The sequence below is a fragment of the Budorcas taxicolor genome, chromosome 11, assembly GCF_023091745.1.
Source record: "Budorcas taxicolor isolate Tak-1 chromosome 11, Takin1.1, whole genome shotgun sequence".
NCBI classification, from domain to species: Eukaryota; Metazoa; Chordata; class Mammalia; order Artiodactyla; family Bovidae; genus Budorcas; species Budorcas taxicolor.
The window spans coordinates 39,628,147-39,681,928 of NC_068920.1; the positions used below are offsets into that span (position 1 = coordinate 39,628,147).

The following is a 53,782-nucleotide window of genomic DNA, read 5'->3' on the forward strand; positions in this document are numbered from 1 at the left end:
CATCGGGCTAACATGGTAAAGGAGGGTCTGCCCACATGGAGCTTACCGTCTTTGAGAAGGACAGTCTATTAAAGAAATAATTTACAATCAAGTGATATGAGTGCTGTCACAGGACACCCTGGGTACATTGGGAGCACGGAGCAGGGTAACAGAACCATGTGGGGGCAGGGGTATAGAAAACAGAAGGGTCACACAGGAGGCTGGAGGCAAAACGAGGCTGAAGAAAACAGCCCCAAACTACACTGAGCAGCGGAAGCAAAGGGAGGGCCTAAGGGCAGGGGGCATTTCTGCTTCTGGCTGACGTCCTTGGGCATCACTGCCTTGACCTTTGGTAAAGGATGGAGATGATGGTGAAGGTCAAGAAGATCACGCTGGCCACGCCTCCGATCAGCAGGCCCAGGACGCTGCTGTGCACCTGAATGGCCTGACATCGCTCCCCCGTGTAGAAGAAGGCGTGACCTGAGACGCACCTGGGGAGACAGGACAGAGGGGAGGGTGGGAACCACATAAGCCCCCAGGGCTTCCTGACCAAGAGACCGACTCAGCGACAACAGCTTTGTTAAGAGCATTTGCATTCGTTAACCCCCATTTCTTGGCTTTGCTAATTGGAATTTGGTTACCGAAGATGTTGACTCTAACTACCGGGAATTCTGTAGTATTGTATCAATGTATCTGCACATTTGGAATTATCTCAAAATAAAAGTTTAACAAAGAAGAAACAAAGTGGAGATCAAAAAATGCTGAGAAGGGAACTTCCTGGTAATCCAGTGGTTAGGATTCTGCACTTTCACTGCAGAACAGGTTCTGCATTGGGTTGGATCCCTGGTCAGAGAACTAAGATCCCACATGTCACAGAGTGTGGCCAAGAAAAAAATTTAGTAATTAAAGAAAATTTTCTTTACTATTAAAAAAAAAGGAAAAAATAATACAAAAATCCATGATGAATAAAAAAGTCAAAGTTTAAAGAAAAAAAAGAGGTGAGAAGAAATGTTAATATTTTGAATGTATCAGACCAGCTCCCACATCTGCTACTACTGTGTCAAATGAAAGTGATGCTTCTGTCATCCCATACATCGTTTTATGAAATATTTTATACAAGTAACAAGCATTATCAAGAGAACTATTAAATGTAACTAAGTACAAACAGTCAGACCTGGATGCAGGTCCCAGCTCCAACATTTACAGACAAATTACTTATGTCTCTAAGTTTCAAATTTCTTATGCCATAAAGGAAGGGACTTTATGTCACAGGGTGGCTGTGAGGAATAATTCAGATCATGAATACATACTGCTTGGGGAAGCACACGACATACAGTAAGCAGCCCCCAAATATCAGGTATTTTTATTACTATCATTGAAAACATAACTATGATTATGGGACGAACTAGTGGACAGTAGAAATAATCATAATTAATAACTCATAATAATATCTGTAGTCAGGGAAGATTTAAGCTTGGTCCTGAGTCTCACTGTGATAGAGCATGGAAGCTAAAAGCTCTGGGTCACTTTCAGGACCAAGGAGGAGAGTTCAAAATTCCAACAACATTCAAGCTGTTGTTGACGATGCCCCAGAGGAGATTCAGGACTCTTCTGCTCTGGCAGGACCCTTGCTCTGCCAGTCAATTCGGGGCACAGCCTCGAAGTCAAGAGCAGCCACAGTTGACCATCTGATGCTACGGACGCCTGACCTGAGACTGTGACTTCTAGCAGGGTAAGAAGACATGGGGCTCCTCTCTGCCACCCCTCACCTGTGCCCCCCCCATCACCCCGACCACAGAGCCTACCTGCAGCTCACCATGCCCTTCACGTTCACGCAGATACCCTCGTTTTGACAAGGGTTTGGGTCACACGGGTCTCTGAAGTACTGTGGCCAATTGTGGTCCTCCAAGGGGCCCGTGTTGTCCACTGACCGCTTCTGTCGGCTGCTCTGCCCCTGGTCCAGGCTGCTCGGGAGGGCTGTCTCTAAGAGGGCCTTTCTCAAATCTTCTGAGGTCTGCTGCTCCTGGCCATGGAGAACAAGGCCTTGGGGGCTCAGCCTGCTGTTTTCAACTTGAACTTCAGTCTGGTTAAGATGGGTGATATCTTGAGGAAATAGACAAAGAAACATGAGGGCAACAATGCACTTCCACTCCCGGAGAAAGTCCCTGGGCCGCGTCCATCTCTCTTGGACCTCACCTTTAGTGACACAGGAAAGTGGCTTTGAATCCAGCAGATTTTTTTCATGTCAGCTATTTATTTTTTTATTGATGTATATAGCTGACAGATATTATATTAGTTTTAAGGTGTTCAGCATAGTAATTTGACATTTTTATAGATTACACTCCCCATAGGTGAAGGTGAAGTTGCTCAGTCGTGTCCGACTCTTTGCGACCCTGTGGACTGTAACCTACTAGGCTTCTCCGTCCATGGGATTCTCCAGGCAAGAATACTGGAGTGGATTGCCATTTCCTTCTCCAGGGGATCTTCCCAACCAAGGGATAGAGCCCGGGTCTCCCGTATTGGAGGCAGACGCTTTAACCTCTAGGCCACCAGGGAAGCCCTAAGGTTATTATAAATATTGACTATATTCCCTATGTTGTACATTACGCCCTTGTAATTTATTTCATACATAGTAGTTTGTACCTCTTAATCCCCTCCCCCTAATTTGTCCCTTCCTCTACTACTCTGGTTCTCTATATCTGTAAGTTTGTTTTATTATATTTGTTCATTTCTTTCGTTTTTCAGATTTCACATATAAGTGAAAACATAGAATATTTGGCTTTCTCTGACTGATTTCATTAAGCATAATACTCTCCAAGTCCATCCATGTCGTCACACATGGCAAGACTTCGTTCTTTTTATGCTGTGTTTATTTTTTAAAGTAGTCCAATCATGGTTTTATTTATTCTGACTTAAAAAAAGAAGCATAACGTGAGCATGGATAGACTGATTGAGACTACACTGAAGTCAGTCTGAAAACTGTCACATTTGATTAATTATGCAAAAAGATGGCACTAAAATTGTAGTTTCTTCCAAGGACAGTTAAAATCAAGATAGAAATCTTTGAAAAAAAATGAGTAAAACGTTCCCTTAGAGCACATCTATTTTTTAACCTAGTTGCCCCCCAGAATATCCCCACCTTTCATGAGCTGCTTAAAAATCCATGTAGAATCAGTAGAACACCCAGAACATAGGATTACATATTCAGGAAAGCCAGCAAAATACCTTCAAAGTCCACAAAAATTATAAGGTCATCATTTTTAAGGAAGCTTCTCCTTTTCAGCATTTGGTGGGAGATGACAGCATTCCAACCCCAGTCAATGCTTCTGAAACAGTGACAGCTGTTGTCATAGGACCCCACGACTGAGGGCCTGTCCCAGATGACGGAGCCATTTATAGCTGCACAGTTACAGATAACAGAAAGTCACATCATCGCTTTAGCTTTCACTTTCCATTTGTCTTTGATGAGTATAGAGAGTTTTGCGGGATTTTTTTTTAATTAAAATATAATTGACTTACAATGGTGTGTTAATTTCTACTGTACAGCAAAGTGAGTCAGTTATACATGTATGTATATAAACATTTTTTAAACATTCTTTTCTATTATGGTTTATCATAGGATACTGAATATAGTTCTCTGTACTATACAGTAGCACCTTGTTTATCCATAAGGGCTTTGTTAATCAGAAAAAAATGTGTTGGAAAGAAATCAGGTTATTTACTTTTTCCAGGAGAATTAAAACTGAGAATTGGGAGAGGGAGGAGCGGAGAACCACTGCTCTGAAGGGTCATGGCCCACTCCTGAGTGACTTCCTCAATGAAGGGGAAGAAACAGCTATATCATCTTCCTTTCAAGGCTTACGTCTCTTCTTTTGAAAAAAGCAATAATAATAACTTGCCCGTTCCTTTGTTATGCAAATTTGCTTCCTAGACATACTGGCAATCAGTAATATTTTAGGAGTCAGTGCATCAGTTCAGCACAGAGCCTCACAAATTCTGAGTATTTAATAAATGACTAGCAGGATCTGTCTTCTCGGACTGAGCTCAGTGAAGCAGAATCTGCCTGATTTGCTTGTATTCTAAGGAACTGGCACAGAATTTGGCACATTGCAAATCCTGACTAGATGCGCGATGGATGAATTTATGAACACGAGAGAAAATGACATTGAAAATTTTAATTTACCTAGAAAAACGAAGTTGTTACTAAAGGGGAAAAGGAGTAGGGGGGATAAATTGGGAGTTTGGGATCTGCAGCTACAAACTACTGTATATAAAATAGATTAACAGGAAAGTCCTACCGGATGACACATGGAACTAAATTCAACAGCCTATAATAATCCATCAGAGAAAAGAATATGAAAAAGAATATATATGTATGAGTGAATCACTCTGCTGTACACCAGAAACTAACACAACATTGTAAATAAACTGTGCATCAATTAAAGAAAAAATAAAAATTTAACTTAATGCTCCAACATGATGATATTTTTAAAGTTTATTTTAAATTGGAGGATAATTGCTTTATAATGTAAATTGCTTTACAATGTCGTGTTGGTTTCCGCTGTACAACGTGAATCAGCCAGTATATAAGTATATAAGTATACATATATCCCCTCTCTCCCAATCCCCAAACCCAGCCCTCCAGGCCATCACAGAGCTCCTGGCTGAGCTCTCTGTGCTATACAGCAGCTTCCCACTAGCTCTCTATTTCGGGCATGGTAGTCTTAGTAGCAGCAGCAGCAGCAGCAGTGGATATACCAATATGTGCCCAAGGAGGAAGTGTGAGAAGAAAGTTAATTTCTCCTACACAGACAGGAACCGTATCGGTTGGCCTTTCCAGGTGGAGGAGCAGTTCTTCCAACCGCCTACCTGTAGATGTCTGGGTCTTGGAGGTAGTAAACACCATGCTGGAGGACATTCTCTTCCTGACATCGGCTTCTTGGTCGAGTATTGTCATGATCACCTGTCTGTTCTCCACTGGCCACTCAAGGACAGCATCGTTCTCTCCACTGCACAGGTGAAAGGTGAGTCCCAAGTACCCAGAGCTCCCAGAGCTCGTTCTGCCCTGAGGATACAAGGTCAACCCCAGACCGTAGCCCTCTGAATTATAGAATCGAGGGCTCTGGAGTTTGTCCCCTTTCACCGTGTTCTGCAGGACCTGGGAGAAATTCCGGACTGTCCAAACCCCCGTGGGGCATGGGGTTTCCGTCAGAGTGATGTCGTCCAAGTAAATTCCCCCACTCGAGTTCTGGGGGTCACCTTTTGTGCCCTGGAAAAGGTAGCGAAACTTCTTTTCCTCTCTGAATGTCACATGGGCAATTTTCCAATTGTGGTCAAAATCTCCTGAGGATAGAGAATAAAATTGGTGACAACTGTGGCCAACATTTTTGGAGCAGTCTTTCGAGCCTGGTACTGTGGCAAGCGCTTTGCATGAATGATCTCATGTAATCTTCACAAATGAACACAGGAGAGATCTGCTATAAACTTGTTAAGGAATGTTTCCAAAGTCACATGTCTGATATGGGAAAACAGCTAAACAAGAAAGAAAGCAAAAAAGGACCCACTCTGATTTATCATGAAAATCTTTATCATGAATTTGTTTTCCATTATTATTTCATTCTGCAGGTTCTTTCCCCTGGTACAAATGCACCATATCCCTTAATATTAGCACTGCATGCTCCAAACATTTGATAAGACAGAAGTCAAAAGATGGCAATTTCACATGTCCGTATTTACAATCCTTATAACACAGCAAATTCTCGCCTCTTAAAGGGCACCTACCTGTCATCCCTCCATTTAATAAAGATGCTCTGTAAATTTCAGCCAGAAAAGTGAACTCCTCAAAACCATTATTTGTAGCATTTTCTACTCACAGAGTGGCCTGAGTAGAGATAATCTGGGCCCCTGTTCTTCTGAGTAGTCTTTTACAAAGGAAGCCTCCTCCCTTCAAGAGCAGCAGCTTATGGGGACTTTTCTGGTGGTCCAGTGGTTAAAACTCCATGCTTCCGCTACAGAGGGCATGGGTTCAATCCCTCGTTGGAAAACTAAGATCCCTCATACTCGGAGGCATGGCCAAAATATTAAAAAGTATATAAATAAAACCAACATTGACTGGCTTTTGGGACTTCCCTGGCAGTCTAACAGTTAAGATTCCACTCTTCTAATAAAGGAGGCATGAGTTTGATCTCTTGTCAGAGAAATAAGGTCCCACAAGTCCCATGGCACAGCCAAAAAAAATGTTTTTTTACGAAAGAGCAGCCACTTCTTCTGGAAGTACAGAGAATGCTTCCTTTACCTGGACTCCTCATTTAAATTGAGAAATTCTTTGCTGAATGAAAAAAATAGAAAAACACATTTTTCCCTCTCTGTTTATGAATGAACCACCACCACAATAAAATGAATGTAAGTACTTAGCTTTTATAATCCTGGATCCTGATTTTCAGTCAGATTGCTCTCACATCCCCCTAACTACCTTGGCATTTTATTAATATGATTTTCGCGATCTTTTCATAGAAATACACAAAATATCACTTAGGAATATATAAATGATTTTTAATGAAGTTAATGTATATGAATGGCTTACTTTCCACCAAATTCATGAGTAGGTTTCGAGGTACTTCAGTGTATTAAATAATGGTATCCTTCACTTTGCTGAAACAGATGCAGAAACAGCTGTGGTCCACTATCTAACCACGTTCTTTCCCTCAGCATCAATTCCTGCTTCCTTTAACCTTCCAGTCTCCACCCTTGAATCACCAGTTTTCTCTGTCCTGGCTTTCTCCAAAGTTCCAGAGAAAACTGGATTTTTACATTCCAATTGTTTCCTTTCTTCTTTCCCTGATTGGCCTCTTACAATAGTATAGTTCACCCTCACCTGAAACCGCAGCTTTTGAATGGTTAAAGCATCCATTGAGTGGTTAAAGCATGCCAGGCATTATGCATTTGGGAGACAAGAAGGGAAGCCAAGGAAAAGGAGGAGGAGACAGAGGAGAGGAAGACTGGGAGGATGTGGAGGAATGGAGACGGGCAGGAGGATGGAAAGGGCGGGGGAGGGGAAGGAGGGCAAAGAGCACAGTCCTGGGTGTGAAGCCCAATCAGTCCCCGCAGGACGCCTCCAGGTACCTTGAAAGGTCTTCACCTTGACCAGCTTGCGCACGTTGCCAGTACTGTCATCCCTCCTGATCCAGATGACCAGTCTGTCTGAAGGGCTGCCTGACATTCTATAGAAAAACTGCAGGCATTGCTGCTTCCTCTTTGGGTAAAGAATCCGAGACTCCAACATGGCCGCCTCCTCCGCTGCCCCGAAGCTGGTGTTCAAGTACATGAAGTAGCCGGCGCCTATGGACAGAGGACCCCAAAGTCCCATCTCTGCCCATCCACACCCCCGGCTTCCCTCAGCCCAGGTAAGGTGACAACAGTGAGCCCCGGCCCTTATCCAGGCAACAAAGGCTAGAGCTCTTTGGGGAAAATCGAAAGGTTGTTTGTCAGTAAATACAGTTCGACAGAACTGCTGGTCGAAGCCGTAGCACTCCACTGTCTCTTTTTGATCACCTTTGTTCCCAAAGCTAGGGAATGTACAACTTTGACTTAAGGAAATACAGGGTTTAAGCAAAGTTTGATGGAATTTAGTGTCTATGAGATGAATTCCATCTTCTTCATTAAGTTTGTTGTTAAAGAGTCATCCCAAGGAAAAGAGCTGGCCTCCTAGTTATGTCAAAAACTGTGGGATTCAAAGTTTTAAGGGTTGGATTTTACATATTCACAATGATAAGGATTCAGTTTCAACCTTTTCTAGCCTAATAACTGGGTGTAGATAGTAGTAAAGAATCACCTTTCCTATGTTGAAAGAAGAGGCATTCAAGGCATGTTAGGGACCAATTGAAGGTTTCTCCTGAATGGAAAGAAAGCCTTGGAAGGACACTTAAAATAGGAGGTAAAGGGTCTATATTTGTGCCAGAGGTTGGGTTCACCCAACTCAGGTATCTCAAAATTCTCTCCCTTCAAACAGGCAAGTGGCTAAACACATACATCACTTGGAAAACCAGCTCACTTCTTCAAAGTCAAGGGCAATGAACAATTCTCACATATAAAGAAGTCATTTAAACTTACTCCAGTAGTCATGTATGGATGTGAGAGTTGGACTATAAAGAAAGCTGAGTGCCAAAGAACTGATGCTTTTGAACTGTGGCCTTGGAGAAGACTCTTGAGAGTCCTTGGACTGCAAGGAGATCCAACCAGTCCATCCTAAAGGAAATCAGTCCTGAATATTCATTAGAAGGACTGATGCTGAAGCTGAAACTCCAATACTTTGGCCACCTGATGTGAAGAACTGACTCAATGGAAAAGGCCCTTATGCTGGGAAAGATTGAAGGCAGGAGAAGGGAACAACAGAGGGTGAGGTGATTGGATGGCATCAGCGACTCAATGGACATGAGTTTGAGTAAGCTCCGGGAATTGATGATGGACAGGGAAGCCTGGTGTGCTGCAGTCCATGGGGTCACAAAGAGTCGGACGTGACTGAGCGACTGAACTGAACTGAACTGAACTGAATACTCAACCTCTTACCAAATGCTCCACTCAGAACATTTCACCAAGTAAAAAGGAAGTGAACATCTGGTACAGTTCTGCATTCTGTGACACTATAAATCCCTGCTTCATCCTGCCTCATACATGGGGCACATGCCTTCCTCATTGACTGCAAGCAATAATGTTTAAATAAGCTTTCCACAAAGCTGAAAAATACAGTAATGGCTTTACTATTTCATCAGGGAAAATTATATTTTCCTGTATGTTCTTCTCAATACTTGATCTTACAAGCCTGAGACTTACGTGTTGTGAATTGCCGAGGGCTTGGGTTAAGATAAACAAGAGCTCACAGGTCTAAGAAGGTGTCTAGGTGGTCCTTGATCAGGAATGCCACCAGGCAAAGTCAGAAGTGTGAAGTGCAAATTCAATAACTCAGATCGGGGAGTTAGGAGACCTGAATTCTTGCCCTGATGCTGCCACTGACTGGGTGTGCACTCATCTCTCTGGGAATTGAGAAGTGGGAAGTGGCTTCTATCCTTCAAGCTCTTTGGGTCTATGCATCTACCCAAATAATGCAGTGCTCTCTAGCAGAGGAAACCTGGTCCCATTAAGTGCCTCCTGTGGAAGAAGCATAGTGGCTGATCAAGTTAACCTGATAGTTTTTCAAGATCATTCTTCTGGGTCGTGGTCCATTCCTTTCCTACTAAAGTGCTAGAATAGTCAGTCAGCAGATTCTTCTCACACAGAGATCACGTTTCTGTTTAGCTGGAACTTGCACGTTAACCTAGTAGCAAGCCTACAGGAGAGATTAGATTAGAGGCTACAATGGGGATTGAGAGAGAACTTCAGGTATAAACCACCCTTTGGACACTGGAGATTATACATTTAATAATCTGATATGTGACAGAGACTTTCACCCTCTATCAAGGTGGGAGGAAGAGGGGCCATGGTTTACAACCTCTGACAGTCCCCCTGGTGGCCTGGTATCTTGGTGATAAGCTGGGTTCCTTCTGTGAAGGAACTCTAACCAACAGTCACACAGGTATGGACTAAGGGACTTGATAACAGCCCAGTCTTTAAAGGGCAATTATAATCTGTTACCCCACCTGCTTGCAAATAGGGTTGCCATGATTTCAATACCAAGCACATAATAAAAGGGTCTTAAGATAGAAATTTAAAGATAAATAGAACCTCCAGAGAAAAGGGAAAGATGGGAGGAAAAAGTAATAGGGAGTGAAGCGGCTGGTCTGCCCTTTAAGGCTCTGTATGCTTTATCTCCTTCCATGCTCACAATGAAGTATCAATAGCTTGATGGCTTGTTATTGTTATTTAGTCGCTCAGTTGCGTCCAACTCTTTGTGACCCCATGGACCCCAGGCTCCTCTGTCCATGGGATTCTCCAGGCAAGAATACTGGAGTGGGTTGCCACTTCCTTCTCCAAGCTTGATGGCTTACAAAAGCCAAAAGACTTAACAGCAGCAACAAAAACAACTTCTTGTGGTCACAATTAGCCAGATGGTGCCAGATTTTAAACCCAGGTCTCCCCTGATTTTATGGCTTTTTTTTTCACTGCACAAATCATGTGTAGGAACTATCTGAAGTTATGCTATTCATTATGGTGGCTACCAAACATGCATGCTGATCAATCATTTGAGCTGTGGTCAGTCCAAAGTGAAATGTGCTTTAAGGAAAAAACACCACCAGAATTTCAAATACTCACTATAAAAAAGGGTGCAGTACCTCATTAATAGCTTTTATATTGATTACACATTGAAATGCTAAGATTTTGGATATACTGGATTAAATAAAATATATTATTGAAGAGACTCTTTTGTTTCTTCTTATGTGACTGTTAGAAAATTTTACATTACATATGTGGTTCACATTGTAGTTCTATTGGAGGGCACTGCTCTAGAGACATTACCCTAATTTACAAACTTTCATCCTTTTTTTTTAATTGAAATTTTTTTATTGAAGTATAGTTGATTTACAGTGTCATAATAGTTTTAAGTATGCAGCACAATGATTCAGTTTTATATATATAAACTGAATTTAGTGATTCAGTTTTATGTATATATATGTATATTATATATATGTATATACTACAACTCTCCCTTATAAGTTATTACAAAATAATGAGTATAGTACCCTGCACTACACACTATTGTATATAAAATAGACAATCTGTAAGTACAAAGTTGTATCTTATCAACCATCTGTCTGTATCAGTTTTGTTATTGCTTATCTTTCTTTTGCATGTCCAGAACCTGGATGCTTTCTATTGAGTTAATAATAAAGATATGAGAAATGTTCTTTGTCCTCATTTAGAGTGTCAGGTTTGATAACAAACATTCCTACTGAAGCAAAACCTGCGGCTGCCGTTACCCCTTGAATCTGGTGGGCCACCTCAGCGTAGCTCCTCGCTGCCTTTACTGACCTGTGCATTGTCCCGCCAAGGTGTGATCCGCTTGTCCAGGCTGAGTATTGTCCTCATGGACCCAGTCAGTGTCATCTCTGGTACCCTGAATCATCCCACAGATGTTTGCCTTCTCAAAATCACAATGGTCCAAAAAGGTATGAGTTGTGGCTGCAAATGATATTTTTGTCACCTGGTTAAACACTTGAGGCATACAAAAAGAATGTGTCTCAGAAGACTAGTGAAGCCACTTTGGACGACTCCTCTCTGAGGATTAGATGGCTCTAGGAGCCACTAAGCCCGACAAAGAATTCTGCAAGATGCAAAATACTTTCAAGCCTGTAACTATCTTGAGCTTTACGTGATGATGCATCCTTCAGAAGGAAGCCAAAGAAGAAGGACAATTCCAGCTCCTTTCATTGGTCCAATACTCTCATTTCATAAAACGCAACTACATAATTGATTTTCGTAACCATTCTGTCAGGTAGGTGTTGTATTTTTTTCTAAGGAGAGAGAAACTAAGTTTATGTAGTCTGTGCATTTCCCTTAATGAAATGGACAGGAAATCACGAAATTAACACAAAGGAAAATGTACAGAAAACCTATAAGGTCAATGGGGGTACCCAGTCTTCAGACTCAGAGGTACTCACTGCAGTTGTACATTCGGTTCAGCCTCTCCAAATCAATGGCACTGAAATCCATACGCTGCCCAATGATGGAGTTAAACTCAGGGATCTTGGCCGTGATGGTAGGGACACTATCATTCTTGTTAAACGAGAGAGGCCGGTAGTGCATCAGAGACTCGTAATCATAGGGTGTGTTGAGGTCTGTGATGAAGTTGTCATCATAGGTATTAAAGTTGTGCTGGTAACCTGTCAGGAAGGGAGTCCATAGGTCCTGAGTAGTCATGCCATTTCTCTATCCTACCCTTTGACTAGGTACTCAAGCAGAGACCAAAAAGGGGAGGGGGCAGAATAAAATTTCTTTAAGTATATATACACATTTAACATATTTTATAATTATATAATATATATGGAGAAGGCAATGGCTCCCCACTCCAGTACTCTTGCCTGGAAAATCCCATGGGCAGAGGAGCCTGGTAGGCTGCAGGCCATGGGGAGCCTGGTGGGCTGCCGTCTACGGGGTCGCACAGAGTCAGACACGACTGAAGCGACTTAGCAGCAGCAGCAGCATAATATATGTAATTATTATGTATTTATTAATATTTACTAATAATATTGCAATGTACTGTTGTTATTTAGCCGCTAAGTCACGTCTGACTCTTTGCAACCCATGGACTATACCCCACCAGGCTCCTCTGTCCATGGGATTTCCAGGCAAGACTACTGAGGTGGGTAGCTATTTCCTTCTCCAGGGAATATTCCCGACACAGGGATCAAACCCACATCTCCTACACTGGCAGATGGATTCTTTACCAGTGAACCACCAGGGAAGCCCTATTATAATGTATTAGAATGCTATATAATAGTATATAAAATTATTATAATGAATATTAAAGTACATGTTATATTAGTAACAAATATACACATAGAATTGGTGCTTTTAAACTGTGGTGTTGGAGAAGATTCCTGAGAGTCCCTTGGACTGAAAGGAGATCCAACCAGTCCATCCTAAAGGAGATAAGTCCTGAGTGTTCATTGGAAGGACTGATGTTGAAGCTGAAGCTCCAATTCTTTGGCCACCTGATGCAAAGAACTGACTCATTTGAAAAGACCCTGATGCTGGGAAAGATTGAAGGCAGGAGGAGAAGGGGAAGACAGAGGATGAGATGGTTGGATGGCATCACCGACTCAAAGGACATGAATTTGAGTAAACTTCAGGAGCTGGTGATGGACAGGGAGGCCTGGTGTGCTGCAGTCCATGGGGTTGAAAAGACTTGGACACGACTAAGTGACTGAACTGACTGATACACATATATAATAGTATATAATATAAAATGTATGTTGTTAAATGTATATTTAAATCAAAGTTTCATTTTTATTCATACACATGTGTGTGTATGCATAAGACTTTAAGAAAGAGAAGATAAGCTATCAAAGTGGAGGCAGATATTCCTTATGGCAGAAAAAAGGAATTTTTGAATTCAGAAAAATATTCAGGATTGATTCATCTCACTAACAGCCTAGTACCTCATCCACCAAGAGTTATACCTGGACAACTCTCCAACAAGTTAGGAAAAAGAAACCTGAGGGGCAAAGGGAAAGGTTAGCAGCTAACAAGAACATCGCATCCGATAAATCAAGGCTCACATTCTCCTTTTCCATAAAATTCCCCATGATGAAAAAAATAAAATAGGAAGAAAACAGACTTTCCTTTCAAAATAGAAAAGGAAAATATTTTTGATGAGATGAGGCCAAGGAAGAGAATATGCACTGTAAAGTGAAATGTCAAAATGAGATACCACTCACATGTCCTTTTAATCCAGCAGCCACTAGTAACTTACTGTTGTGGCTGTAGGAATGGGAAGTTTACAGATTTTTCATTTTCTCCCTAGGGAGTGACAGGAAAACTGAATGAGAATGCTCAACTCTCCCAATCATAACTTTCCACTTTCATCTCCCTCTCCCTTTTTAGCTTCCCATCCAATGGTATTTAATAATTAGAAGAAAATGTGATCACCTTTCAAAGAAATCAATGCAGGTACACTCAAGACTGGAGCACTCTGGCAGGTGGTCTCCAGATACTTTCGGAAAAGTCCGTGAACCCCTCTGATCAAAAACTTGTTTAACTATAAAACGAGAATACTGATGTTTCATCCTTCCAATTCACAAGGGTTTTGTGGGGACTTAACCCAAGAGGGATCAAAGGTAGGACTGACTGCAAGAAATAAATGACCCAAATAGGGAAGGAAGAAAGTCATTTCTTCTAGAGCACGTGGTCCTTCGATGGCAGTTAAGAGGGTAACATGATAAAAAGCATCAGAGTGGTATGAGGACTGAGGACTAAGTTCTGGGATCTCCTGGTGACTCTCAGCAGCATCTTAGGCAAGGAATTTTCAATTCACCAGCTGCTTTCCTTAACTTTCAATATAATCATTGGATTAGAAGAGATGACTTTATTCTTTATTATTCAAGGGGACTTATCAGAATGCTTTACCCAATAAATGTTTTTGATACATTTTAAAATTTAATTCAACACAGTTTTGTCATGCCTACTATTTACTGGGAGCTGTGCTAGGTGGGTGGTGGCCCCTGGAAGTGACTAGGACAGGCATGGTTTTGCCTTCAAGGAATTCGTAACAGAGGGCTTGAAGAGGAAGTGACCTTGTAAAGCAGAGATCATAGGCAAGCCTTTTATGTAAAAGGTCAGGTAGAAAATACTTTTGGCTTTGCAAGCTGTATGGTGTCTGTCACAACTACTAAACTCTACTGATAAACAGCTGAAAACCAACCATAGGTAATACATAAACAAGTGGGAGTGGCTGTGTTTCCATAAAGCTTTATTTACAAAAGCAGATATGACCCACAGGCTGTAGTTTTGTAATTTGCAGATCCCTGCTAAACCTCAGAAGTGTTCTCCTTAATGGAAAAAAACAGATTCAGAAAACACAATTCTGACTTCAGAAACAGAGATGGATTTGGAGAGAGAATTGTATTGCCAATAGAGTCTCTAAGGTAAAGTAAGGTAAGGTGAAGTCGCTAAGTCGTGTCCGACTCGTTGCGACCCCACGGACTGTAGCTTACCAGGCTCCTCTGTCCATAGGATTCTCCAGGCAAGAGTACTGGAGTGGGTTGCCATTTCCTTCTCCAGAGGATCTTCCTGACCCAGGGATCGAACCCAGGTCTCCTACATTGTAGGCAGACGCTTTACCCTCTGAGCCACCAGGGAAGCCTCTTCTTAGGTTAAATAATGAGACTGCCATCAGCTGGAGACAAGATGCAGCAAAAGTCATGAATTACCCTGAGTAATAATACTGCCATTGCTTATGATCTTAATTGGACTGAATGTCTCGCTTGAGAACATTTCTCCAGTGAGGGTAGGCAGTTTAGATATAAGGAATTACACCTGATGAAAACATAGACCAGAGATGAGCAAACATGGTGAGTCATCCACGCTCAACCCAGAGCTGAGCACATCTGCAAATTCTCCTGGCAAATGTGCAGAATCCCTCAAGAAAGGGGATTTCCTATAGCCTTTGTTGTTGTTGTTTACTCACTAAGTCGTGTCTGACTTTTGCGACCCCATGGACCGTGCACCCCATCAGTGCTTCTATCCATTGGATTTTCTAGGCAAGAATACTGGAGTGGGTTGCCATTTCCTACTCTAGGGGATCTTCCCAACCCAGGGATGAAACCAGTGTCTCCCGCATCACAGGCAGTTTCTTTATATAAAGGAAGATCTATAAATTTTATATAAAGGAAGATATATAAAGTTTCTTTTGTATAAAGGAAGATCCTTTATATAGCCTGCATGCACGCTAAATCACCAGCTGTGTCTGACTCTTTGCAACCCTGTGGACTATAGCCTGCCAGGCTCTTCTGTCCATGGGATTCTCCAGGTAAGAATACTGGAGTGGGTTGCCATGCCCTCCTCCCAGGGATCTTCCCATCCAGGGATCAAATCCACCACTCCTGCATTGCAGGTGGATTCTTTACCACTGAGCCACCAGGGAAGCCCTCATTTAGCCTAAAACCATCTTAAAAGCTCTGAGCATCATGTTCTTCAAGACCTGAAAATGCACATATTTTCTGCTTCCTCATGTCCTTTTCAGCAGAGTTAAGTATACAGAGGAGAAAGTGAGAAATTCAGGCCTCTAGCAAACACAGACAAAGTCTAAAAACCCCCTGAGCCTCATATTCTGAGATTTGGTTTTTTGACTTTTGACCTGCCCTCTTCTATCCCCTCTACTCCTTTGACTTTTGACCTGCCCTCTTCTGTCCCCTCTACTCTGGGTCTGGGTTCAGACCCAGATATAAAGCAATTAGACCTGGAGACAAGCATATGTTTTTGATCTATTATTTCATACCTGGTAATGGATTAGGGTTTTTGGTTAAGTTTTTATTGACACTGTTATAATATTGCTTCTTTTTTATGTTTCAGTTTTTTGGCCACAGGCGTGTGGGATCTCAGCTCCCTAACCAGGGGTCAGACCCGCACTCCCTGTATCGGAAGGTGAATTTTCAACCCCTGGACCGCCAGGGAAGTCCTTGGATTAGGATTTTACAAACCACATGCTTTCTCCTTCTCCCACCAGCACTCCACATTCATAAAATATCAGAATAGGAGGTGTCGAGAGGGACACGTACTATAAACCCATAGGTGCTTTTGATAGAATTAGCCATCTGTACGCCCTCCTCCTGTGAGAACCAGTGATGCACCTTCCTCCCAAGGAGCTACTTCTGGCAGAAGTCTTTTGGGGATTCACATTTTATTTTAAAGTATGGCCAGTTCTTCCAAGTTCATAAAACTATTAGAGATGCACTACCATCCATGAAGTCATACGTGAAACTGAGATCTAAATGAAACAGATAATTACAAGGCCATGATTTGCTTCATGAAAACCACGAGTGGTCATTGCTAAGGCATTTCCAATCCATTAAGGTTTCATTAAGCTATCACTGCCAAAAATAATGCTTTTCCACCTCCTGGACTAATTCCTATTTAAAAACTAAGTGTTTTCAGAAACACAGCATGAAATTTCCCCCCACCCACTGGGCAACTCTTTGACAGTAATATTTTCATGTACTCAAAAGCATTCGGCTTAGTTGTCTCAAACAAAGAAGCTAGGTAGTGTTGAAGGGAATTCAACAAAACTAAAAAACATCAGAAAATAGTAATATGTGAAATAAAACTGTGTTATCCTTTACAAAGTATGGGCTGGGGGCAAAAAAAAAAGTCACTTAGGAAGGAGAAAGAAAAGATTTATACATTTTGGTTAATCAAAACTCCAAACTATTAGCTACAGTCAACAAAATAAGTATAATTTCAACTAAAAGAGCTTTTTTTTTTTTCTAATGTAGTTGTTGTTCTATTTTTAAACATCTATCGTTGATTTGGTAGAGCACAAAAATCCTCAAGTGTCTCAAGGTTATTATACAGTTTCTACTTTCCTTAAGTTACATGAGATTTCACATCCAGAAAAAAAGGACCCTCACATCCTCAAGGATCTAGTTCATTTTACACATTAAGACAGGAAGTAGAATTTTAGATAGTTTCAGCAATAACACTGAAGCAAAACAAAAGCATCTGATTAACTTTTCAACCCCATATTGAGATGAACAACATTTCTCATTTCCTGAGACCCTTATCTGGGATCAATTATGATCAGATCAACTCAGCCCAGAGGAGAGGTCATAGTCTGAGTTCCTCCTGGAGAAACTGAAGCTCCTGTTCACACATAGGTTTGGCCTGGTCATCCCAGGGTTGATCCCAGCAAGTGATAAACATAATAGCAAATCCCACCCAACCACCTTGGGTTCATACACACCTGGAAGTATTTCATCCCACCAGATATTCACATAATCATCTCTGTCTGTCCTTGACTGCTCATGGTAAAACCCCAGAGCGTGCAAAATCTCATGTTCAACGATGGCCTTATAGTCACATCCCTGACCAATGGAGAGGTTCTGCCCCACGTGTCGGTCGCCAACCTCAGACCAGCACCTTTAGAAAGGAGAGACATTTTCTTTTAGAAAATTTTCAAGTGGCTGTAATTCCTCAGTTTCCAGAATACAAATCTGAAGGTTAGGTTTGATTTTAAGAAGAAGTTATTATTAGCCTTTTCATAAGCTAATGGTTCAACCTGCGTGACTGGTTAAAAAAGCAACATTTCCTGGAGGGATTATTATGTAGGCTTTACAAGTGACAGACCGTTATAAAAGTGGTATCTACTTAGAAGCAAATCAAACCTAATAATGCATCAGGTAAAAAGAAGGAAAAAATGGCTATTTTCTTCACCTTCACAAACCCATGGGGCATTCCAAAAAATAACGCTATTGCTTTTATACCACAAAGGTGTCTCTGAGTGGTGGCTGTGGTTGATTTATACTTTCTCCTTTACATTTTAATGACTTTTCAAATTTCCTGTAATGAGAAGGTATATGTTTTATGATTATGAAAAAGACCCTTATTAAAAATGCAAGTTCATCAAGTTCATATCTTGGGATTTTTCCCAATCTGCAGCATTATGACAGCACACAGCAGGTTGCCTAGCTTATGTCTAAAAGGCTCTAGGCAAGAAGGACCCATAAATTCCCTCAGAAAATAGTGGACTCAGGAAATGCTGTCAGATACTCTAAATTCCTCATATGCAGGCTCTTTCCCTCTTTTTCCCAATTACTTTTGTTTTTGCTCAGAAACCTGATTTTCCATCTCTATTAGCAAACCAGGAGCTGTACACAAATTGTCTCCTTGCCCCCTTTGAGTTGAGGAACAAGGCTCTATACACTGACCAGAGCTCAACAGAATGAGAGATTTACCAACTATTTTAAATGCTACCAATGAAGGGTGAGTTCCTTGGTGACAATCACATTAAATTACCTGCTATTGCTTTCCCCAAATTGCTAACATCATATATGTTCAAATGCTAATAGACTTGAATTCTACTCAAAAACGAATCTTAGTTATTTTCTAACAACTTTATTAAGGTGTAATTTACATACCATAAAATCCACCAATTTTAAGGGTACAATTCAACGATCTTTAGTAAATGTATTGAGCTATGCAAATATCACCATGTTCGCCTTGCCTCTCAGATAGTTTGCATTTCCTTACCAAGTCAGAATTTACTCTGCAAGATATCCACAATCCAGAGGAAGCATATATTATTTATCATTTTTAGCATCCCTCCCCCAAAGAAAAGTATAAGTCGTAAAATACCATAGCATTACCACTCTGAAATTTTGACTTATATTTCTGGAAGAGCCCCGTTAACCTCCAGCTTCAGAGCATCAGTATCTCCAAGGGTTTGGGGTGCTTTGGGCCAGTCATTCTTTGGAACTTCTTCCTCCCTTTTCCTCTCCCTCTAACTTAAATCTAAGAGACATCCCAATCACAGGCAATAAGAGTCCCTAGATTGATGTTTTGTTTTGTTTTTTCTACGAAAGAATTTTATTTTCAAAAGACTTTATAATTTACTATCTGTTTATCTTTTATTGAAGTATAATGTCTTTATAATGTTAGTTTCTGCTGTACAACACCACGAGTCAGCTATATGTATATATATATCCCCTCCCCCTTGGACCTCCCTCTCACCCTTCCCCCATTCCACCCATCTCGGCCACCACAGAGCACGGAGCTGAGCTCCTGTGTTATGCAGGATTTCCCCTCTCTTCCCGCTCTCCATTTGTTCCGCCTTCTCTGCCTCTCCAGTCTTCTCCCTCCGGCATCTCTCTGACGCTCAGCGCTGCTTCCCCTGACCCTTCGATTCCGGCTGTGTTAGAGACCCTGCGTCTGCACTCACCCTAGCATATTAGAGCTTTTCACTTGTTATTACCCCCACGGCCCCTCCTGCCAAGTGCGTACCTTGTGAGGTCTAAGACTCTTTTCTTTAGAAGCTAAAACGAACGCTAACTTCCTTCTTTACCTTTGTTAGTCATCCATGGGGATAAACAAAATCCCCACATTCACAACTAGACAACCAAATCCGGGCAACACCTAGAGGCTGTGATGGGAACTGCAATATGAAGAGAAACCTCCAGGTAGGTCTTTTTGTTTTTAGTTTGTATTGGACTATAGCTGCTTTACAATGTTCTGTTAGTTTCTGCTGAACAGCAAAGTGAATCCGCTATATGTATACATATATCCCCTCTTTTTGGGGGGGATTTCCTTCCCATTTAGGTCACCGCAGAGCACTGAGTAGAGTTTCCTGTGCTCGACAGTAGGTTCTCATTAGTTACATGTTTTATACATAGTATCAATAGTGTGTATATGCCAATCCCAATCTTCCCACTCATCCCATCCCCTTTTCCCCTCCTTGGTATCCCATGTTTGTTCTCTACGCCTGAGGTACATATATATAATGAAATATTACTCCACCATTAGAAAGAATGAAATTGTGCCTTTTGCAGAGGTGCAGATGGACCTAGAGACTTTCATACGTAGTGAAGTAAATCAGAAAGAGAAAAGCAAATATATAATATCACTTACATTGATAGAACTTTTCAGAAAAGTCTAGCCAACGGAGTACTAATAATCGAAAACAGTACCATCAAGAGAATGCAGCTTTAATAAACTTGATTTTTTTAAAAGGCTGTAACTTAAAACATGACCTCAACCCAGAAAAGAACTGAGATGAGTCTCCCTGGTTCCTAGAGGTATCCAAACAATGCATTCTTTATAGAGCACAATAAAAATGTGATGCCACTTTAAAAAATTCACAGTGAAATATTTGATTTTGCTTTTAGTTTCTTTCCAATTTCTTTGTTTAGTCTTTGAAAGGGATGTGTCGCTTTTTATAAATCAGAGGACGGATTTCACACTCTGTAACATTTCATACTCACCCACTAAACTCCTGAAAGATGATGTATGAGCTCTCGCCTTCATAGGGCTTGAAATCCACGCAGGACTTGAGGCGGAACATTTCAAAGGCATAGAGAATGGCTCCTTTGGCATTCAGTGCTGTAGAAATCAATAAAACTATCAATGAGCCTTAGCTAGATCTTGGATAATATATATAACCTAGAAACATAGAAACTCATGCTGCTGTATCAAATCCACTGAAGTCCATGATAAATTTTTTGATAGTAAATGTAGCCCTTGGAAACTAAAACTGACAAACCATTTGTGTATATAAACACACTAAATGTTAAATACATAATGTGTGTGTATATATATATATTTATCTACAAAATAACAATACACTTATGGTATGTGTGGCTGAACAAAATCATAAAATAATTTCCCCACTTTCTCCCTTTCATTTTCCCTCAAGCAAAAATTCTGAGTGCATTGCCTCAAGAGACCAATATGGCCGAGCAGAAGACAGAATTGACGTCACTTCTGTCTTCTGGAAAAACAGATAAATTACCTTGGAGAGAAGCAGTGAGAGTGGGGTTCCTTCCCCCAATCTAAAGAGACTCTCCCTCTTGCTGAAGAAAGACAGCGGAGAGAGGTCTGAGGGTTCTGAAATCATAAGAAGTTAAGTGTAATATTTATGCAGCTTCCCTATAGGATCCCCATGAGATGACAAGGCTAGACAGGGAGTTCTGCAGACAGCCTTAGAAAAGATTTCTGTAACCCAAGTTTGGAACCAAAGCAGCAAAAACCTATGTACCTGAGTCAGCAAGAACAGTAGATGCCTGTTAGTAACCTTTGTGGATTGATGACCAAAGATCAAATGTCACTCCTCTTGCTTAACCTGCACGTGTGCCTACCTTGGTATTGCGTAAGACAAGGACGAGGTGGAGGAGAAAGATACACCAGAGGAAAGGAGACCGTTTCTTGCTTTGTGTGTGTGTGGATTTTAACCCCATCAACTCGTTGGTTGTAGGTCTCTAAGTTAAAAATTAAGCTAAGTTCTATAAAGTTAAATTGTATTCTTGCATACTTGATTTTTGGGGATTCTCCCAAAGAGTTTATCATTTTTGGCACTTTACCATGTACTTATCTCACATTTTTCTGGTCTTTATTTAAGGAACTCTTGAGTTGGAGACTCTACACTCAGATGTCATAAAATCATATTAAGGTCATCAAAGGAAGTCATTGGAATAATTAGTAAATAAATTATAGAAACATCACACACAACAACAGCAAGAGCATGCATTAAACCTGTTCGAAGGTTTTCATGAACTTTTATGTGTTCTCATGGAGTAACTGCTTTAAATTGAAGATATGTACCCCAGACAGCTTGGTTGCCACAAAATATAAGAAAAAAGTTTGATTATAATTAAAGTCATGCTGTCTATAAGACTGTGTTGCTTTTGTTATCTTCAACCCAAATGGTGGAAACACTGAGAGTGGTGGATTTAAAAATCCCATCTCATCTGTTTGCAGGGTAGGAATACAGACGCAGACGTAGAGAGTGGCCATGTGGCCTCAGTGAGGGGAGGGAAGGGTTGCACAGATTGGGAGATTAGGACTGACATACACAAACTACCATGTGTAAAATAGATAGCTAGTGAGGGCCAATGGTGTAGCGCAAGGAGCTCAGCTAGGTGCTCTGTGATGACCTGGAAGGGTGGGATTGGGAGGGGAGGAAGAAGGGAAGTTCAGGAGGGAGGAGATATATGTATTCACACAGCAGATTCACTTTGCTGTACGGCAGAAATTCACACAACATTGTAAAGCAATTATACTCCAATGGAGAACATAACTGAGAACAATAGCACTTGTTTCTATGTAGCTCTTCTCCAGAAAAGGCGCTGGAAGCAACACTGACAAAAGTGATGGAAAATCTTGAAACACAATCTACGTCTCCTGAGAGCCGGAGCAGCCCAGCAGCTCATCAAGACTGAGCAACGCTGTCCCAGCTTCCCCTCTGCTCTGGAGTCTTCCCATCCACAGAGGATGGGCCTCCCCGACAGGCAGCGCGTCATCGTGGCTGTTGAGCCGTCAGTCAGCTGCTTGAGGTCAGCCAGTGTCCACACATGGCTTCTAATATTTATTTTATTTCCACCAACTATTATTTCCAACAATGAGCAAAATCTAACTTTTTTTCTTGAGATAGAGAAGAATAGAAAATTTTAATACCAAGGAACGAGAATGATGAACATATGAAATAAAGCCTTTTCTATTTCTCAAAAGTGTGACATGTTTGTTTTGCAACAGAAAGGGAAGAAATCAATATGCTGAAACTGGTATCCTGGTACCATATTTAGAGTTACTTAAACAGGTTGGAGAAGACTCTTGAGAGTCCCTTGGACTGCAAGGAGATCCAACCAGTCCATTCTGAAGGAGATCAGCCCTGGGATTTCTTTGGAAGGAATGATGCTAAAGCTGAAACTCCAGTACTTTGGCCACCTCATGCGAAGAGTTGACTCATTGGAAAAGACTTTGATGCTGGGAGGGATTGGGGGCAGGAGGAGAAGGGGACGACCCAGTATGAGATGGCTGGATGGCATCACTGACTCAATGGACATGAGTCTGAGTGAACTCCGGGAGTTGGTGGTGGACAAGGAGGCCTGGCGTGCTGCGATTCATGGGGTCACGAGGAGTCAGACACGACTGAGTGACTGAACTGAACTGAAACAAACTCTTATCTCCGGTGCACATTTTTCATTGCTATGATGTCAAATCGTATTTCGTTTCTGTTCTTTGTGTTGCTCTCTTGGTCTAATTAACATGTTAGTGTGTTCTGCATTTTAAAAAGCACTATTTGATATTCTGTATCTTAGACTGGTTAAGCAGCATGGATTTCCATAAGATAAAGAATCCTCAGAGCTTAGAGACTCCCTTAGATGCTGGCAGTTACTCAACTTTGAAGCTGATGACCAGGAAGAGAGGGGAGAGAGAAGAGTTCAACTCAAGGCTTCTAATGCAGAACAATTAATGTTACCCAGGTTGTCAGCCAGGATGTAAGGAATGGGGAACTTCCACCTGGTGCTCGGGTCTCTCAGGCCATTTCTGGAATTCTGCAGAAACAAAAGGCAAAGCTGACTGGGCAGCTGGTCTCCTTGGCTTCCTTTCCCCTTCTGTAAACTCCCACATCACAAACAATCTGTCACACTATTCAAACAGTCAAGTTGTCTTCAAATTATAAAAACAATAAATATTCATTATAGACAATATAGAAATTTCCAGATAAATTTTTAAGACCAAATTAAGGATGCTTGTTCCTAGAAAGAAAAGCTATGACTAACCTACACAGCGTATTAAAAAGCAGAGATATTACTTTGCTGATAAAGATCCATATAGTCAAATTTATGTTTTTTCCAGTAGTCGTATATGGATGTGAGAGTTGGACCATAAAAAGACTGAGCACCAAAGAACTGATTCTTCCTAACTGTGGTGGTTGGAGAAGGCAATGGCAACCGACTCCAGTACTCTTGCCTGGAAAATCCCATGGACTGAGGAGCCTGGAAGGCTGTGGTCCTTGGGGTCACTGAGGGTCGGACACGACTGAGCGACTTCACTTTCACTTCTCACTTTCATGCATTGAAGAAGGAAATGGCAACCCACTCCAGTGTTCTTGCCTGGAGAATCCCAGGGATGGCACAGCCTGGTGGGCTGCTGTCTATGGGGTTGCACAGAGTCAGACATGACTGAAGTGACTTAGCAGTAGCAGTAACCGTGGTGGTGAGGATTCTTGAGAGTCCCTTGGACTGCAAGTGGGTCAAACCAGTCAATCCTAAAGAAAACCAACCCTGAATGGTCATTGGAAGGACTGATGCTGAAGCTGAAGCGCCAATACTTTGGTCACCTGAAGAAGAGCCTACTCATTAGAAAAGACCCTGATGCAGGGAAAGATTGAAGGCAAGAGGAGAAGGGGATGACAGAGGATGAGATGGTTGGATGGCATCACCAACTCAATGGACATGAGTTTGAGCACACTCTGGGAGCTGGTGACGGACAGGGGAGATTGGGGTGCTGCAGTCCATGGGACTGCAAAGAGTCAGATGTGACTCAGCGATTGAACAACAACGAAAGAGACCTACATTTCCTCAAAACTGAAATAGTCACTTTCAGTATGGTGGTGGATTTCCTTCTCTCTCATTCTTCACTTCTTAGGAAAATTGGGTGGACAAGGAATTTAATAATTATAGACTCTTTTTTCTGGTCGTTAATGATTTCGTCTTTTTTTAACCAGCAACCAAAGCGGAAGTCTTTGTCCATACAAATTATGGCTGAGATTCTTTCATCTTCATAATGGTCATCTCAGGGCTGGACACAGAGCAGAGGCTCACTGTCCTGTCACAGCCAGTCCTGGGGGAATGTTCTGGTGTCCCTAGAAGGTACTCACCTGCAGGAGGATGTCCCCTTGAAAGAGGTCCAATCCTGCAGCTAGATGTGGATTTAAAAAGAGAAAGATTTGAACAAGAATTGCTAAAATGCATCTCTTATAAAATGAGTCTTTTCCATTGTTGTCTTTAGTTGTTGATCTTTATGTGGTTAAACTCTTTTTAAAACAATACGAAAATCCATTTTAATTGAACAAATGTAAATAGCTAATAATATCATATATCGTCACATCCACTGTTGCCATTTTTTGGAACAAGAAAACTTGGAAGGTATTCTGCTTAGTAAAGTAAGTCAGACAGAGAAAGACAAGTATTCTATGTTATCACTTACATGTGAAATCTAAAAAATAAAACAAACTAGTGAATAATAAAACACAAACATAGAGACACCGAGAACAAACTGTTTACCAGTGAAGATTGAAAAGGAGGTTAGGAAGGGCAAGAGAAAGGTAGGGGATAAAGAAGTACAAACTACTGTTTATAAAATAAATGTCACAAAGATACAATGTACAGCACAGGAAATGTATCCAATATCTTATAGTAACTATGAATGGAATATTATCTATAAAAATATTTGATCACTATGTTGTACATCTGAAAGGAATGTAATAGTGTAAATCAACTGTACTTCAATGAAAAAAAAGAAACCTTGTCCAAGAATCTTAAAAAGTGAGAGGTGAATTAGAAGGAAACTTTTTGGTCATCGGTATCAAAACTCTTGCACTCGAGGGATCAAAATGGGACTTCTGAGATAGGAAGTGAGGTACTAGGTGATCATTTCAAAATGAAGACTGGAAAAATGAATTTTTTATAAACAAAAATTTTGTTATATATTTCTAGAGCCACTGAATACTCACTAGTTCTAGAAAGTTCAGTCTAACCATTATTCTCTTTTCATGTTTCCATTTTTCAGAAATGCTGAAAATTCTAATGAAGCACCAATGAATAGTTCTCTCCTAAAGTTACTCAATATCATATTCTGAAAGTTAAGAGATTTTCAGCAATTCTATCACGGGGTTTTAAATTATTTAAAGATATTAATAATGGCAGAAATTACACCCACCTAAGTTGATTTCTGAAATATCCTTCTGTTCGTCAAATTCTCCATCATATACTGTTAAAAGTGGGGAGAAAATTGTTATCAGTCTTGCTGAGCAAAGAAAAGTTCAGAAACCTCTCTATGTATTTCAATTAGTTCTTACCACTTCCTTTAGAAAGGTGGTTAATCTGAAAGAAATAAATATACAGAAAAAGGATAACATATACTAGAATTAATATTTCTAAATACCCTGAAGAGCAGAACTCTACTTACCGATACAGCTGCTATGCGGGCAAAAAACAAGATGAAAGAAAGAATGCAAGCCAATCTCGTCCAAATCATTGTTGCAAGTGAACAGATTTTAGCAAAGACATTTTGTGATAAGCAAAGACACCTTGGACCTTGCTCTGGCTGTCTTATTAGAAACTTTGACCCTTACATATGTTCTGTAGCATTGAAGTCACAAGAGAAACTATCTTTGCTGGTTTGAGGACAGATACAAAGTTTCACAGAAAAGCTCAAGTTCCAGAGACTAGAGAAGTTTGAAAAAGTTAATACTGAGATGAGCACATAAAAATAAGTAACATTCCTACATACCAGCAATAACCATTCATATACATAGCATAATATAACAGGTAAAGATCCACTTCATAATAGGAATAAAAGCTATCTATAAAATGATAACAAATTACTTAAATAAAAATGAATTAGAGTTGTATGTAAATATAAACTAATTATTGAAGAACATAAAGAGCTGTCATACACACACATATATATTTATTTACTATATGAAATATTCATGGACAGGAAGACTCAGTATAATAAAGATGGCCATTCGTTTGATATTAGTCTATAAACTCAATGTTATTTCAATAAAAATCTTTTAAAAAACATTTAATTGAAGTATAGTTGATTTACAGTGTTATATCTGTTTTGGGTGTATAGCACAGTGATTCAGTTTTATATATATATGCACATATTTTAGATTCTTTTCCTGTATAGTTTATTACAAAATATTGAGTAGAGTTTCCTGTGCTATACAGTAGGTCTTTGTTGGTTATCTGTTTTATATATTTTATATATAGTAACGTGGATATGTTAGTCTCAACCTCCTAATTTTCCCTCCTTCCCCCTTTCCCCTTTGGTAGCCATAGTTTGTTTCCTATGTCTGTGAGTCTCTTTCCATTTTGAAAATAAACTAAATATATCTTTTTTTTTGATTCCCCACATAAGTGATATCATATGATATTTGTCTTTCTCCATTTGCTTTATTGCACTTAGTATGATAATATCTGTGTCCATCCATGTGGCCCCAACAGTACTGTTTCATTTTTTGTTATGGCTGAGTAATTGTATATCTGTACCACATCTTCTTTATCTGTTCCTCTGTTGATGGATATTCAGATTGCTATCAGCCAAATGAGATTTTATCTTTCCCTGTCTTCTTAGACTTATTTGCACAACTTACTCTAGTGGTGAACTTGAAATCAGATGAATAGAAAAACTGAATCCTACATCTACCACTGGGCAGGTGTGGCATTTTGAGCATTTGCTTTCCATGTGTCAAAAAAAAGAGGGGTACCTATTTCATGGGTCTAATGTTGAGATTCAATGAGACAACCTATGTAAACCACAAGTACCAGGAACATAGGAAGCACTCAGTAAACTAAAACACTTTTATCCATGTACACACCTCCTGGCAAAGGACAGGCGTCCTCTTTGCTTAGCAGAACCTCGGGGTGGGAGCATATGTCTTCAGCAGATACAGTTTCTCCCTGGTGAGTTTCATTTTATGATCTCGATTGCAGGTGTTAATTAGTTACCATTTATTTGCAGTCCCAGGCACTTCTGGCCCCAGGGTGTCAAGTGAGCAAGACTGGAGCCTCAAGCCTTAGGTTTGAAGGGGCCTGTACTTTTGCAGTTAAAAGACAGATTATGCAATCCTTGGGGCAAGGTCCGTGTTTTATTTTCTGTACTTGCCCTGATGTTTGGCACACAGTAGGCTGTTGGTGATCATGTTGAGTGAAATACAGTAAAAATGCCATTTTTTAAAAATGTTTTACATGTAGTGATATGCTCTGAGTTCAGTGAGGGCATTTTACAAATCAACCAGTTGAGAAAGCAGTGTGAATACTGAAAGAAGAAGGCCATCGGCAGGTGGAAAGAGGGACAGCACTCCCTGAAGTGTTTCAGACATGCTCTAGCTTCATGAAAGCCCAGGCCAGACCTGCTCAGGACTAAGATTGGAGGCTGCCAACATCCTCTCACCCTGTCTCCTTCTCCGGAGTGTCCTCTACCAACTGCTTCCTCCACTTTCTGCTCTCTTGTGAGACACCTGGTCCTTCTCCTTCACCCACATAGTTCTGCCCTCAGGTTAATCTCCAAAACACCTGCCTTTGCTGTACCTTCAGGGAATCAGCCTGTTCCCTGGGGATTAGAAGCTTTTAGAGGAAGAGTTGGCAAATCTTTTTCTGAAAAGGTCAAAGGGTAAATACTTCAGGCTGTACAGATCCTGTAGTCTCTGTGGCAACTATTCAAATCAGCTCTTGCAGCTGGAAGGCAGCCAAAGACCTGAGCATAAAGGAGTGAGTGTGGCCATATCCCCAAAAAACTTTGTTAACAAAAATATGTAAAGGGGCATAACTTACTGACCCCTGAGTTTTAGAGAATTGACTCCTCAAGATGGTGGAGAGCAGTTCAGTTCAGTCGCTCAGTCATGTCCAACTCTTTGCGACCCATGGACTGCAGCATGCCAAGCTTCCCTGTCCATCACCAACTCCCAGAGTTTACTCAAGCTCATGTCCATCAAGTCGGTGATGCCATCTAACCATCTCATCCTCTGTTATCCCCTTCTCCTCCTGCCTTCAATTTTTCCCAGCATCAGGGTCTTTTCAAATGAGTCAGATATTCTCATCAGGTGGCCAAAGTATTGGAGTTTCAGCTTCAGCATCAGTCCTTCCAATGAATATTCAGGACTGATTTCCTTTAGGATGGACTGGTTGGATCTCTTTGCAGTCCAAGGGACTCTCAAGAGTCTTCTCCAAGGCCACAGTTCAAAAGCATCAGTTCTTCAGTGCTCAGCTTTCTTTATAGTCCACCTCTCACATCCATACATGACTACTGGAAAAACCAGAGCCTTGACTAGACACACCTTTGTTGGCAAAGTAATGTCTCTGCTTTTTAGATGCTGTCTAGGTTGGTCATGACTTTCCTTCCAAGGAGCAAGCATCTTTTAATTTCATGGCCGCAGTCACCATCTGCAATGATTTTGAAGCCCCCCAAAATAAAGTCTGTCACTGTTTCTACTGTTTCCCCATCTACTTGCCATGAAGTGATGGGACTGGATGCCATGATCTTCATTTTCTGAACGTTGAGCTTTAAGCCAACTTTTTCACTCTCCTCTTTCACTTTCATCAAGAGGCTCTTTAGTTCCTCTTCACTTTCTGCCAGAAGGGTGGTGTCATCTGTATATCTGAGGTTATTGATATTTCTCCCAGCAATCTTGATTCTAGCTTGTGTTCCTCCAGCCCAGTGTTTCTCATGATGTACTCTGCATAGAAGTTAAATAAGCAGGGTGACAATATACAGCCTTGACGTACTCCATGGTGGAGATGGAGATGGTGATAACAGTTATAACAGAAAAAACAGCAGCAGCAACTGAAAAGTATTGACCTGTATCCAAATATAGTTTTTATTGTGGCCTGGGCCACTATTCATTTAATCTTGAGAATAATTCTATGAAGTAGGCACTATCTATCCCCATTTTATAGACTGAGAAACTGTATACATACACAATGGAATATTACTCAGCCATAAATAGAATTAAATAATGCCATTTGCAGAAACAAGGATGAACCTAGAGAGTATCACATTAGGTACAGTAAGACAGACAGAGAAAGACAAATATCACATGAGATTGCTTATATGGGGAAACTAAATAAAGATACAAATGAGCTTATTTACAAGACAGAAATAGACTCCCAGACATAGAAAGCAAACTTAATGGTTACCAAAGGGAAAAGGGAGGGAGGGATAAATTAGCATTTGGAATTAACAGATACACACTGCTCTCCACATCCAAGCGGGCTTTCCATAGGCTTTCATCTTGATTTCAGCTTTTCCTCCTCTATCGGATCTAAAGAAGATATTGTCACCCACATTTTATAGTGTGAGGAAGACAGACAAGAAGCTTACTGCATTTTTTCCCAATTCCCTTCCTATTTATTGAATCCTCATACAATACTTGAAATTGAAGCAGACTCAGCTGAGAGCTCTAAGATTGCCCACTGATTTTAGGAAAAGTCTCTAACTCCTGCTGATAACAAGGGTTATCACTCTCCAAGAGGTCAAGTTGGACCATGACATGTGGGAGGAGAGACTAAATACACGAGAGTTGTTGATTAAAGGGAAAATAAAAAGAGGGGGAGAAATAAACTGGGAGATTGGGATTGACAGACACACACTATTATATATGAAATAAATAGCTAATAAGGACCTACTGAACAGCACAGGGAACTCTACTCAGTACTCTGGAATGACCTACAGGCAAAAGGAACCTAAAAAAGAGTGAATATATGTATAACTGATTCACTTTGCTATACAGCAGAAAGTAATGAAACATTGTAAATCAACTATACTCCAATAAATAATTTTTAAAAAATAAAGGGAGGGTACAATTGGGATGGGCTTTTCTCTGAAAGGAAATATGACTCTCAAGAGGAAGAGGTCTAGCTAGTTTCTACTGTCAAAGGATAAAATGAAAACAATGTAATGAATTTGATGTCCTTTAAGGGGAAACAACTGATGGCCCGGGGGAGTACAGGGTGTCACAGGTCTCCCGAGGGATTTGGGGCAAGTGTTTCATAGAGCATTTGAAGAAGTGATCAGAAACCAAGGCATAACTGGCTGGGGTTGCATATCTGACCTAATTTAGGAAGATCAAGAAGCAAGGAAACAAGCATTGACCCCAGAGTCGGCTTGGCATTTGGGGACTGACCCGAATAGATTTTCTGTTTGTCATTAAGCAGAGAATTCACGAGAAAATGAAAGCTTGTTTGGTTGATGTATTGCCCTGGGCAGCAGTGGGTCCATCCTGAGCCTAGAAACGTATTTCAACACTACTATCCCTGAAGTCAGGAGACAAAGAAACAGGCTAAAATTTCAGAAAAGACACTCAATTGTTGGAGGCAAAGCCCTTCCTGATCATCTGAGGATTCTTGGATCCTGCTGTGTTTCAAGGAGTCAGACAGCATTAGCCACAGAGAATAATGCCAGAGCCGCCAGCTGGAGGGGGAGGCAAGTGTGAACAGATGAAATTCTTCAGAAAGAGATGATGATGGAAAAGGAATAGGTGGGGCCTTGCTTGGGGATTTTTCTTTGTCCTGGGAAATCATTCAGTTTTGAGGTCATCTAATGGAAGCAAGATGATGGTAAGTCAGATGTCTCACTTGATCCAGAGAACAAGAGTCTCAGCCTTCTTAGAAAACAAATGAGAATTGCCATCTCATTTCCCTTTGAAAACCACAACATTGTTTTTGGTACAGTGAATTCTGCTATGCAAGGGGCCAGCAGGTCCATTCAGACCAATTACATTATCTGCCACTTGAACCGGAATCTGAGTTAGCACCAGGGAAAGGTAAGGGGAAGGCCTCCATAGGAGCATTATGGGAGGTTTCAGGGATAATTGGTCAAAGTCAATCAGGAGGCTTCCTAAATTAGCAACCGGTCTGTTTACGTTCCTAGGTTGAATCAAAATTTTCAAAATAAGTTGATCTCATTATCAGTGGGGAAGATGGCAGTGGCAGCCACTTTTCACAGCAATGTTCACTAATGAGAACAGCTCTGCACGCACAGGCAAGCAGGAACATCAGTCACTGATGCCCTGTGAATAGATGGACTACATCAAGGGTTCCCAAGGCCGGGGGCCACAGCCTGGTTCGGAACTGGGCTGCAGAGCAGGAGGTGAGCAAAGGGCAAGTGAGCTAAGCTTCAACGTATATTTACAGCCACTCCTCATCTTGTTCTCCCATAACCCTCAGATGAGATTGTCTAGTTGCAGGAAAACAAGCTCAGGGCTCCCACTGAGTCTGCCTTATGGTGAGTTGTGTAATTATCTCATTAGATGCCACACTGTAATAATAATAGAAACAGAATGCACAAAAAATGTAATGCACTCAAATCATCCCCAAACCATCCCCTCCTTAGTCTGGAAAAACTCTTCCGTGAAATGGGTCCCTGGTGCCAAAAACATTAGGGACTGCTGGGCTACATGATGGCACACCAGGAAAGGAAGAAAACTAGCCATCCCTTCATCTTCCAGTTGAATTTCTGGGAAGAGCAGTTTGTAATCCCCTACAAATTTTCCTACCTTGAATGGCATTTCTTGCTATTCAAATAATAGCAATGATTTGATAACAGTCAGATGACGTTTTAGGCATTTATTACCTGGCAGGCATGGTGACAACAAACTCTGGAAAATTCTTAGAGAAATGGGAATACCAGACAACCTGACCTGCCTCCTGAGAAATCTGCATGCAGGTCAGGAAGCAACAGTTAGAACTGGACATGGAACAACAGACTGGTTCCAATTAGGGAAAGGAGTATGTCAAGGCTGTATATTGTCACCCTGCTTATTCAGCTTCTATGCAGAGTACATCATGAGAAAGGCTGGACTGGAAGAATCACAAGCTGGAGTCAAGATTGCCAGGAGAAATATCAGTAACCTCAGATATGCACATGACACCACCCTTATGGCAGAAAGTGAAGAGGAGCTAAAAAGCCTCTTGATGAAAGTGAAAGAGGAGAGTGAAAAAGTTGGCTTAAAGCTCAACATTCAGAAAACTAAGATCATAGTCTCCAGTACCATCACTTCGTGGGAAATAGATGGGGAAACAGTGGAAACAGTGACAGACTTTATTTTTCTGGGCTCCAAAATCACTGCAGATTGTGACTGCGGCCATGAAATTAAAAGATGCTTACTCCTTGGAAGGAGAGTCATGACCAACCTAGATAGCATATTCAAAAGCAGAGACATTACTTTGCCAACAAAGCTTTGTCTAGTCAAAGCTCTGGTTTTTCCAGTAGTCATGTATGGATGTGAGAGTTGGACTATAAAGAAAGCTGAGCACTGAAGAACTGATGCTTTTGAACTGTGGCCTTGGAGAAGACTCTTGGGAGTCCCTTGGACTGCAAAGAGATCCAACCAGTCCATCCTAAAGGAAATCAGTCCTGAATATTCATTGGAAGGACTGATGCTGAAGCTGAAACTCCAATACTTTGGCCACCTGATGAGAATAACTGACTCATTTGAAAAGACCCTGATGCTGGGAAAGATTGAAGGCAGGAGGAGAAGGGGATGACAGAGAATGAAATGGTTGGATGGTATCACCAACTCAATGGACATGAGCTTGAGTAAACTCTGGGAGTTGGTGATGGACAGGGAAGCCTGGCGTGCTGCCATCCGTGGGGTCGCAAAGAGTTGGACACAACTGAGCCACTGAACTGAACTGACTGAGGCATGGTGTAAAATGCTTTCCATAGGCTATTTCATTTCATTCTTGCAATAATTCCATATGGTAAGAATATTGCCCTCATTTATAAAAGATTGAGCTCAGAAAGGTTATATATAGTACCCAGAACCTGAAAAACATCCAAAGAGAGAAATTGGTTTAATGATGTGTTTCCTTTCTGGAGCAGTCTCCATTCTCAGTCACTTAGTTACCAGTGTATTGTGTTCATTCATTCATTTGTTTATCTATGCATTCAGCCATAGAGTTATTATCAGCTGCATCCTCTGTGCTGGGCATCGTGTTAGGCATTGAGGACGGAGTTGTGAACCAGACAGGCACTGTCCTTGCCTTCATAGAGCTTAGACAGAGGTGAACATCATGGGAGGAAAACATTTACCACTATTTCAGTAGATCCCCAAGTAAAGATGGATCAACAGGTAAGTAGATAAACAAATGGTGATGTATTCACAGATCACAAGAGGATACTGTCACAAGGAATGCTACTGCACAAGTGAAAAGGGTTATATTACACTGCTATATTTAAAAAGAATAAACAACAATGACCTAGTGTATAGCATAGGGATCTCTGCTCAATGTTTTGTGGCAGCCTGAATGGGAGGAGTGTGGGGGAGAATGGATACCCATGCACTTATGGCCGAGTCCCTTTGCTGTCCACCTGGAACTATTGCAACAGAGTCAGTTGGCTATACTCCAGTATAACAGTTTTAAAAATAAATAAAATAAAAATTAACTAATTAAAAATAAAAATGACTGGTGTGCTAGTACATACAGAAACATGAAGAAATCTCCAAAGCATTATGCTAATAGAAAGAAGACAGATAAGAACCATATGTTGTGGAATTCACTTATATAAAATACTGAAAAAGGCAAAACTATAGTCAGAATCCAAATCAACAGTTGCCAGGGACCAGATATTGGGAGTAGAGAGAGACTGGAGGGCAAAAGAAAAGAGTTGGGGTAAAAGAAATGTTTTATATCTTGATTTTGTTGGTGGCTATGCAACTGTGTACATTTGTTAACACTCAAAGAATTGTTTGCTAAAACCGGTGAATTTAATGGCAGGTTAGTTACATCTCAGTATAGCTGACTTTAAAACAATTAGAAACCTGGGGTCTACTTCCCACCCCTTTCACTAACATACAGGTGACATTGGGTGAAATACTGAATCTATGTTTTCATTTATTCTTTTGTAACATGGGCCTCATGAGACCTGTTCTGCATCTTCTGTTACTAAAGTGAATGTGTTTGTTCGATCATATCCAAGTCTTTGCAACCCCAGGGACTGTATGTAGCCTGCCAGGCTCCTTTGTCCATAGAATTCTCCAGGCAAGAATACTGGAGTGGATTGCATGCCTTCCTCGAGGAGATCTTCCCGTTCCAGGGATCGAACCTGGGTCTTCTGCACTGCAGGCAGATTTTTTACCATCTGAGGCACCAGGGAAGCCCCTTCTATTACTAAGCAAGAGAATTTCAAATGTGCAGGATAAAAGCTTTACAGGATATTGAATGTCGTGTGAATATGGAACTTCATTGTTATCGTTCTCTCACTGGAGACTATTCTATTCTAGGTGCTCAGAGATCCAGAGTGAATTTGATTTGGTAGGCTTCATAGCATTTGGGGCCTTGATCTTCTGGTAAGAGGGGCAGCCTCAGAGGCTGTGACAGGGCTTCAGAGTCCCAGGTCAGTGTGTTCCAGAGGAGACCCAGCCATCTGCTTTGGATTTGGACAATCAGGCGACTGAGCCATCTTCTGAAGGTCTTTGCCAATGGCCACACATCCCTACATCATGAACAAATCATGTCCTCTGCCCAGCTGGATAAGAGACGCATTCCAAGGGTGGATCCATGGAGCCTGGTCACAGAGCAAAACAAGGAATAGATGGTTGGCTGTGTGTTCCGAAAAGCTCCTTGATCCTCATCCAGGAATTTATCTCTTTTGTGTGAACTGTTTTTGAAGAAGCACAAACTCTTTCCAACTCTGAATGCAATTCTCACACCACCAATTTTTATTTAATTTAGTTTACAGTTGCATAAAGCACCAGTATTTACACTATTCACACTGGGAAGGAATATGAGTAGCACAGAAAATCCAGCTTGGCATATGACCCACCCAGCTGGTATTCGATCCCGTTACCAAAATTCTCTTGGTCCCATGCTAGATGCTGAGAAGAAAACAGGAATAATATTGCATGTTCCTTGTTCTCAAGGGCTTTAAATCTAACTTTTTTGAGAGTTCATCCTCCTCGTTTAGTGGGTAAAGAAAACAAAAACAGTTAAAACATGTTAAGATGTTCATTTTGAAACATTTAATAAACTATTAAAAAATATGAAAAAGAAAAAATCACCACCAATGATATTCTTGACATATAGTCTGTTTCTCCCAGTTTCTTATTATTTATATGTGCATATTTATAATAATATAAAACTTTATCCACTTAAATGTTGGCCACCAGAGCTCTCAAGGAGTCATTGACACCTATTTTGGCTATATTATCCTGCTTTAGAATGTTCATTTGTGCTCAATCTTTCCCCAATAGATATCCACCAACGCAGAGTTTTGTCAAAAACACAGTGGATACTTAGATGCTTCAGCTTTTTAAAGTGCTAGCCACTCAGTTACGTCCAGCTTTGTGACCCCATGGACTGTAGCCCGCCAGGCTCCTCTGTCCATGGAATTCTCCAGGCAAGAATACTGAAGTGGGTAGCCATTCCCTTCTTCAGGGGATCTTCCTGACCCAGGGATTGAACCCATGTCTCCTTCATTGCAGGCAAATTCTTTACCATCTGAGCCACCAGGGAAGACTTGAACTTTTTAAAGGATCGTGTCTATTAAGTTTTCCTATATTCATCATTACTACTTATTCAATGCAAAAAGTTGGAAGACACGACACAAAAACACTAACTTCAATCCCACCACCAAAAATAACCACTGCTAGAAGGAAATGGCAACTCACTCCAGTGTTCTTGCCTGGAGAACCCCAGGGACGGGGGAGCCTGGTGGGGTGCTGTCTATGGGGTCACACAGAGTCGGACACGACTGAAGTGACTTAGCAGCAGCAGCAGCAGCAGCATCTTGGTATATATTCTAGATTTTCCGCCATGCTTGTTTTTCTTTACAAGAATGTTAGTTACGTGAGGTTTATAAACTGGGCTATAAATGTTTCCTCATGTCAGTAGCTATTCCTCAGCATCATACTTCTCAGTGGCTCCAAATAATTCCACTGAATGGATGAGCCAGATGTAACTAGCCGAGCCTGTGCTATGTGTGGAGGTTGTTTTCAGTTGATTGCTCTTATCACAGGCGCTGCTGTAGTAAACATCCCTGCCCTTGCAATTGTACACACATTCAGTTTATTGCCTTAGAACAAATTCCAATAAGTAGAATTGCTGAGTCAAAATATACTGAGTCACTTCATGTTTTTCAAGGAATATAATGAAAAAGACCTCCAATTTTTCCAAGCTCTGAAAGCATGTCACAGAAAGATGAAGGTGGTTTGAACTCCTTTAGCCAAAGACCCTGAGAATGCAGAAGTTAACTCCTTAAGAGGGAAGGAAAGCAATTGTACGATCGTTTGGAGACTTACAAAAGGTAACACTAAAGTGAGAAATATTAGGATCAATAATATGGACAAAGCAATGTCCATTCTTATTCTTTGTTGAATGCTGTGATGCATGTAATAATACATTTACCAAGACAGAGAATATGTTTCCAGTAGTAGACCTTTCCCATGGGACAATGGCTATGAGCACAATAGACATGACAGAATCTTAAGGGGCAAAGAAAGTCACCTGTGTTACCTGTATGCTGCAGCCAGAACAGACGGGCATCATTAAATGACTTTAAATCATTAGCATCATTAAATTGCTTAGTCTTCACTCAAGCCCTCTGATGTATGTTACTGACCTAATGTGCCTGGCTCCCTGTCAAACTCACTTGTTGAAGCTCTAACTTACAGTGTGGCAGTATTTGAGGATGGAGTCTCTAAAGAAGTCTTAAAGGTTAATGACTTAGGGGTAGGGGTAGAGCCCTGATCTTATTAAAAGAGCACCACGGAGCTCACTTTCTCCTCTTCATATGCATGTGTTAAGGAAAGGCCAGATGAGGACACAGCAAGAAGGCAGTCATCTACAAGCCAGGAAGAGAGGACTCACCAGAACCCAAATTTGCTGAAACCATGATCTTAGGCTTTCCAGCCTCAACGACTGTGAGAAAATGAATTTCTGTTCTTTAAGCCACCTAGTCTGTGGTATTTTGCTCTAGCAGCCCAAGCAGGCTAGTACCCCATGAAGACTATCACCATCACCTATGCTATAGATGAGAAAACTGTGAGAAAAATTAATAATGTGTACAAGGTCACACAGTAAGCAGTAACCACCGTTTAAATTCATCTCTCTCTCTGATGCCCATGTTCCATCTGCTTTATCCCTTTGATTCTCCAGTAGGAAAAACTGGTGACTATCCTCCAAGTGTGACTCGAGACACTCAATTCAGTCATTTTAGAATCACGAAAGTGTCCATAGTCGTCCGTCTCTTCCTCTAAAAAGCCAGAGGGAGTGGAAGGTGGCAGGGAGACTCAAGAGGGAGGGGCCATATGTACAACTATGGCTGATTCATATTTTGATGTATGGCAGAGAAGGCAATGGCAACCCACTCCAGTACCCTTGCCTGGAAAATCCCATGGACGGAGGAGCCTGGTAGGCTGCAGTCCATGGGGTCGCTAAGAGTCAGACACAGCTAAGCGACTTCACTTTCACTTTTCACTTTCATGCATTGCAGAAGGAAATGGCAACCCACTCCAGGGTTCTTGCCTGGAGAATCTCAGGGACGGGGGAGCCTGGTGGGCTGCCGTCTCTGGGGTTGCACAGAGTCGGACATGACTGACGCAACTTAGCAGCAGTAGCAGCAGCAGAAATTAACACAATATTATAAAGCAATTATCCTCCAATTAAAAATTTAAAAAATAAAACAAACCAAAAAGAACCCAGTGTCCTCTCTCCCAGAGGAGAACCCAAAGTCTCCTATTTTGTCCCCCTCTTGTAAAAGTCTGAAATCCTAAGAATAATATTTTTAAGCCAAAGAATCTGACATGCACCCCCCTCTCCAAAGGTACAACCCACATGTAACTTTAGAATTTCTGTCCAGTTATCTAAACTCAGTAAGAAGACCAACTGGGCTTGACCAGTTTACCCACAAATGCAATTATATGGGCAAACAAATGTCAAACAGGAGGCTTGACTCAATAAGTGGTCATCATTGAAGCCAAGTGTAATTATTACATCATTGAGAGCTACTTAATTCTTGTAATGATGTCTTAACATTCTTTTGAAATTACAGGCATAATGAAAGTTTACTAACAAAAATAATACAAAGAACAAAGTCTGCATTATGTTCTCAGCTTTTTCTTTTTTGAGCCTTATTAACACTTGCAAGCCAGGCCCAGACTTTCTCAAATGCCTTTGTTGTCAATTAAATATCCGTGTGAATGTACACACTCACAGAAGATTTCCGACTGTGTGTCCTGATCCTAAAAACACATGTAGACAACTCAGCTACTAACTTTGGCAGCCGTCTTTACTCAAAGAAGCCCCCACCAGGACTTTCCTGGTGGTCCAGTCGGTAAGGCTCCACACTTCCCCTGCAGGGGGAGTGGGCTCCACCCCTGGTCCAGAAACTAGCATCCTGCCTGCTGTGCAGCCAAGAAGTTATAAAAAAGAAGAAGAAGCCTCTACCTCAGTTACCATCCACCCAACTACTCCAAAACAGAAACTCAGGAACTGTCCTTGCCTCTTCCCCCTCGTAGCAATCCATTTTAGTAAGCTCTGTGGATTCAGCTTCATAACCAACTCTCAAAACCATCTGCTTCACACTCTTCCTAATAATCCCCACTCCATCACAGGTCAGCATCACCCATCCCTTCGAAACTGCATCAGCTTTCTAGGTCGATCCCCCTGCCCCCACCAATTAATTCCCTCAGTCTATGGTGAAAATCGTCAAGAATGTTTCAAGATGCAGAACAGTAAGACATTACAAGAAGCTGGTTTTTTTTTTTTTTAACTTGCCATTCTACGAGTATGCATTCCTCTTGACATATATCTCTATGTGGTCTTTTATATTAATGCTGTTTTCATAAAGGGTCTTGAATTCTTAGCACAACCTCAGATTTGTGATGCTTTATGACTTGAAGGCAAGTTGCTAACTTGTTGGAGCTTTGATTTTCTTATCTGTAATATGATGTCACACGTTCATGATTAACATCTCAAATTCTAAGGTTCTGTGATGTCTTGACTGGAATGGGTGAATTTAACTTAGATGACCATTATATCTACTACTGTGGGCAGGAATCCCTTAGAGGAAATGGAGTAGCCATCATGGTCCACAAGAGGGCGCCCACTTTCCAGCAAATTGGAGGTCCCCGTAGCCTTGGTTTCACAGAAATCATTCTCTTAAATTTCAGAGAAATTTCAGCAAGCACAAGATGTTGGTCAATTTAAAATGCACTTGTAATTTATTCAGATATTTCAAACCATAACTGTTAGTATAAATAAATTTCAATTAAAAATGCAAATGTCCTCACAAATGGAATGAATCTGTGACTTTATCCATGATTTTGGAGTGATAAAATACATAATATTTATGTGAAGCTAGACTTGACATTCTAGTAAACACTACAGAGAATCCCCAGTTCCTAACTTACCAGGTCATGCTTTCCAGTTACTTTGGCTTGTTCTACTTCAAAGGGTTGTTACGCAGATTAACTCAAAGTATATGGAAAACTGGTCATACCAAACACCCTCTTCCAACAACACAAAAGAAGACCCTACACGTGGACATCAGAAGATGGTCAACACCAAAATCAGATTGATTATACTCTTTGAAGCCAAAGATGGAGAAGCTCTATAAAGTCAGCAAAAACAAGACCAGGCTCAGATCATGAACTCCTTATTGCCAAATTCAGACTTAAATTGAAGAAAGTAGGGAAAACCACTAGACCATTCAGGTATGACCTAAATCAAATCCCTTACGATTATACAGTGGAAGTGAGAAATAGATTCAAGGGATTAGATCTGATAGACAGAGTGCCTGAAGAACTGTGGATGGAGGTTCATGACATGGTACAGGAGGCAGTGATCAAGGCCATCTCCAAGAAAAACAAATGCAAAAAGGCTGAGGAGACCTTACAAATAGCTGTGAATAGAAGAGAAGCGAAAGGCAAAGGAGAAAAGGAAAGATATACCCATTTGAATGCAGAGTTCCAAAGAATAGCAAGGAGAAATAAGAAAGCCTTCCTCTGTGATCAGTGCAAAGAAATAAAGGAAAACAACAGAATGGGAAAGACTAGAGATCTCTTCAAGAAAGTTAGACATAGCAAGGGAACATTTCATGCAAAGATGGGCTCAGTAAAGGGTAGAAATGGTATGGACCTACAGAAGCATAAGATATTAAGAAGAGGTAGCAAGAATACACAGAAGAACTATACAAAAAAGAACACTGTGACCCAGACAACCATGATGGTATGATCACTCACCTAGAGCCAGACATCTTGGAATGCAAAGTCAAGTGGGCCTTAAGAAGCATCACTATGAACAAAGCTAGTGGAGGTGATGGAATTCCAGTTGAGCTGTTTCAAATCCTGAAAGATGCTGCTTTTAAAGTGCTTCACTCAATATGTCAGCACATTTGGAAAACTCAGCAGTGGCCACAGGACTGGAAAAGGTCAGTTTTCATTCCAATCCCAAAGAAAGGCAATGCCAAAGAATGCTCAGACTACTACACAATTGCACTCATCTCACAGGCTAGCAAAGTAATGCTCAAAATTCTCCAAGCTAGGCTTCAACAATATGTGACCGTGAACTTCCAGATGTTCAAGCTGGTTTTAGAAAAGGCAGAGGAACCAGAGATCAAATTACCAACATCCACTGGATCACAGACAAAGCAAGAGAGTTCCAGAAAAACATCTATTTCTGCTTTATTGACTATGCCAAAGACTTTGACTGTGTGGATCACAATAAACTGTGGAAAATTCTGAAAGAGATGGGAATACCAGACCACCTGACCTGCCTCCTGAGAAATCTGTATGCCGGTCAAGAAGCAACAGTTAGAACTGGACATGGAACAACAGACTGGTTCCAAATCAGGAAAGGAGTACGTCAAGGCTGTATATTGTCACCCTGCTTATTTAACTTATATGCAGAGTACATCATGAGGAATGCTCGACTGGAAGAAGCACAGTTGGGAATTGAGACTGGTGGGAGAAATATCAATAACCTCAGATAAGCAGACGATACCACACTTACGGCAGAAAACAAAGAACTAAAGAGCCTCCTGATGAAAGTGAAAGAGGAGAGTGAAAAAGTTGGCTTAAAGCTCAGCATTCAGAAAACGAAGATCATGGCATCTGGTCCCATCACTTCATGGCAAATAAATGGAGAAACAGTGGAAACAGTGAGAGATTTTATTTTTTTGGACTCCAAAATCACTACAGATGGTGACTGCAACCATGAAATTAAAAGATGCTTACTCCTTGGAAGGAGAGTCATGACCAAACTAGACAACATATTAAAAAGCAGAGATATTACTTTGCCAACAATGGTCCATCTAGCCAAAGCTCTGGTTTTTCCAGTAGTCATGTACGGATGTGAGATTTGGACTATAAAGAAAGCTGAGCACCGAAGAATTGATGCTTTTGAACTGTGGTGCTGGATAAGACTCTTGAGAGTCCCTTGGACTGCAAGGAGATCCAACCAGTCCATCCTAAAGGAAATCAGTCCTGAATATTCACTGGAAGGACTGATGCTGAAGCTGAAACTCCAATACTTTGGCCACCTGATGCGAAGAGCTGACTCATTTGAAAAGACCCTGATGCTGGGAAAGATTGAAGAGGGAAGGAGAAGGGGACGACAGAGGATGAGATGGTTGGATGTAAATGGACATGAGTCTGAGTAAGCTCCGGGAGTTGGTGATGGACAGGGAGGCCTGGCGTGCTGCAGTCCATGGGGTCGCAGAGTAGGACATGACTGAGCAACTGAATGGAACTGGTATGGAAATAACTTGAAAAAGTACTGAAATATAGGATACTGCTTTTAGACAGGAGTTTATTGCTGAATAATCAGAACTCAGCATGTGTGTAAATTATCTTAAATATAATTAGAAAGTCAAAGAGTTGGACACAACTGACCAGCTAACACTTTCACTTCTCGCAAGGGAAAAAAAGATCAAATGAAATCATAAAAGATCCAGTTTTTCTTCTTGAAATGTATTTACTTGGAATTTTCATAAAATGGAAGAAGGATGCTCACACAGGTAGCATGTTTGCAGTCAACAGCATTATCTATTTTATTCTTTTTATGGTGATTATCAAAATAAAGCCATTGAGCCAAGCACTCGCCTTATAAAAGTTATCTGAGGCAAAATTCCTTACAAAAGCAGCAAAATATTTTGGAGAATGATGAAGCAGTTTTGAAGGAAGACTCTTCCAACTGTTTAGAGAAATTGATTCGAAGATGCTCATTTATGGGGCTTAGGTAAATTGTAATGTGGGATTTGATGATGGAGAGTGGTAATTATGAACTGGGTAGGGGAAAATTGATAGGGAAAAGGCCAGGGAAAAGAAAGGAGGATGGACAAATTAATAGTCAAAGGGACCCTGTGGACAGGCAGACATTAGGACCTGAGGTGTCAGGACCTCAGCCACCAGAAAGCAGCTGCCAAGAAAACCAGACATTCGAAGGACTTAAAATGTCTCATCAAAGGCAAAGCAGCCACCCAGGAGGCTGATCAGGGCATTACGAGATGTGAGAGATGACATTTAAGGGGCTTAAAAAAAAATAATGTTATTTATCTATTTATTTTTTTGCTGTTCTGGTCTTCATTGCTGTGTGGGTTTTCCTCTAGGTGCAGCTAGTGGGAGCCACTCTCCAGCTGTAGTGTGCTAGCTTCTCATGGCGGTGGCTTCTCTTGTTCTGGGGAGTGGGCTCCAGGGCACTGATTTCAGCAGTTGCAGCACCAGGGCTCAGTAGCTGTGGCTCCAGATCCTACTGTGGCACACAGCCTTAGTTGCTCCTTGGCAGGGGGACATTCCTGGATGAGGGATCCACCCAGTGTCTCCTGCGTTGGCAGGCGGACTCTTTACCACTGACTCACCAGGGAGGCCCACAAGGACTTCTTACATGAGGTTATAGAAGTGGTTAGAAAAAACATGGAATTCTTCTACATGGGTTTGAGTGGCTTTGAAAACATGCATTAACGTCCCTGAGGCTGAGTTTCTTCGATTGAAAAATGAGATTAATGACACCTGCCTCTCAGTGTTGTTGTAAGGATTCAATAAAGTAATACAGAGAAACCCACATGTGGTAAATACTACAAAAGCATCATTAGGATCCTCCTTCCTCCCCTTCATCATTATGATCATCATTGTTTTTCTTCTAAGGCTTAAAGATGGAAGTCTTGAAGTAGACGTACCTAGTTATGGCTTGTATGCCTTCCCATGCATGAAAACCAAATCAAAACAAACACTGATAAGGTACAACTCTATGGCCAAGAAATTCCACTCCTAGGTGTTTACCAAAAAGAAATGAAACAATATATAAATAAAATGTTCATTGCAGTTTTTTTTCTTTTTTTGCAATAAGAACATTTAACCTAAGGTCTATCCTTTCGACAAAATTTTAAGTACACAAAGCAGTACTGTTAACCAAGTGTAATGTTATACAGTTAGATCTCTAGAATTTCATCATCTTGCGTAAATGAAATTTAATTTCCACCAAATAGCAACTTCTCATCTCCCAGATCCTGACAACTGCCAACCCACTTTCCACTTTCCTGAGTCTGGCTGTTTAATACACCACTTCATGTAAGTGTGGTCATGCAGTGTTTGTCCTTCCAAGACTCATTTGTTTCACATCAGGTAATATCCTTCATTTTCATCATGTCATTGTATATTACAGCATTCCCTTCCTTTCTAAGGCTGGTTAATATTCCACTGTATGTATCCACTACATTTTCTTTATCTGTTCAACTGTTTCCATATCTTTGTTTATTATGAATAAAACTTCTCTGCAGTTTTAGCCATAATGACCTCAAACTGGAAACATCACAAATGTCCGTCAAGTGGTGAATTAATTTAAAAACTTGTGCTATATTTATCTAGGGTACAAACTATGGACTCAATCAATAACATAGATGCATCTCAAACACACTGTAGTGAGTGAAAGAACCCAGATGCTAAGGAATGAATAGTAACTATTTTCTTAGATAAAGTTTGAGAATAGGTCAAAGTAATTCATGGCAAGCAGGAATCATAACAGAGGTTGGGGGGGAAGGTAGAGATTGATTGGAAAGGGGTCTAAGGGGACTATCTTGGGCTTTAGGGGTATTCTAATCCTGTTTAGAGTAGACATTTCACAAGTATACACGTTAAACTGCTCTGGTAAGCTTTGTGCATCTGATGTCTGTAAATTTACTTCAGTAGTCTTCCCAGGTGGCACGGTGGTAAAGATCCTCCTGCCAACGCAAGAGACACAAGAGACATGAGTTCAATCCCTGGGTCGGAAGATCCCCTGGAGGAAGAAATGGCAACCCACTCTAGGATTCTTGCCTGGAAAATTTCACAGACAGAGGAGCCTGGCCTGCTACAGCCATGGGGTCACAAAGAGTAGGACATGACTGAGCACACACACAATATTTTCGTACTTTGGGGAAAAAAGACAGAACAAATCGAAACAAACAAGACCAATATTTGACTAGCCCCAGAAAGCTCACAAAACAAAGCAGGACTACCAAGATATAATGGAGGTCACACACGTAGAGATAACTTTTCTGGCAAAGAGACAGAAGCAGATAGTGATGAATAAAGCAAGAGCAACTTTCCAGAAGGGCAGGCACATGCATAGCCATTCAGAAAATAATCAGCTGACGGAGGCCATCTAGCAGAGGCTTCCCTCTGTGACAGCTGAATTGTCAGCAGGCATAATCGAGACCTCTGAAAGGGTTGATGGCGCTCATCCTGAGAATGTGTGTATTTTTCTATGAAAGTGTCTATTAATTTGTCTATTTATCCAATAACTGGGCCCTCTGCTTGGCTGGATGGCATCACTGACTCGATGGACGTGAGTCCGAGTGAACCCCAGGAGTTGGTGATGGACAGGGAGGCCTGGCGTGCTGCAATTCATGGGGTCTCAAAGAGTCGGACACAACTGAGCGACTGAACTGAACTGCTGGCCCTCTACAATAGGTCCATAATCTGGCTGCTTCTCATGGCCTTTGCAGCATCCATTGTTGCCAAAGCCACCATCCTCTCTAGTCTGATTATGACAACAAGCTCAGTGATGGGGTCCCAGCTTCCACCCTGCCCGTCTGCAGCCTGTTCTCAGCACAGTAGCCAGATACATGTGGCTCACACTCACCAGTGGCTTTCCATGATCCTTTGAACAGAATGCCTGAGTCTCAGCTTGATCCCAAGGTTTCATGAACCAGGTGCTGTCCACCTCTCAAACCACAGCTCCTTCCCTGGGACTCCTCCCCTCCCTGAGCCCTCCTCCTGCTCCCCATCTATGCTCCAGCCATAGTGGCTTGTTACTGTAGCTTTGACATTTTGAGCTTGCCCCAAGCTCAGAGTTTTATATTTGCCATTCCCTCCACTCAAAATTCACTTTCGCTTTTCCACTCAAAATGATCCTTCTCTACAGCTTTATTCTGGGTCCTTCTGTGAGGGTGTTGGGGATGAAATTGGCATTTAAGTTCCCTTCTTGAGTAAAGCAGTTTGCCCTCCCTAATGTCGATTGGCTGCATCCAATCAGGGGAAGGCCTGAAAAGAACAAGAGGCTGATGCTCTTCCAGGTAAGAAAGGATTCTCGTGTCTGGGGACAGAGAGAGAGAGAGAGAGAGAGAGAGAGAGAGAGAGAGAGAGAGAGATCTTCTAGAGGCTCAGTTTTTTGTGGGTTTTTATTTTCATAAATACTTAATTTTTCCCACAGCACCTATCATCAGCTGATATGCTGTATGATTCTGAGTTTATTTGTTTATTGCCAACCCCCCTTGTGTAAGTTCATGATGGCAGGAACTTCATTTTATTCTCTGCTGTATTTCTACTGCCCAGCGCACAGTAGGTGTTCAGTAAATGCCTAAAAAATTGTTCTATTCCAAAGGCTATCCAAGAATACACAAAAGGCTTTCTCTCCAGACATCTAGAGTGGTGGTCCTCCCACTTCCGTCATTCATGAGAATCCACAGGGGCCTTTTATAGATCTGATTTTGTGCTTTTAAAATACAAATTTGAGAAGAAGTCTGTAAGCTTCACCAGACAACCAAAGGGGTCCAGGGTATGAAACGGTTAAGAACTTACCCTGCTCAAGGAAAATGGCTTGAAGGCAGGAATGAGGGCTTCCTCTTTGGTCACAGAACTTAAAACAGTGCAGAAGCTCAGCACATGTTTACTGAGCAGAGGGAGGCTGGGGGGCCCCTCAGTGGGCCCACCAGCTCACAGTGGCTGAGCATAGCCTTCGTGCCTGGTCCTGTGTGAGATACTGCACGTGCCTCTTTCCACTTAATTCTCACAGGGACAGTCTTTCTAAGACAGTCCATTAGTCTCCTCAGCTCACAGACAAGAAGTTTAGAGACATGAAGTTTCCAAAGTTAAACTCCTCACAGATACATCTGGCAGGGAATCCAAGCTTTCATTCCTTGGGCTACACTGCCTCTGGAGGCTCCTCTCCCCTGGGCTACCCCAGCACTTCCCCAGGTGGTCTTCATGCCTGTTTCTTGCCCTGCTCCAATCTGTTTGCACGGCCACTATGTCATTCTCCTCCCCTACAGGGAAGTCCCTCCTAGGCTGCTTGACACCATCTAAGTGCCATCCTAATGCCAACTCTGAGTTGCCTTCATGTTACCCTCCTGGGACCCCCCACCCATCCCCACCCCATGGCCACCCTTTTCACGTCGTCTGTTATTGTTTTGGGTTGTTTAACATTTTGCCTTCCTAGCTGGATGGGATCTAGTCTGTTTCACTCATTTAAGACAAGCAGCACGCACAGTGCCTGGGCCATGATTGTCAGTAAGTGATGGATCCAATTTGTGAGTCGTAAAGATATGGCTGTCTACTGTGACACATCCATCTATTTTTTATGAAATGCCTAGAAAAGATCAATCTACAGAGAAACGGCATCAAGTTTGCTGGGAGAGGGAGTGGGGAGTACAACCTATGAAGCAGAAGGGATCTCTTTGGTGTAATGAAAATGGTCTATGATGTTATAAAATTCTTAAAATCATTGAATTTTGCACTTACAGTGAGAACACTTTTGACATGGTATTATCCATGTCAAACACATGTATAATATTGAGGTATAATGCACATGATATCTCAATAAAACTGTTAAAAAAAAAAAAAACCTAGTGCCTGTCAGCTGTTTGCAAGTCAGTTCCAGAGATTTCTCTGATGGCGGGAAAGGTACTCCCAAATGGTATGTAGCTTAACATTTTTGTGAAAGCAATAATATTCAGACATCAAAGTTCACTGTTTCATAGGGAACCTTAACTTCTCAGTGGAAGATATTCACTACTTTGGATTCTTCAGGGTATGTGATCAAGTTTCGTGGCAACCGGTAAGGAATTTCAGAGTCACGTGGTCATGTGAATTAAATTTTTAGAAAGAAATCTTTGTGGCTTAGTTTGCCTGAAAACTAGAATGATGTATAGAAATGGGATGATGATGTAGAAACCAGAAACTGTTATCTCCAATTTCTGAGCCTTTGGGGCAATGTTGCTAAACAGTCCTTTGGTTCCTAGTGGGAAGAAGGTCACTCCTTTCTCTTCTACAGATTCAGCAAGAGTTTGAAGTTTCCTAGGCTAACACGGAGGGACTTAGGTGAAAACAAGTGGGCCTGGGACCGCAGTCATATTCTAGGAGGGAGCTGCTTCATTGCTCTGTTCTGGTTGAATGAGAGGCGGCAAGATATAGCCTGCAAGGGGCTGCAGCTGGACCTAATGGAGCTATGAAGTTGCTATACACCATGCTCTGGTTCTCAAACAAAAACCATAGCACTTCTCAGGCCAAAGGTCCTTGGAAAGCTCAAGGCCAGCTGCCCCAAAGCCCCTTGATCTTATGGAATTTAAGACTGCTGGAGTGTGGCAGAGAGAAAGTTCCACTGCTCCAACCCTGAGTTGCCTCTTGCTGGGTTATTGCTCCCTTGCACTAGAAAGATCGGTGGTAACTGATGGCCATGTAGTTTGTCTGCGGCATTTTACAAGACGGAAGGAAGCTTCAGGAGGAAGAGTGATTCAATGGCCAGAGGACTGGGCTGGAACACAGAAGACCTGAATTCAAAGGCCAGTGTTATAACCAATCAGCTGTATGACACTGGGAAGATCACTTCTCTCTGAGCATCTGATTGTCCATCTGTAAAATGGAGGCATCTGAGTTAAACGAATTTGAAGGTCCTTTTGACTTTGATACTAAGAATATTAATGACTCTAATTTCCTAACCTTGGTGTCAGGAATATCCACATTTATTCCTATGAGGCAGGCACAGTTTTCACTGCTTATAAACAAGAAAACTAAGGATAAGGCAGGCTAACCGAATGGCTCAAGTTCAAGTGAAAATGTTTATCATCCACTTGAACTTGTGTCTGACTCTGCAACCCCGTGGGCTGTAGCCTGCCAAGCTCCTCTGTCCAAGCCTGCTAAGCTCCTCTGTCCAAGAGATAGTCCAGGCAAGAATACTGGAATGCGTTGCCATTTCCTTCTCCAGAGAATCTTCCCAACCCAGGAATTGAACCCAAGTCTCCTGCATTGCAGACAGATTCTTTACCATCTGAGCCATTCAAAGTGCTTGGAAATGGAATTGCTTGAACTTACCCAGATCGTCTACACTGGGTCCTGAACTCCAGCTACACAGCAAAGTGTGAGAGGATGTTCTTCGTTCCCTGGCTTGGGGGCACCATTAACATTTTCAAAGGCTACTCACTGCTATAGAAAACCTTTAGATTGTTTTCCTCCAACAGTATGAAACTTTTAACAGTTATAACTTTTAACATACAGAAAATTAAAAGAACTTTACAGAGACTCTGTCATAACTATTTGTTACTAGCTCTGTTTGCTTTGACACCTATCCAGCCATCTAGCCATCCCTCTGTTCCCCAGCAATCCATCTTATTTTTTGTAGAATCCTTTGTTTTTAATTAACTTTGAGAAAGGTTGATCCCATCAGGTTTTCTCAGTTCTTTCTCCCTGGTCACATATCATTTAATCATTACAAGAGCCAATGGAACAGAAGTTGGAGAAAACAATGTCTGCTCTCTACATCATCTTCCTGTTTCTTACTTCTTTGAAAACACTTTTTTTTTGGCCCTGCGGCACTCAGGATCTTAATCCCCAAGCAGGGATTGAGCCTCCACCCCCAATGCAGTGGAAGCGTGGAATCTTATCTACTGGACCATCAGAGAAGTCCCATCTTCTTATTTCTACACATCATGCTAGTCTTCAAGCAAAGTCAAAAAGCTTTCTCTTTTTAACCACTCAGTACTAGAACTCCCATGACAATGTGACCCTGAGCTCCTTTATCCTGCCTTAGTGTGAGTTGCTCAATCATGTTCAACTCTTTGCAACCCCATGGACTGTAGCCCACCAGGCTCCTCTGTCCATGGCATTCTCCAGGAAAGGCTACTGGAGTGGGTTGCCATTGCCTTCTCCAGGGGATCTTCCCAACCCAGGGATCAAACCCAGGTCTCCTTCATCCTGCCTTACAGATGAAGAAACAGGCTCATATAAGTTAACAGCTGTCTGACTGTCATTTAGCTGGCGAGCGCTGGAGCTCAAGCCTCTCTAGGGTTAAAGCTTTGACTCAGCCCTATGCCCTCATGTCTTTTGACATGGCAATTTCCCCATCATAGGCATTATGCTTTATCTTGAGCCGATCTTTGTTTATTTCCTTTAGGGATTTTCTCCCTAGGCAATTAACATCTTTTATAGTCAAACAAAACAAAACTAAAACAACTGAGGTTTTATTCACTCTGTTATGATTAGAAATTCATATACAGTATCTTAGAATAGTAAATTACATGGCCCTTCTCTCATAAAGCTTAACATTTACAGTTTGTGTGTGTGAGTGTGTGTGTCGTCTTGTGGATTCTGTAATAGTTGTTGCTTTTACAAACCAGTGCCTTTGAACTCAGTTCACAAGCTTGACTGTTTCCTTTAAATTTCTTTTCCTTTTGCTTGTCCTGCTCTTGAAACAGAAGAGGTTTCATCAGGGGGCACCAGAGTAAGCGTTGGCACTGGTGTGACGTGGGATTGTTCAGATTACTCAGCATGGCTCTCAAGACCCAAGCTTATCATCCTCAACCTATCAGCTTGGCTCAAGAAGAAGAAGAAAAAGTCACTCAGTCATGTCCGACTCTTTGCGACCCTATGAACTGTAGTCTGCCAGGCTACTTTGTCCATGGGATTCTCCAGGCAAGAATACTGGAGTGGGTTGCCGTGTCCTCCTCCAGGGGATCGTCCTCATCCAGGGAGTGAATGTGGGTCTCCTGCATTGCAGGCAGATTCTTTACCATCTGAGCCAAATTCCCTGGCCAACCTGCTTGAGTGATATGCTCTGTAAAATAAACAGATCACAGAAGGACAAACATGGCACAATTCCATTTATATGAGGTATACAATATAGCCAATCTGTAGATGTGTAGGGAATCTACCAGAGGCAGCAGGAACCAGGGCCCAGAGTGCAGAGGTCCAGTGGTACCATAGACACGTGGCCAGGCTGTGGAGCTGGATAAGTCCAATTTCCAGTTCTGTCCTTTGCTACTCGTATGGCCCGGGAAAGTTACCTAACTCCCCTCGACCCCTGTGTGCTCTCTTATAACATCTGCCTCACAGAATTATTGACTGGGACACAGTAACATGCCCAGCACGCTTGGTAAATATTGCCAGGTGTTAGGGAAGTTAAATGGAGGTAGTCTTGTTCGGGCTTCAGAGACAAGAAAGCAGAGCAGGCCTCTGACCTTGTTTCCAACCTCCCTGGACACTGCCCTGACTACGTGCCTGCTGTGAGTGCAAGCCCAGGGCACCATAGATAAAATAGGGGGCTGCTACTGCTAAGACGCTTCAGTCGTGTCTGACTCTGACTGACCCCATAGATGGCAGCCCACTAGGCTCCCCCGTCCCTGGGATTCTCTAGGCAAGAATAGTGGAGTGGGTTGCCATTTCCTTTTCCAATGCATGAAAGTGAAAAGTTAAAGTGAAGTCGCTCAGTCGTGTCCGACTCAGCGACCCCATGGATTGCAGCCTACCAGGCTCCTCCATCCATGGGATTTTCCAGGCAAGAGTACTGGAGTGGGGTGCCATTGCCTTCTCCAAAATAGGGGGCAGATCTTGGAATAGTTGAGCCCCTGGAGGGGGTCTGACCAACCAAGCGCCAGGCTTAGCAACATTCCATGGTTTGCAAGACAAAACAACATTGTTAAAAAAAAAAAAGATGAACATAAAACCAAACAGCTACAGTTTGCTCCTGTCAACTACCCACTCCAGTACTCTTGCCTGGAAAATCCCATGGACGGAGGAGCCTGGGAGGCTGCAGTCCATGGGGTTGCAAAGAGTTGGACACAACTGAGTGACTTCACGTAAGAGCATTGCTAATGACTGAACAACAAAGGCGTTCGCCATCTGCCTCTAGGAGACTGAACCCAGTACTGCCATAGCTGTTGACTTTCAACAACCCCTGAGGGAGTTCAGGGTGGAGTGAGGCACTCTGTGCTCCACAGAATCTGGTGGGACAGGTCTTTAGACCTTTTTTAGGAATAGATTTTTAGGATGTTTTCCAGTTCAGTTCAGTTCAGTTGCCCAGTCGTGTCCGACTCTTTGCGACCCCATGAATTGCAGCACGCCAGGCCTCCCTCTCCATCACCAACTCCTGGAGTTCACTCAGACTCACGTCCATCAAGTCCGTGATGCCATCCAGCCATTTCATCCTCTGTCGTCCCCTTCTCCTCCTGCCCACAATCCTCCCAGCATCAGGGTCTTTTCAAATGAGTCAACTCTTCGCATGAGGTGGACAAAGTATTGGAGTTTCAGCTTTAGCATCATTCCTTCCAAAGAAATCCCAGGGCTGATCTCCTTCAGAATGGACTGGTTGGATCTCCTTGCAGTCCAAGGGACTCTCAAGAGTCTTCTCCAACACCACAGTTCAAAAGCATCAATTCTTCGGCGCTCAGCCTTCTTCACAGTCCAACTCTCATATCCATACATGACCACAGGAAAAACCATAGCCTTGACTAGACGGACCTTAGTCGGCAAAGTAATGTCTCTGCTTTTGAATATGCTATCTAGGTTGCTCATAACTTTTCTTCCAAGGAGTAAGTGTCTTTTAATTTCATGGCTGCAATCACCATCTGCAGTGATTTTGGAGCCCCCCAAAATAAAGTGTGACACTGTTTCCACTGTTTCCTCATCTATTTGCCGTGAAGTGATGGGACCGGATGCCATGATCTTTGTTCTCTGAATGTTGAGCTTTAAGCCAACTTTTTCGCTCTCCTCTTTCACTTTCATCAAGAGGCTTTTTAGCTCCTCTTCACTTTCTGCCATAAGGGTGGTGTCATCTGCATATCTGAGCTTATTGATATTTCTCCTGGCAATCTTGATTCAAGCTTGTGCTTCTTCCAGTCCAGCGTTTCTCATGATGTACTCTGCATATAAGTTAAATAAGCAGGGTGACAATATACAGCCTTGACGTACTCCTTTTCCTATTTGGAACCAGTCTGTTGTTCCATGTCCAGTTCTAACTGTTGCTTCCTGACCTGTATACAGATTTCTCAAGAGGCAGGTCAGGTGGTCTGGTATTCCCATCTCTTTCAGAATTTTCCACAGTTTATTGTGATCCACACAGTCAAAGGCTTTGGCATAGCCAATAAAGCAGAAATAGATGTTTTTCTGGAACTCTCTTCCTTTTTCCATGGTCCAGCGGATGTTGGCCATTTGATCTCTGGTTCCTCTGCCTTTTCTAAAACTAGCTTGAACATCAGGGAGTTCACGGTTCACATATTGTTGAAGTCTGGCTTGGAGAATTTTGAGCATTACTTTCCTAGCGTGTGAGATGAGTGCAAATGTTTGGTAGTTTGAGCATTCTTTGGCATTGCCTTTCTTTGGGATTGGAAAAAAAACTGACCTTTTCCAGTCCTGTGGCCACTGCTGAGTATTCCAAATTTGCTGGCATATTGAGTGCAACACTTTCACAGCATCATCTTTCAGGGTTTGAAATAGCTCCACTGAAATTCCATCATCTCCACTAGCTTTGTTCATAGTGATGCTTTCTAAGGCCCACTTGACTTCACATTCCAGGATGTCTGGCTCTAGGTGAGTGATCACACCATCGTGATCATCTGGGTCGTGAAGATCTTTTTTGTACAGTTCTTCTGTGTATTCTTGCCACCTCTTCTTAATATCTTCTGCTTCTGT

At 41.8% G+C, this 53,782-nt stretch overlaps 1 protein-coding gene across 1 annotated transcript; it reads right to left on the reverse strand.

The window, feature by feature from the left end:
* Positions 1 to 313: 313 nt before the first annotated feature.
* MEP1A (meprin A subunit alpha) lies at positions 314 to 26,157 on the reverse strand. The gene is made up of 14 exons (XM_052649407.1): positions 26,089 to 26,157; positions 25,979 to 26,003; positions 25,840 to 25,890; positions 24,779 to 24,819; positions 23,375 to 23,450; positions 20,382 to 20,499; positions 17,369 to 17,544; positions 11,571 to 11,792; positions 10,942 to 11,091; positions 7,102 to 7,317; positions 4,849 to 5,322; positions 3,205 to 3,378; positions 1,785 to 2,082; positions 314 to 470 (listed from the first exon to the last, which is right to left on the reverse strand). The coding sequence occupies exons 1-14, from the start codon at positions 26,155 to 26,157 to the stop codon at positions 314 to 316; spliced, it is 2,247 nt and encodes a 748-aa protein (XP_052505367.1).
* Between the last annotated feature and the right edge of the window lie 27,625 nt (positions 26,158 to 53,782).

Coding starts and splice junctions, on each gene's coding strand:
- MEP1A (XM_052649407.1), bottom strand. CDS start 26,157: ATGATTTGGACGAGATTGGCTTGCATTCTTTCTTTCATCTTGTTTTTT. Junction 25,891..25,978: donor CCACCTTTCTAAAGGAAGTG/GTAAGAACTAAT, acceptor CACTTTTAACAG/TATATGATGGAGAATTTGAC. Junction 24,820..25,839: donor TATTTCAGAAATCAACTTAG/GTGGGTGTAATT, acceptor ATCCACATCTAG/CTGCAGGATTGGACCTCTTT.